The sequence below is a fragment of the Sminthopsis crassicaudata genome, chromosome 6, assembly GCF_048593235.1.
Source record: "Sminthopsis crassicaudata isolate SCR6 chromosome 6, ASM4859323v1, whole genome shotgun sequence".
NCBI classification, from domain to species: domain Eukaryota; kingdom Metazoa; phylum Chordata; class Mammalia; order Dasyuromorphia; family Dasyuridae; genus Sminthopsis; species Sminthopsis crassicaudata.
In genome coordinates this window covers 248,161,927-248,234,015 of record NC_133622.1, presented here as the reverse complement: position 1 = coordinate 248,234,015, position 72,089 = coordinate 248,161,927, and the positions used below count along the sequence as shown (strand labels likewise).

General features: G+C 41.9%; 1 long non-coding RNA gene across 1 annotated transcript; it reads right to left on the bottom strand.

The window, feature by feature from the left end:
• Nucleotides 1-38,050: 38,050 nt before the first annotated feature.
• LOC141548063 (uncharacterized) lies at nt 38,051-41,111 on the bottom strand. The gene is made up of 4 exons (XR_012483788.1): nt 40,984-41,111; nt 39,576-39,722; nt 39,305-39,452; nt 38,051-38,404 (listed from the first exon to the last, which is right to left on the bottom strand). It is a non-coding gene; the product is annotated as an uncharacterized LOC141548063 (long non-coding RNA).
• Nucleotides 41,112-72,089: the final 30,978 nt, after the last annotated feature.

The window sequence follows — 72,089 nt, the reverse complement described above, 5'->3', positions numbered from 1 at the left end:
TCTTTTTGACTGTGACTGATCAGACTAGTACAAGCTTGGAAGGTGCTGTCACAGATGGAACACAAGTAGTCTATATGAAATCGAGAATGGAGAGGTCTCTCCATTTGTGCATCTCATGTCTGTGGTGAGCCACCTCGCCATTCTGCTTGGCTCGGAGAGTACAGAGCTTTCTTTGATGTGGACAAACCATGCTGGGAGGTCCTGTGCCAGTATCTCCCACATCATGCACTTGGTTCCAAAGTCCTTCAGACAGACCTAGGAGAGTGTCCTTGTGGTGCTAATTCTGACCTTTGTGTGAACGGTTTTCTTGGGTGAATTCTCCATAAAATAGTCTTTTAAGAAGAACGAACACTTGGCATTTGGGACAACGTGGCCAGCTCATCAGTGTTGCACTCTCCGCAGTAAAGTTTGAACATCTGGCAGTTCGACTTGAGAAAAGACCTTGGGATTGTGGGGACTGAGTGTGGATCACAACATAACATTCTCACTCTTTTTGTTGTTGTTCACTTGCATTTTGTTTTCTTACTCATTTACTTTCTTTTTTTTTTTGGATCTGATTTTTTTTTTGTGTGCAGCAAAAAAATTGTATAAATATGTTTATACAGATTAGATTTAACATATATTAGATTGCTTACCATCTAGGGGAGGGGGTGGGATCTGAAACACGAGGCTTTGCAAGGGTCAATATTGTCAAATTATCCATGCGTACGTTTTGAAAATAAAAAGCTTTATTTAATAAAGAGAGAGAGAGAGAGAGAGAGAGAGAGAGAGAGAGAGAGAGAGAGAGAGAGAGAGAGAGAGAGAGAGAGAGAGAGAACCTCAATCTGTACCTTATCCTGCCAGGTGATTTTTGGAATCTTCCTAAGACAATTCAAATGGAAGCCATTCAGTTTCTGTCATGACCCCAGTAGATTGTCCAGATTTCACAAATATACAACAATGAGATCAGCACAATGACTCTGTAGACCTCCATTTTGATAGTCATTCTAATATGTCTTCTCTCCCACCCTTTCCTTTGGAGCCTCCCAAACAGGGAATTCGTTCTGGCAATGTATGAGTCAACCTCATTTTTAACATGTGCCTCTCTGGATGTTATACTGCCAAGATAAGGGAACTTATCCACAGCATTCAGAATGGTTCCACTGTTGGGAGCGATGGTTTCACATATGGATGGTGTGGTGCTGTCTGACGGAGCACCTGTGTTTTCTTGGTGTTAATTGGCAAGCCAAAATTAGCACAAGCAGCAGAGAATCCTCTATACTCTGCTGCATCTCAACTTCAGGGACTGAACAGAGTGCACAATCATCTGCAAACAATGATCTAACGAAGGAATGGAAGAGTGATTCCTGTGGTGCAAGAAAAAAAGCAGAAGAATCATAGGGTCCTTAAAAGTCAAAGTTAATATGCTCAAAAAGCTATCAAACTGTGCGTACGTTTTGACCCAGCAATGTTACTACTGCGCTTATATCCCAAAGAGATCTTAAAGAAGGGAAAGGGACCCAAATGTGCAAGAATGTTTATGGCAGCCCTCTTTGTAGTGTCCAGAAATTGGAGACTGAGTGGATGCCCATCAATTAGAGAATGGCTGAATAAATTGTGGTATATGAATATTATTGTTCTGTAAGAAATGACCAGCAGGATGATTTCCGAAAGGCCTGGAGAGATTTACATGAACTGATGCTGAGTGAAATGAGCAGAACCAGGAGATTATTATATACTTCAACAATAAGACTATATGATAATCAATTCTGATGGGCGTGGCCCTCTTCAACAATGAGATGAACCAAATCAGTTCCAATAGAGCAGTAATGAACTGCACCAGCTACACCCAGCAAAGAACTCTGGGAGATGACTATGAGCCACTACATAGAATTCCCAATCCCTGTATTTTTGCCCGCCTGCATTTTTGATTTCCTTCACAGGCTAATGGTACACTATCTCCAAGTCTGACTCTTTTTGTACAGCAAAATAACTGTTTGGGCATATATACATATATTGTACTTAACTTATACTTTCACATATGTAACATGTATTGGTCAACCTGCCATTGGGGGGGGGGGGGTTGGAGGAGAGGAAAAGTTGGAACAAAGGAATTTGCAACTGTCAATGCTGAAAGATTACCTCTGCATATAACTTGTAAATAAAAAACTATAATAATAATAATAATAATAATAATAATAATAAAGTCAGAGTTAAAAGGGACATTTTCTTAGTGAGGAAACTCAGCCCAAATTGGAGGAAGTACCTGCTTCACAGTTACTGAGTGATAAAGCCATGACTGGTACATTGCCTAAAATAGTCTAGACACTTAATAAATATTTGTTGATTTACAGGAGCTAGTGATCTTTATTCTTTAGTTCCTGGCATCCACCACCACCAGCAGTAACCAATTCATAAACCTGATCTGGACCAAAGTCCTCCAAGAGCAGATCCAGATCTCAGAATAAGTGATCTTAAAACAGAGTAAAGAAAAGAGTACATCCTTGTACACAAGGGAGAAAAGTGATTTTACCCATATATTTATAGTTATAAAGTTATGGCATATGACTAAAACCATGAATCATAGACTAAGAAAATAGGGGATCGTGGAAAATAAGGCTCAGAGATAAAGAGAGAGAGATCAAAAGTGCCTCTAGTCAGGGGCATACAAGAGCTGACTCATGAGGGATGCTTGTTAAATTTTCAGTGTGAACATTTAAACTTCTGAAATTGGCAATGACTAAATATAAAGGTGTGATTCATTGCTTTGTTGGTTGATGAGACTTAAGAAAGTGACAGAGAAAATATTAATATTGCAGATTGAAATTTTAAAGTGTTTCATGACTATTTTTATTTTTTTCTACCGGAGATCTGGTTGTTATTCATTTACCAGCATACCCTTCTAATCATTTTTAGAATAGAATATCAGAATAGGTTCTTTAAGAAGAGTTAAAAAATAAATAATTTTTTAAAAGTCAAAAACAAACAAACAAAAAAAGAAGAGTTGGGATGCTGGAGCCAAGGCAAACACTAAACCACCCCATCAAACAATCAAATATATTATCTCAGATAAGAATTAATTAGTTATTGATGTAGAAGTCACTTCCAAATAAGCCATCCGGTATAGTCAGATCATTGAATGGTTAGAGTAAGAGTCAAAGCAATACCAAATTAGAAGAAAGAATAAAGATAAGAAGACATTGTATGTAATTATAACATCTCCAACCAAACCTCTTGAAATGTGGAACATAGATACAAGTAAATACACCAATACTGCTTACCACCATTCCTTAGAGGTTAGTTGATGTGTAGGAGCTGCACAATGGAGCTGAAAACATTTGATCTCTTTACAAAATAAAACCGAAGTCAGACAAGGGCAACACTACTTTATAATAATGCTCATTTACAAAATCTTATGGATGAAGAAGATTGTGACAAATTTCACTTCCAAAACATTAGAAAGCACTGAAACTGAAAATGGGCCTTTGAAGGAGACTGGGGCAAGACCCAACAGAGCCCAAATCATCTAAAAAGTATCTGTGGATTTCATTCAGTTCTAGTGCACAAGCATTTATTTAGCACCTACTATATGGAAGGTACTATGCTAGGTGCTGAAGATGCAAAGGCAAAAATGAAATGATTTTTCTCAAGGTACTTATATTATATCTTAACTTCCAGATAAAAGTAGAAGTAGGACAATAAACTGATGTGAAGGAAAATATATCTGCCAGGGTTTCTATAATGATCTCTATAATGCTAATGAGAGCAGAATTCACATTTGAATATTGGTTCGCACTGTGTTGCATAAGGGAATGGAGAGAGATCCTCAAAATTTGAAGTCAGAAGGAGTGCCTGGATCTGACAAAATACAAAATAGATTACATGGATTAAAGGAAGGAATAGTCTTAAGCAAAAAAACTAAAGAGGGTGAATTACAAAGAGGAGTTTAAAAGAAAACAAAGAAATAATTGGAAGCTGTGGTTTGGCTCTGTCTGAGAGAAAGAAAAGGGAGCAAAAATTGATTGTATAAAATCAAGAGTGCATTCCTTTCTCAATAGCCTTTTCTTCTTTATCAAGAGGAAAATGAGAGAAGGTAAAGTACAAGACAATAGAATAGAGGAAAATATACAAAAATCATAAATATGAATGTGAATGGAATGAACTCACCCATAAAATGAAAAAGGATAGCACAATGGATTAAAAATCAAAACACAACAATATGTTGCTTACAACAAACACTTTTGAAAATTAAATATGAACACTTAATTAAGATGAGGTACTATAGCAAAATCTATTATGATTCAGTTGAAATTAAAAGATCAGAGGAAGAAATCATGATTTTAGACAAGACACAGCAAAGGCAGATTTAATTAAAACAAATAAACATGAAAACAACATCTTGCTGAAATGTGCCATAGATAATGAATCAACACTAAACATATATGTCCCAAGTGGCATAGCATCTAAATAATTTCTTTTTTTCTTTTTTTTTTTTTTTTTTTTACTGAGGCAATTGGGGTTAAGTGACTTGCCCAGGGTCACACAGCTAGGAAGTATTAAGTGACTGAGGCTATATTTGAACTCAGATTCTCCTGACTTCAGGACCAGTACACTATCCACTATGCTATTCAGGTGCCCCTGCATCTAAATATTTCCAAAAAAAGTTAAATGAGTTACAGGATAGACAGTAAAACAATAATAGTGGAAGACTTCAACTTAACCTCTTTAAACTTAAATAAATCACATATACCCCCTTAAAAAAACCCAACAACCACAAAAGTTAAGGGCCTGAATAGAATTTTAAAAGTTAGATATCATAAGCTTCTAGAAGTTATTGAATGGGAATAGAAAGGAGTATATATAATTTTCAGATATGTCACCTTTACAAAATGTTATTGTATTATTACATTCAAACCCTAACAAATAAATGTAGAAAAGTAGAAATATTTCATAGACTACCTATACAATAAAAATATATTTGACAAAGGTTTACCGAAGAAATTATTAAGAATTGATTAGAGACTGTAAACAACTTAATCCTAAAGAATGGTCTCAATACCTAAACCAAAAAGAGCCCAAGGAAAAAAGAAAACTATAGATTAATGCCACTAATGAATATCAATGTGAAAATTTAAAATGAAATCATAGCAAGGAGATTTCAGAAATATAGTACAGATATTATACACTATGATTAGGTTGAATTTATATCATGAATGAAGGGCTATTCAATGTTAGGAAAACTAAAAATAACTAATAATATTAATGATAAAAATAACAACAAACATGATTATCTCAACAGATATAAAAATGTTTTAAACAAGATACAACAATTAGTTTTGTTAAACTAGAAAGTAGAGGAATAAATAGATCTATCCATCATGTGAAAAGCAATATTTATATAAAAACAAGAGTCAACATTATCTACATTTGGGTTAAACATAAGATTAGAAGTAAAGCAAGAATCTTCATTGCTATTCACTATAATGCTAAAGAGCCCAGTTATCATAATAAGATGAGAAAGATAATAAGCATAAGTCAACAGGAAACAACATCATCACTTTTGCATATAATATGAAGGTTTACTAGAGAACACTAGAAAGTCAAGTAAAAAATTAATTGAAATAATGAAAACCCAACCAATTTATAGGATACAAACTAAACCTACATATATCATCAGCATTTCTAAATATTAGCAACAAAATCCAACTGGAAAAGTGAAAAAGCAAGTTTCCATTTAAAGTAAGTACAATATATTTTAACATATATTGGTCTATCTGCCATCTGGGGAGGAAGTGGGGAGAAGGAGGGGAAAAGTTGGAACTGAAGGTTTTGGAAGGGTCAATGCTGAAAAATTACCTGTGCATATATCTTTTAAATAAAAAGCTATAATAAAAAATAAAATAAAGTAAGTACAGAACATATAAAATACTTTGTGAGTCAGTTTATCAAAATATACCTAGATACCACAAATATAACTACAAAATACTCTTTATACAAAGATAGATATAAACAAATATAGAAATACTAGTTGCTCATGAGTAAGCTGGGCCAATATAATAAAAATGATAATACCATCCAGATTAACTTACTTATTTGGCATCATACTAATTAAATTACTAAAGGATTATTTTATAGAGCTGGGGGGAATACCAAATTAATCTGATAAAACAAAAGGTCATAAATATCAAAGAATTTCTTTTTTAGTATGGGAAGAAAGGGAACTCATAATGTTAGATGTTAAACTATACAATGAAGCAATTATCATCAAAACATTTTGATGTTGGTTAAGTAGTAGAGAGGTTAATCAGTGAAGCAGTTTAGACACACAATATACAGAAGCAAATAAGCACAATATTCTGGTATGATAAGTCCCAAGATTTCCATCACTGAGGCAAGAAATAACTATTCATAATACTATTGGAAAAACTAGATGGTGGTCTTGATGGAATTTGACCTTGGCTTGGAAACAAGAATAGCAGAGGAAGGGGAGTTCTTGTGACAAGAATTCTATAAAACCCAGTTATCTGTGGCAAAGAATAGGAAAGTTTATTTCTGAATATCACTAAGAAAGAGACTCTCTTAGTGGACAAAAAGCCCCTAGTACAATCAGGAGATTTTGTAAAGAGGTTTGTTGAGGGTACTTAATTTTATGGACAGATCCTAGAGTTTGGGGCTATTAAAATTGTGGAGAATTTTGGAATTGAATAGGTATCTGTTTACCTCTATAGAGAACTGAAAAGCAGTAGTAAGTGTTATCAATAGGGATGGTCTCTCAGAATGAGGCTGGTTATCCTGTTTGCCTCTGGTGGGATACAAAGGTAAAGTTCAAGGTAGCTTTCTCCTTGAGAGACAAAGTTTCTTCAGGTTTCCCATTTCAGTCTGAGAAGAAACTGTATAGATCAACATCTAACATGATATACCAAAATAAAGTATGTGACTTGGACATTAAGATTGATATAAATAAATTAAATGAGAAAGAAATGACGGTTTGTTGGGGATGTACAGGCTTTTGATAAGACAAGGCACGGGTGAAGTAAAAGAATTTACTAAATTATAAGTAAAAGTAGAAGTTTAAGTTTATTATAAATCATCAAGAGATCTCAAATGGAGCAGAACTCTTTGATGGAATTAGAGTTCTGTCCCTTCTGCCCATCCACCCATTCTTCCCGCCCTAGTATATAGGATTTGAGACAATACAGACCTTTTGGGTTTGAATAGGCTACAGTAAGGCTATAGAAAGTTTGGTTAGTGATAGTTCAAATTGTATAGAGCTTAAGTGGAGGTACTTAACGTGAATTCAGTTCTATTGAAAGTTAAGTAGGGGTACTTAGCATTAGTTCAGCTCTATAGAAAACTTGGGTGGTGTCAGTGAATTTAGTCTAGAGGGTGTGTGTCTCCTTGAGTCCCAGAGTCTGCAGGCTGTAGAAGCAGCTGAAAGTTTGAAGCCCGAAGCCTAGAAGAAATGACTCCCACCAGTAGTCTGAAAATACAAGGACCAAATATGAGTAACAAGACAATTATTAAAAGTGGAGTTAAGAACCAGGGGCCCCACCCAGAGGAAGAGTCGGGAGGAGTAAGGATTTTCTCTTGAATGTCTTTCATCCAGCCAGCCTTTTACAACCACTGTCTCTGTGGTGTGGTGATGGGTAGATACGAGATCCTTCTCAGCCAGAAAGCAGGGAACAGTTGGGTCCGAGTAGTTCCCCTGGGGGTTGGCTAGTACAAAGGGGTGGCATCTACTGAGGAGCTGGTGGCCTGTGGGAATGGAGCCTTTGCAAAGAATGCATTAGGCCACTTGTGGGACCCACCCTGGGGGTGGTGATGGCACCCCCAGCAGTCCTGGACACCCCCATTCCCCGCAGAGTTCCCGAGTCTAACTAGGAAGTTGTCACCCCATTTCCCAGGACCCACAGAGTAGGACCAAGAAAGCTGGAGAAAAAGTATCAAGAGTAGAGTCCTCAAAGAGACAGAAAGGAGATTAGCCTGAGAAGCTTCTTTCTCCAGTGTCTTTCCCGGCGTCTTGGGAAAGAGAAACTTCAGGTCTTCTATAGGTTCACAGGAATAAACTGAGTTTATCTGAAACAGAAGCAACATGTTTAATCCTAGAACTATGAGTCCAGCTGGGGGACCCTTCCAGTTTAACTGCATTTGGAGCAGTTAAGATGACCTTGTATGGGCCTTTCCACTTCATGCCTAGGGGGTCAGACCCCTGGGCTTTCCAGCTCTTTAAATAAACCATATCCCGGGATTGACAGGGGAATTGGCCTGAGTAGGAGCATCTGTGGGTTTGGGGAGATGCTCGTTTGCATATTCAGAAAGGGCCTTCTGAACTGCACCAAGTTGTGAAGCAAATCGAGTGACCAGATGTTGTTCAGGGTTGTTAGAAAAGGCCTTCCATATAAGAGTTCAAATGGACTGAGATTAATAGATTTTCTGGGGGCAATTCTGATTCTAAGAAGCCCAACAGGGAGATTTTTAATCCAATCTTCTCAAGTCTCAAGACTTAATTTAGTGAGGACTCGCTTAAGGGTGTGGTTCATTTTCTCCACCTTCCCCGAGGCTTGGGGTCTCCAGGCTGTGTGGAAATGGTAAGTAATTTTAAGAGCTTTTGCTACAATTTGTGTCACCTGAGAAATAAAGGCAGGCCCGTTATCACTCTGTAATGAGGGCAGGTAAACCAAAGTGAGGTGATTTCATTTCACAGGCATTTGGATACCTCGTGGGCTTTCTCAGTCCTGCAAGGAAATGCTTCTACCCAGTTAGTAAATGTGTCCACTAACACTAGAAGCAACTTGAAACCTCTGCAGGGGGGCATATGCGTGAAATCTAGTTGCCAGTCCTCGCCAGGGTAAGTGCCTCTCCTCTGAACTGGCTTCAGGAGAGGTGGGGGTTTAACGGCTCCCTCAGGATTCACCTGGGCACAAATTGGACAGGCCTGGCAGACTTGCCTGATTGTTTCCCCCAGCTTATGGCCAGTGAAAACGCGTTCAACCAAGGATTGGAGGGCACTCCTCCCCAGATGCGGAGCCTGGTGCAGACCAGAGATCAGTTTCCACTGATTTGCCTCTGGAACTAAGAGGTGGTCTGAGAGAGTCTGGTACCAACCAGAGGGAGAAAGACTGTACCCCCTTTGTTCTGCCAGAGCTTTCTCCTGTGTGCTGTAGGAAGGAGTAAAAGACTCAGTAACTAGCTGGGGAATTAAAGGTGTCAATAGAGGCGGAAGGGCAGCCGTTTTAGCAGCTGCATCTGCCAGCCTATTTCCCTTAGCCTGAGGTGACTCTCCCTTCTGGTGCCCTCTGCAAAATATAACCGAGACCTCCTTGGGTTCGTGGACAGCTTGTAATAGACGTAGAATTTCTCCCGCGTGTTTAATGGGAGAATTCCTTGCTGTTAACAAGCCCCTTTCTTTCCAAATAGCTCCATGAGCATGCAAAACATGAAAAGCATATTTGGAATCAGTATAAATATTGACTCTCATCCCCTTCCCCAGTTCTAAAGCCCTGGTTAATGCTGTAAGTTCGGATTTCTGTGCCGAGGTGCCAGGAGGCAAGGGCTTAGCTTCCAGGGTGCTCTAAAGAGATACCACTGCATAACCCGCCTTTCTCTCTCCATCCTTGAGGAAGCCAGACCCGTCCGTGAACCATTCCTCATCTGGGTTCTCAAGGGGGATTTCCTTCAAGTCAGCTCTGCTGGAGTATACGCAGTCTATAATGTCCTCGAAATTATGGACAATCTCTCCAGACTGAGAGAGGCCAGGGAGGAGGGTGGCAGGATTTATTCTAAGAGTCAGGTCAGGGGTATCTAATAAGAGAGCCTGGTATTCAGTCATTCTCCCACTTGAGCCACTGATGGCCTTTGGATTCCAGAATGCTTTGGACCCTGTTGGGGGTTAAAACCTGTAATGGCGACCCCAAGTTCAATTTAGAGGCTTCCTTTATTAAGAGGGCAGTCGCAGCTACCGCTCTAAGGCAGGAAGGCCATCCTAGAGAAACCGAGTCCAGCTTCTTTGAAAAATAGGCCACTGGCCTGGGATCTGGTCCCAGAGACTGAGTAAGGACTCCCAAAGCCTGCCCAGCCTTTCATCTACATACAGAGTGAAAGGTTTCTGTAAGTCAGGCAGGGCGAGAGCAGGGGCAGAGGTTAACAGCCTTCAAGGTTATCGGGACCTTGAATAGAATCATAGAGGGGCTTAGCAATAATCCCAAAGTTTGGAATCCAGATTCTGCAGAAGCCCGCCACACCTAAGAAGGTTCTCAGCTGTTTTTTAGAAACAGGAGGGGGGATACTTAAGATAGCCTGCTTCCTCTCCTCAGTTAGAGAGCGAGGGGTGGGGGTGAGATTGTGACCCAAATATTGGACAGATTGGCGGCAATGTGGGCCTTGGATAGAGAGACCCTGTAACCTCCTGAGGCTAAGAAATTCAAGGTTTTTACAGTCCCTGCCAGAGCCTCCTCCCTAGAAGGACTGCAGAGCAAGATATCATCCACATATTGAATAAGGCTGCTGCCGGGCAGCTCAAGATCTCTCAAATCTTTAGCTAAGGCTTGCATGAATAAACGTGGACTATCTCTAAAGCCTTGTGGGAGGACAGCCCAGGTTAATTGACCAGGAAGTCCACCTGGCTTTGCCCATTCAAAGGCAAAGAGAAATTGGCAGTCCTCGTGCAGAGGAATACAAAAGAAAGCATCCTTTAGGTCCAGTTAGTCTGGGATCTGGGTAAGTATAGTATAGGGATGAGGTACTATGGGATGGATTGGGATAACTGCTTCATTAATTGCCCTTAAATCTTGTAGGCAAGGAGTCAAGTTTAAACTTAAGGAACTTCTCAATCAAAGGCTGTAACCCGATCCTGTCCTCCTGCTTAATTGAATACTGCCGTCTATGTGGGAACACAGTAGGATCCCGTAGCTGGTATAGCATGCGTTGCCCTTCCAGGAATGCCCTGATCCCAGAGGGAAGAGTCTATGTCCTCCCAGATTTCATAAGGAACGTGGGAGGGTCTCAGAAGGAGCACAAATATATCACTTGGAGATTTGAGCAGAGAGAGTTGGGTTCCCAGCTTCTCCATTAAATCCCGACCCAATAGAGGAGTGGGACAGGAAGGAATAATTAAAAAGGAGTGTGGAAACAGCAAATCTCCATATCTACAAGGTAGAGGAAAAGTTTCCAAGCAGCTCTGGAGGTTCCCTTCAATCCCCATTACTTTACGGGGGGGGGGGGGGGGGGGGAGGGCGCGTTGGACCAGAGTGGGATAATAGAACCGAAAAACAGGCCCCAGTATGCTTACCTAGCACGTCTAGAGTCACCCTGGGTTCCGCTGCGCTGATGGAGAAAGGTGGGGCCTCGCCGAACCCAGGGCCCCGTTGTACCGAGTCCTGAGAGGCCTGGAGGGCGAGGTTTGAGGCGGTGGCTCTACCCCTCTCTGGGCAGTCCCTTTTCCAGTGTCCTTCCTTGTGGCATGTAGGACAAGGATCTGGAGGCTTTTTCTGGGGTCATGTTCTCTCCCAGTGACCCTGCCTCTTGCATCTAAAGCACGAACGGGTCTTATCTCTAGAAATGGCGGCCGCTAAAAGCTGAGCCTGTTCTTTATTCCTGGCTCTGGCCCTGCCATCCTTCTCCATTGCTGCTGCTTGGTGCCTATTATTGAACACCCCAAAAGCGACTTCTAATAATTGAGTCATGAGGGTCTGAGGCCCTAGGGCCAATTTTTGTAGCTTCCTTCTGATATCTGGGGCAGACTGGTTAATAAAATGCATGCTAAGAACCGTGACACCCCCTGAGAAGTGGGGTCCAGATTAGTGTATTTTCTCAGGGCCTCTTCCAATCGACCTTGGAAGAGGGCAGGATTCTCCTCAGCTGTTTGAGTGATCCCCCTGAGCTTGTCCTAATTGACTTGCTTTTTGATTCCTTTCCTCATGCCCTCAATGAGGCAGGTGAGTAGGTGGTCTCTCCTCTCTCTATCCCTGCTTCCCTCCTGATAGTTCCATGAGGGGTCTGACAGAGGTACAGCAACAGCCCCTGCCTGGTACCTAGTAGGGGGGGAGGAAGCCAAAGCGTCCCCGAATTTCTGAGCTAAATCCCAGATTCGCCTTTTCTCCTCTATGGTACAGGAAGAGGAGATTATAATATTAATATCTCCCCAGGAAAGAGCATATTGGAGGGTGATGGCTTTGAATCCCTCAATATATTTAGTAGGATCCTCAGAATATCTGCCCAATTTTTCCTTGATTTGGGAGAGATCCGACATGGAAAAGGGCACTTGTACTCCGAGTACTCCTGAGGGTCGGCGACTTCCCTCAAGGGGAAGAGATTAGAAGGAGGCTCCGGTGGAGGAGAAGGAGAATCTACAGCTTCAGCCCGAGGAGGGCAAAGGTCTTGAGACGGGCGGGCCTCAGAGGGAGGTAGAAGAGATTGGGTTGAGGAGAAAGGCAGCCCACTTTGTGTAAGAGAAGGACTACGAAGTGGGGGTTGGGCATTTCCAGAACTCGACTCCGGTGGAGAGGGGAGTCCTATATCTTTGGACCCTGGGTCCTGTTTCTGATAAGGAGGTGGTCCTGGAGTGCAAGCGTTCTGCTGGGAGCCAGAGGGCGGAGCAGACGCTTCTTGTGCCCTTGAAGGAGTGGAGGAAAGAGGATCGTCTAAAAGCTCAATTTCTTCCTCTCCATTAGATTTGGCAAGTAACGCTTTGCAATTTGGCCTTGGTTCAGCGTCCTGCGCTACAGCCATGAAGGCCTGAACATAAGAGACTTCAAACCACTTCCCTTGTCTCCTGCAATATAAGTCCAACTCCTCAATAATTTTATAATCTGTTGAGCCGAATATGGGCCATCTTTGCTGGCCGCCTAGAAGGGACTTTGGCCAGGTATTTTTGGAAAAATGAATTAGCTTTTTTGTTTTGAGATCTCTCATGCCAAATTTGTCTTTGTTTTTTAAGAGACACCCTAGAGGTGAGTCTTTAGGAATGGATGAGATAAATTGACCCATTCTTGCCTTAAGCCTCAAAAATTACGCAAAAGCCTTAAGAGCCGTAAAGCACCCCGAATTTTTCTAATAGCTCCTTCGTTCTCCAAGGTGTCCCTTGAGAGAGAGAAAAAGAAATCGCAGAAATCCTTATTGCAAGCGTCCCCAGGAGTAAGAATTTTGCTTGAAAAGTGCCCCAGCAAAGTTGATCCGGATCTTTGGCTGCTCACAGCTATGGGGCTTCAGAGAAAGAGGGGGCTTACCTACAGCTGGCTCTGTCGATTCCCGTACCCTGTACCCTGTAAGGGCTACCAGGTTTGTTGGGGATGTGCAGGCTTTTGATGAGACAAGGGGGGGAGGGGGGCAAAGTAAAAGAATTTACTAAATTTATAAGTAAAATTAGAAGTTTAAGTTTATTATAAATCATCAAGAGATCTCAAATGGAGCAGAACTCTTTGATGGAATTAGAGTTCTGTCCCTTCAGCCCATCCGCCCATTCTTCCCACCCTCTTATATAGGATTTGAGACTATAGGAGCTATAGGGTTTGAATGGGCCTGCTTTTTTTTTCTATAATGCTACATCTTAGAAATATCACTGACAAGTTATAGAATGTTCTGAGGATGAGACCTTCGTCCCTTTTCCCCAAAAGAATTTGGTGGGACTTGTCTCAGGGGGGAATCTGATGGGAATCTGACAAGGGAAACTGTTAAGTACCTCCACTTAAGCTCTATACTATTTGAATTCTCACTAATCAAACTTTCTATAGCCTTACTGAAGCCCATTCAAACTTTCAATAAGGATTTCTGCGATTTCTTTTTCTCTCTCTCAAGGGACGCCTTGGAGAACGAAGGAGCTATTGGGAAAAGTTCGGGGTGCCAGGATCATTATCCAGACCTAGGACTGAAGAACAGGCCATACAAGTTGTTACTGTTTGTCCATATTTTTTGAAGAGAACCAATGATATCATGATGATGTCTTGACTTTTGTGTGAATTGGATTTAAGTGAGGCAGAGTTCCCTGAAGTTATAAACCTCACTCCTTCCAGAGTCATTGAGGTTCAAAGGCAAGACAAAAACCAAGATGACTGACAATGAGCCGAGTTGCAGTGGGTGATTTTGGTGTCTTTGATGTCTGAGTGCTCCATAGTGCTTGCTTCAGTCAGTCACCTTCATAAGCTGGCCATTGGAACGGATTGTTCTCAGCCATTTGTTACGCCAGATGAAGTCTTCACATGCTTGAGGTAGCTATTCCCGTAACTCACTGGTTACCCTCAATCTGGTTTAACCAGTCTATCTGTCAAGATGGTCTTAACAAAGTGTGGTCACTATGTTATAACTCCTTGGGGCCACCGGTGAGAGTTGAGTGGCAAGTGGGCACCAAAAGTGGATCAACAGCCCTAAATAGGACTCCGCAAGTCCTCGTTGGAGATGCTAGTCCTCCCAGGACATCCCACATCCCAAGTTAGCCATTAAACATTTGTTAAGAGTCAACTATGTGTGTGGAACTGTGCAGAGCTTGAAATAAAGAAAGGTCATTCTCTTTCACAGTCTTTGGCCTGGAGGAGTTCCCTGTCTTTTAGAGGGAGAAAGGAGATAATATGCAAACAAGTAGATATAAACACCACCTGCACTGGGTAACTAGGAAATGATCAATAGGCAAGGGCCTAGGTTTAAGATGATTACAAAAGGCTTCTGGAGGAAGGTCCCATTGGTCTTTGCTTGAGTGGATGGTGTAACAAGCCAGGAAAAGTAAGGGATAACTTAGGAAGGGCCTTGAACACCAAGCAGAAGATTTTTATTTAATCATAGAGATGATAAAGAGCCACTGGAGTTTATCAAGTAGGAGGCTGACAGGGTCAAACCTGTGCTTTAGGAAAATCAATCTAGTGGCTAAATGGATGATGGACTGAGACACTTGTGGCCAGCAAGACCCACCAGCTACATGCAACAACTCTGGCAGGAGCAGCTGAGCTCCTGCATCGGGGTGGTGGCAATACCCCAAAGAGACAATGGGGCATATTCCACAGATGTTCTAAAAGTGATAGACAAGACTTTAGCTCCAGCTTGGAAAATGGCGGACATAGGGGAGGGGGAAAGAGCAAGACAAAGAGAACAACAAACTTCAGAGCCTGGGAGGATGTTTGTGTCCTGAACCAGGATTCATCTCCATTGGGATGATTCTCAAGTCTTCTTTTTCCCTCCTAAGCTCTCTGTAGACCTTCAGAACACTTGTTCCCACTGCATGACCAGTTCACCCGTCGATCATCTCCAATTAAAATTTTTTTAATAGCTTTTAATTTTTCCAAATCCGTGCAAAGACAGTTTTCCACATTCATTTTTGACATTCCAATGACATCTTTCAGGTGTTTTTTATGTATATTTCGACCTTGCTACAGGTAGCATAAAAATTAAAAGCTATTAAAAAAATTTCAGAGCAAAGGATGGTCCATAGGTGGCCTTCGACACAGGTAAAGAGGCCTAGAGAAAGAAATCCCTAGGATCCTGCAGTGCTACCATCACCAACACAAACACACACACGTTATGGGCCAGAACTTGAAACAAGGTGCTTAGTTCACACCTTTAAAGGAGTTCACACCAATAGAGAGCATATATAGGGAAGAGATTCACAAGTTGGGCAGAAATATAAGCAATAAAAGACAAGCCTACTCTTGGACTTCCAGGAGATTCACAAGTCAGAAGCCCACAAGCCCACTCTTGGAGGTGGAGTCAGAGTCCTTCCCACTTCCACCTTTGTGCTGGCTGGAGACATTGGGAAGACAAGAGGCTGAAGCTGGCAGAAACAAAGGACTAGCAGCAAGAGTTCTTGGAACCAAGGAGAGAGATAGGCCTCTAAGAAAGCTAACCGGGGCCAGGAAAAGAGACAAGACTTTGAAGGAGAAAATAAAGGATCTGGACTTTAATTCCTGGCTACATTTGGGGTAATTATTGAACTGAATTGAAAGGAAGACTGCCTCCAGAAGTTCCCCAAGAAATCTGCTCCCAGAAAACATTACAATTTAGAGAACATTACACACACACACACACACACACACACATTCACACATACACACTCGCTCACACACACATCCTGGTGCAGCTTTTAATAGTCCTGGGACCAGAGCTATTGGGGATGAGGAGCCAGGAATGGGCTTTTATTTGCATAGCTGGAGGAAGGGAGTCCCTTCCCCCACCAACCACCTCAGGATCCTTTCAGCATCAAGACTGCACAAGCATATAAAGTGCCTTTCAAGACTGAAGCCTTTCTAAATGGGCCAAGGTCCTGGTTCAGTGGCAAGTCTTGGCAGTTGGGATTCTGAGCAGTAGTCCTGGGCCTGGCACAGGGTAGCTGGGAAACCTGTCGAGGCAGGTTGGCACCCACTGGTGAACAGCCCCAAGAGGAGCTGAGGATTTCTAGAATCCTTAGAAGTTTGCCAGATTCATTTGGACAGATGAATGGGAGGTGGAGGGGATCCTGGGAGGGGGGAGTTACTGTCTTAGACATGGGGTCCCCCCTTCAGAATTTAGGATGAGAGATCTCGAGTGAAGACTCCTCAGAATAGAGGCAGTGGTGGAAAATTACTAAATATGAGCCTTTACCTCCTCTGTGATCAAAGAGAAGATGGCAATGCAGAAAGTTCTGAGTAGAGGATGCTCCAGGGGACAGATGACCCCTGAGGATTTCTTGCTGATTTAACCTTTCATAATAAATATTTGCCTAATCCAATATTTCAGATTTCCATGTAAGATTGTAAGACCCAGAAAAGGGGCCAAGAGAAGTAGGGGTGTTTTGTGATTAGATACTATTAATTCTTGAGCTTTCTGCTACTCAGAAGGGTCTTTCTGTGACAGGGTCCTTGTTCTACAGTGTCTCCAGATCGGAAAATAGATCCTTTTGTTTTCTACCTTGAGAAGTTTCTCTCCATTTTGTTGCAAACTGGACCACGTGATTTTTAGCAAAGGATGTGGGCTTTTGGGCTTCTGAGCAGCTGCTCCGCACCAACACTAGGTATTTCTGGGAAAACTTTTCCAGTTTTGTGCTAAGGATTCCTGCAGAGTCCTTCGCCTGAGACCCAAAAGAGAGAGAAACTTGGAGAAACCGAAAAGATACCTGATTAAAGCTGCCAAAGAGAAAGATCATCGCCTAAATTATCTGTGCATGCATCTGTTGTGGGAATAGAGAATGTGGGCAGTCTTTCCATTGGAGGAAGTAGGGGATTTTTCCAGAATAAATTAGCCATGATTAATTCAGACAATCTTTGATTGGCAAAGGCGAGTGATCCCTCCTGGTCTAAAATTCTTTGTGTTTGAGATAAGAAAGGGACACTCTTAAAAAGACCCTATCCATGTCATAGTAATCTCAAAGGATAGCTGACTAAGTAGTTGGTATGAACTCCCAAATATCAAGGTAAAAGTAAACTGAAAATGATTAAGTATTGTTGTTTTGTCAGGGGAGACAAATCTATCGGGGGGGGGGCATTTATTGGTCTAAATACGGCTCCTCTGAAGATTGGGTACGCCAAAATTGGGCACGGTTATGGGAAGGAGCCTTTTAACCCAGAAGAAAGCTTCTGTGCAGCCCACTGATTAACAGGAGTCTAACACATGATGATAAAGCAGGAAAAAATATGAAGGATTTTAAGGGTCCTAATAGTCCAGGTTTTGGGAATATAGTGCCCAGGAATCAAAATAAGAATAAAGTGCCAGGGATAATGCAGGAAAAGGAGGAAGATCTCATCATTACTCCTGAGGAGGTTAAAGAAGATGAGAAAGAACTCTGGTAGGAATGATGGGGATGAGACCCCATCTGACGAATTCCCGGTCAGATATTAATAAGAAATTGCAAATCCAAGAAGGGTGGCAAGGCAAGCTCCTGGACCAACTATTGGAAACAGCTAAAAGGGTTTATGTGGCCAGAGGCAAGGATGAAAAGAAAGAAAGGGAGAGAAGTACTAGCATTCCGATGCAGTCATTAGAACAGCAGAAAATATCTTTACAGTCACAAGAAGAGTCTCTAAAGCAACAGGAAGAGCAGACTAAAATTATGATCCAACTGGGGCAGACCGTGGCAAAATCAGTAATGCAAGCCACTGGCCAGAAGGGAGAGGCTTAAGCCCAGACACTTTCCACCACCCAACTATGAGAACAGAGGGGGTCCACCCTGCGAGGGCCTCATTTACTTGTTAGGGTTGGGGAAAAAGAAGGCCACACTAAGCAGGAATGCTCTTTCCAAAGATGGGAACCGCCCAATCTTCAGTCACCATTTACTCCTGGGAGATAACTTCTCAGGTGACAATCTGTTAATTACTGGAGCAAAATGAGTAGCCCTAATGGAGAACCTCCACCCAAAGGGCCCCGGAATGATGGCTCTGGGGAAGTTGTTACTTGAAGTCAAAGTAAATATTTTGGGAAGCGACTTTATCACCCAACTAGCCATCCAGTTGGTACCTCAGAGCCCAGATATAGCCCCGAGAATGGTTGCCCTAATAATTGGGGACCCCTATTAAGATACAATTGAGGTACCTTGACACTGAGGGTAAGATAGTACCCATCTCAATTAAAGGGAGAAAGGGATTGATTGCAACAGGTAATTAGGGGCCTAATTCAGGCTGGGTTTCTTGAATCCTGCATTTCCCCATTCAATACCCCCATTTTCCCAGTCAGGAAGGCCGATGGTTCATATCAGTTGGTACAGGATCTCAAAGAAAATCCTGCTCCCCTCACATCCAATAGTTCCAAATCCATACGCTTTAGCGGGGAGGATCTTTGAAAGCAATCAGTGGTTTAGTGCAACTGACTTAAAAGACACCTTCTGGGCCTATCCCCTAAGCTAGAAAGTAGGGATATTTTCATTTTCAGATGGGAACCACCGGAAGGAAACAGCAGCTCAGAAGGTTATGTGCTCCCCCAGGCTATACAGAATCACCAAACCTTTCTGGACAAGTTTCCGAAGGACTCCTGGAGGAATTCTGACCTCCTGTGGGAACTCAAATCTTATAGTATCTAAATGACTTGCTGATTACAGGGGGAAAAAGAGAGATCAGACCAGTAAGATCACTATTCGGGTGCAAACTTTGGGACCAAAAAGGGCTGAAGGTGTTGGAGAATAAACTGCATTGTGTAGAAAGGGAGATTAGATATTTGGGGCATCTTAGCAGTAAAGGAAAGAAAAGATTAGGAATAGATGCCTGGAATCCTTCCGGATTCCAAAAATTTGGGGGATTGGTGGGATTTTGCCAGATCTGGATGGATTTCTATGCTTCTCGGAACAAACCACTGTATACATTTTTATTAGAAGAGAAGCCTAATAAAATTAGTTGGGATGAAAGTCCTTTAGGAATTCAAAGGAGGTTCTACTTTCACCTCCCGCCTTAGGCTTACCCTCTCTGGAGGAGTGCCCAAAACTTGGTCCACACAAACCTGCCAATTATATGCTTTAAATCGGGCCTTGAAATTACCAGCTGGGTTGGAGGATAATATTTATATACTTTAGGTATGCCTGGGGAGTAGTCCATGCCTTTGGGAAAATTTGGGAAGAAAGAGGATTTATTAATAACAAAGGAACAGACTTCTTGTCCCGGGTCCTCCAGAACTTATTATTCCCCAAGACTTTATCTGTAATCCACACTCCAGGGCACCAGACTGGTCAGCAGGAGGCCAGAGGGAACCTACTAGCTGATGAGGAAGCATGGAGGTCCGGTGAGAGGGAAGTGGAAGAGCCCCTAAGGGTCTTGATTCCCTCCACCCTGCCCTCCATCACTTCTCAAGAGCAAGAATTTCTTTGAAAGACAGGTGCGCAGGAGAAGGGGCGAGGGTTTTCCCATATGGATGCGAAGTCCTAAAGAAGCCAGTTTATGAGTTAGTAGGCAGGTCCTACAAGAGGTGGCGATGTGACGTTGCCCTGACTCGCTACATCACACCCGATCTATACACCCAGCCTGGCAGTTGGTCAAGGGTCTTCAATTGTAAATGAATGAAGGGTAGACTGAGAGAAATAGTGAAGACCCTTGAGAATATATAAGAAAATTACTAAATTGGTCCCTACCTCATATGTGATCAAAAAGATGAGAATGTAGAGAAATCTCACTACAGGATGCTCCTGGGAACAGATGGCCCCTGAAGAGATCTCGCTGACATGGCAAGAGACAGCCTTTTGTAATAAATATTTGCCTAATCTTATATTTTAGATTTCTGTGCGGGATTGTAAACTCTTGAGACCCAGAAAAAAGGACCAAGAGAAGGGGAACATTGTTGCAAATTGGGGACTATAAATTCTTGAGCTTTCTACCACTCAGGCCGGTCTTTCTGGGACATTGTACTTGCTCTGTGTCTTAGAGAGTCACCCTTTCTCAAGATGGGAAAATAAATCCTTTTGCTTTCTACCTTGAAACATCTCACTCCATTTTGTTGCAAACAAAGGAGATGTTTCATGTTTATTTTTGTATCCCCAGCACAGGTCTGGCACACAGTAAGTACTTTATAAATGCTTGTTCCTTGATTGCCACATAAAATGCATTATAGCCAATAAATAATCCGATCTTATATTTTTCACTTCTTTTGGTGAATTGTGTGATGATATGAACACAATCTGCTGTATAATATGTGCCTGGAATATGATAAGTGCTTAATAATGTTTATTAATTAATTACATGAATATTACATATTATTAATAAGCAGTCGTGCCTATTGACTGAATATTGTTTGCAAAACCCAGTTGGTTATTTTCTCATTTTCATCAGGCTAGCCTCATTTGATATGTAGATCATATCCCTGAGGCTTTCATGGAAATAAGGAAGTTTTTTTTTATGAGTAGATAGGTGCTGATCTCCTCAAGATTGCCTCTTTTGTAGCCATAACAGATCCTTACCACACATTTTTAGCATCTTTTCCTTGCCAGAAATTTGAGATTTTGTGATTTAATGCCTCAAAATTGTGTCACTGAGGCAGCTAGGTAGCACAGTGGATAGAGCACCAGCCTTGAATTCAGGAGGACCCGAGTTATCTGGTCTCAGACATTTAATACTTCCTAACTATGTGACCCTGGGCAAGTCACTTAACCCCAGCCTCAGGGAAAAAAAAAAAAATTGTGTCACCTACAGGAGCAATTTCTCCTGTGCATCCCTAATCTGGTCCAGCTGCTCTCCCCAGGTTTGCTTTTCTTGCCATCCACAAGAGGTAGTTTTCCTGTCATAAATCATATACTTTTGGGGAGTTAATAAACAAGTCATTTAACACTTCTGTACTCATTTTCTTCATCTGTAAAATGGGCATGATAATAAGTTTTCCATACGCATAAAGATGCACATGTTATATATTTAATGTCTGTAATTAAAGTCTGTAATATATGCTATGTTCTATGTACTTTCTCAGATTTGACCATCTTTGCTTTAAGGGCCTTTCTAATTTTGACGTTCTAACATCAAAACGTTATATTTTATATTTTATAATGCTGTAATGCTGACATTTATATTTTATAATGCTGTAAACTTGAAAATGGTATTTGCTCATCAGCTATTATTGTTAATGAAATATTTTGTTGTAGAAGTGTCGACAGCTCATATTTCTTTATTTGCCATCCTTCCAGTTCTGTCTTGAAATGCTCTTGGAATGGTCTGGCTTAACTGGTCTTTTGCCAAAATTTCTGTAAACTCATTTCCTCCCATTTTCCTTTCGTTAAGTTATGAGGCAACGCTGCTGATCGCAGCCTCCACCCCCTCCCTCTTCCACATGGAGTCTCAGATCTGACTAGTGCATAGCTGTGGGGTAATAGTCAATTCCTGTCTGTTGAGATAGTTAATTTTTCTTTTTATGATGAATACCCAAGTGGGCCGAGAATAACGGAATGTTCAAGAGTAAGATGGTGTTTATAGATAATATAATATAGTTTTGCAAACTGCAAAAGACTTTGGAGAAAAATTTAAAAATTCAAAAATGAAAAATTTATTAGAAAGTTAATAAATAATAAATAAAACAAGCATTTCCAATTACACTGAGAAACTGCCCAGCTCCATTCTATGAAACATGCTTTTCTTTTAAAATAGATCATTGATTCTTGGAGATTTATTGGACATGGTGGAGTAGGAAGAAGGAGCATAGCCCAGCTTTGTTTTATTTTATCCAGCAAAGACCAAGAAAGAGTTGTAGACCATGGAGGGATTGGGAAATCCAAGAGGAAGCTACAGTTGGAAATTTTTCCAGCACAGACCAGCAAAGGAAGACAGAAGGAGGAGGAAGTCTAACCTAGAAAACTTCACAACGTTTTTAGAATGGGGGAGATCTGAGGGCTGTCTCTGTGAAACAGGGCAAGTAGCAGCTGTGTGGTTCTGACTGTAGAGTAGGGTCACAGACTCAGCCCCAGACTTTAATGGAGATCTACAAGCTAAGTAAGCAGGGCAGGGACCTCAGACCAGGACAAGCCTGGATTTCTGTCTCTTTCAACTCTTTCAGCTACTTGATAGGGACATAGAACAGCAGGATAGTGTACTGAAATTCTAACCACAGGAAAGCCTGCAACAGTATAACCCAAGGCCTATCAGGACCAGGAACTTGCCTGCTCAGACAAGGAAGACTGTTATCAGGATGCTTTCATCCTAGATTAGATCACTTAGAAAGCATTGAAGAGTTTCTATTTCTCATATCTTGAGAAACAAAGGCCAGAGGAAGAACTCCTAAGCACATATTGGAACCAAACAAGGTTGTAGCTTTCCCTACAGAAGCAGGCAAAGTATAACTAATACAAAATCCAAATTTGAGAAGTAAAACTGAAAAAATGAATGAAAGGGGCAGAGGGGAAGATATATACAATAAAGAGCTGTTATGAAGGCAGAGATACCCAAGACAAACCCAGAAGAAAATAACTATATAATCTACAACAAAAGGCTTAAAGAATAATAATAATAATAAAGAATAATAATATAGCTTAGGCACAAGGTAAAATATTATTTCGAGAAGAAATGAATTAGGAGTTTAAAAGTCATGTTTTAAATGAAATGAGGTTGAAGAGGGGACCCTGAAACTCTAAAAATCCTTGAAGGAGAAAGTCTCCTTCAGCTCTGCCTCAGTGAGGGACGCTGCCCCAGGGACAAAGTTTCATCCTTCTTATCTGGTGGGGTCGCTCAGTCCTGAAACTGATTGAATTCAATTCAAATTCCAGCTCAAGCTGAAAACCCTTCGAGGAGCCAACTTGGGATTCAACCCATGAGTTCCCTTCAGCTAAAACTCCCATTATAAAAGAGCCAAACTAAAACTCTCTCCCCAGAGGTTCCAAACAGGCCAGCTATTCCATGCTTGGGATGCCAAGGGCCTCTGTCCACTGGAATATTCTTTTCCAGTGCCACCTTCTCCTTACCTTCACCTATTTCCCTAACCAGACTTTATGCCTCTATCAGGATTTCTAACCTTACTTCCAATCCCCATAATAAACCTCTTTCATCAGGGGAGCCAAACCTCTCCATTTGGTTCCCTGAACCTCAAACCTGCCACTAGACCTTATTTAACCCCCTGACCTCCAGAAACTCTAATCTCATTTTGGTTCCTAAATCTAAACCTTATCAAGGTCTCTAGAAGAAGGAACTGAACAAGAAATGAAACTTCTAGAAGTAAAGGCTTGAATGGAGAATTAACAATTTAGTACAAGAGGTACAAAACCTACCAAGTTACAGACTCCCCATTTAGTTCAATAAACTAAAGAGAATGAATGATTCCCAGAATAAGAAATATTAAAACAAAATCAAGACTAAAAAAATTTTTTTAATGGCATTTTATGTCAAAAATAACTGATCTAAGAAAACAATTCAAGGAGAAAAAAAATTAAAAATAATTTGATTACTTGAAAGCCATGACCTATAATTCTATGTTTCAAGGAAGCTGAGTGGTGCCAATAATAGAGAGAGAATCAGACTTGGAGTTGGCAAGAGTCATCTCCCAGAGTTCAAATCTAGTCTCAGACACTTCCTAGCTATATTACCCTGGGGAAATCACTTAATTCTTTGTCTCAACTTCCTCGTTGGTAAAATGAGCTAAAGAAACAAATGATAAACTGCTCTAGTATCTTTACCAAGAAATCACCAAATGGGTCACAGAGAATATGACAAATAAAATAACACTACATAAGCCACATTTCAAGAAATGATGTGTGAAAACTACGGAATGATTAGAATTTTTTTCAAAAGTGAAAATAGAAAGAAACCTCATAACAAAGATTTCTAGGAATGTTTGGTGTAGCTCAACTCCAAAATGCCCAGGTATAAGAAAAACTTTGTAAGGTACCCAAAATAGAATTCAAATCCCAAGGTGCCCCAGTCAAGATTGTACAATATTTGCTAAGTGCCATTATGAAGAAGAGAGCCTTTGATGAAGTATTTACATCTAAATAGGACAGATGTACCATTGGAAGTCTAATTTACTCAAATATTTATATCAGCTCTTCTTATAATGGCAGAGACCTGAGAACCAAAGGGGTTCCCATTAACTGAGAAATAACGCTTACAAATGTGAATGTAAAGGAATATATTTTACTATAAGAAATAATGGAAGTATGGTTTCAGAGAAAAGTGGGAAGACCTGGATAAACTGATGCAAAGTGAACTGAGCAACTTTGAAGACTTAAGAATTTTGATCATTGCAATGATCAACCATCAGAGGACCAGTGATGAATCCGGTTCCCACCTCCTGCCAGAGCAATACACTCCAGGGCAGAATGCAGACATTTTTGGACATGATAAAAACAGGATTTTGTGTGTATGAGCTTGACTATTAATTATTGACTATTGTTATATTTGGTACAGAGATTTTTTTGAGTTTTGTTTTCAGTTGAGCAGAAGTGGAAGGAAGAGGAAATAAATGTTTATTAACTGACTAAAAAGAAAAGTTAGTACAAGAGATAATGCTGTAAAAAAATTATAATTAAAAAAAACCTATTCCCTAATAGTTAAGTGGACAAAGGATATGAAAAAAGTTCTTAAAAGAATCATAAAGTATTTACAACCACATAAAAAATCCAAATTACTAATAATAAAACAAATGAAAATTTAAAAAAAAAGAAAAAGAAAAGTTAAAAAATTAATTGGACATGAGACTTTCAAAGCTACCATGTTTGTCTATCATTCCTTCTGGCCTTCTGTTCTCTTTTTTTTGTGGGGTAGAGGGATCTTAGCCCTACTCCCCTGTCTCTGCAACTCGCCCATCCAAAATGGAAAAAGCAAAACAAAATCCTGTTGCAAAATACTTTCACAAAATTCACATTTGATTCTAACAACAACATCATGACCTGAGCAGGCAAGTATTTTTATATCCATTTTACAGATGCAATAACCAAGATTCAGTCACTCAAAAACATGTTGCTATTAAGTAATAGAACCAGAATGAGGGCCCAGATCTAATGGCAAGAGGCAATTAAGTGGTGCAATGGACAGAACATTGTGCCTGCATTTAGAAGCACAAATCCACCTTCAGACAATTATTACCTATCTGATTCTGGACAAGTCATTTGACTTCTGTTTGCTACAGTTTCCTTAATTGTAAAATGGAAAAAATAATAGCACCAACATCCTAGGATGGTTGTTTGGATCAAGCGAGATATTTGTAAAAAACTTAGCACAACATTTAATAAATGTTTCTTTCCTCTTTCCTTCTCTTCTATCATTTCAGTTAATCAGTCAACAAGCATTTATTAAGTACACCTTATGTTCAGGCACCTCACTAAGTGTTCGGGCTACAAAGAAAGTTCCTGCTCTCAGAGTTCACAATCAGACAACAAGCAAGCAGATATGCATAAACAAGTGACATATAGGATAAATAGGAAATAATTAAGAGAGGGAAGGCACTAGAAGTAAGACATATTGGGAAAGACTTCCTGCAGAAGGTGGGATCCTAATTGGGACTTGAAGGAAGTCAGGGAACCCAGGAATTGGAGTTGAGAAGGAAGAGCTTTTTGTGAGTATGGAACTGGGAAAATGGAACATTGTGTAAGGATAGGAAAGAAGGTCAATATCACTGGATTACAAACTACTGGGAGGAAAGGGGTGAGGTGTAAGAAAACTAGAAGATCAGGGGTCAGGTTAGGATTAGGGTTAGGGCTAGGCTTGAAGGCATGTAAGGTGGGGCTAGGGTTAGTTTTAAAGGGCTTCATACACCAAACAAAAGATTTTGCATAGAAGTAACGGGGAGTTAGTGAAGTTCATTGACTAGCAGTTTGGCAAGGTAGGACCCAAGATCAAGGAAGATCACTTTGTCATTGGAGTGAAGAAGGGATTGAAGGAGAAACTAGTAGTAAAGTCGGACCAAGCTGTCTGCCATGTGGAGAGTAGAGAGAAGAAAGTCATATGCTGTCATCTGCTGCTCTTGTGGTTTCCAGAATCCAGACACCAGTACCTGGAATTGTCATTTCTTCTTGTGAGGGGATGACGATGACACAAGGAGACTGAGAGGCTGTTGTGTCTTATGACCTCTCTGACTGAGAGACCACTGCGTCCTCCTCCCTCTGCCTCCAATTTATTTCATTCCCAGTCCACAAGCAACACCTGTGTCAGTAAAGGCTGCCCCGAAACTTCCTCACAATCCACAGCTGTGGAGGCTCTCAGAGAATTGACCTGCCCTTTCACCCAGGCAAGATCCTTAACAATCTGCCCAGAAAAAGAACTATGGAGTTTAAACATAAAAAAACACATTCTATGTTCACTTCTTTTTTCTGTTGTTGTTGTTTTTTTTTTTTTTTTCTCTCTCTCTCGTGGTTTTTCCCTCTTATTCTGATTTTTCTCCCAACATGATTCATAAAGAAATGTGTATTTAAAAAAAGACTGGAGCGAAGATAGTATGCAGTAGAGATTCTGAAAGAATGCCAGGTTTTAGTAGCAGGTTGGAGATATAAAATGAGTGTGAGTGAAGAATAAAGGATGATACCTACATTGCAATCCAACATGACTAAAAGGATGCTGGTACCTTTAACATAAGAGCTTGTCTGTGTAAGGGGGGAAATAATGGTTTAACTTTGAACAAGATGAATTTGAGTTATCTTTAGAAATATCAATTTTGAGATGTTCAATAAGCAGTTGGTGATGAAAAATTGGAGCTCAGGAGAAACAGGAAACTAATTTGAGAATTATCTGCATGGAGAGGATAATGGATCCATGACAGATGATAAGATCACTAAGAGGTACAATATAAAGTAATTTCTCAAACTTTTTGGTCTCAGGATGCCTTTACACTCTTAAAAATTAAGATCTCCCAGATTATTTATGTGGGTTATATATATTATGTTGGCTAATATTTACCATATTAGAAATTAAAACATTTCATTATTTTGAAAATAGTTGCATCCTCTTGAAAAGTTCCCAGACTACATTTAGATGACAGAGAGAGACAGAGACAAAGACAGAGAGAAAGAGAGACAGAGAGATCACTAGTAACTTTGAAGAAAATAGTTCAGCTGAATGATGAGTTGTAAGGCAGAGAAAAGAAAAAAAAGATATCAGAAGATAGGGCTACATAAATCAAGTGAAACAGGAAGGGAACCATAATAATAATAGCTTTTTGGTTTTGTATTCTTATCAATTCTTAAAATAAAATTTTCTTCATATTTATTTTTTAGGTTACCAACATTATTCCCATTTTCCCTTTCCTACCCCTTTAGGGGGCTATCCAATATAATAAATAATTATATATATATATATATATATATATATATATTTTTTTTTTTTTTAAGAGAGAGATAGAGGCAGAGAAAGAGAGACTGAGAGAAATCAACAAATCAGCAAAATTACAGAGGAGTCAAATAGAGGTTTCTTGATATTTCTCTGCTTCAGGGCCTTGCTGAAGCTTTCTAATTTCATAATATTCAGTTCTATTTGTTTTGTGCTTGTTCATCGTTTTGATCATTGTATATTTTGTTTTCTTGTATCTATTGAATTCTTCCACCACTTAACCTAAGTTTTCTCAGACTGTTCTTTTATTCAACATATTCTTCATTTCTTACATCAGTCATATGCCATAGCATTCAGGTACCATGATTTATTTAGTGGCTCCCCAATCAAAAGCTATCCACTTTGTTTTCAATTTTTTACCACCACAGAAAATGCTATTATAAATATTTTATTGTATATCAGGATTTTATTATCAATTACCTCTTTGGGGTATAAGCCTAGTACTGAAGTCTCTGGACCAAAGGGTATGAACATCTTAGTTACTTTATTTGCAAATATAAAGAAATTCCAACTTGTTTTCCAAAATGGTTGTACCGATTCACAGCTCAAATAACAATGAATTAGTATGTTTATTTTCCCACAATCCCACTAACATTGGTGCTGTTCAGTCCTTGTCATGTCTGAGTCAACATGACCCCATAAACAAAGCCCATGGGATTTTCTAAGCAAAGATAATGGAGCAAATTGCCATTTCCTTCTCTAGTGGGTCTCCATTTTACAGATGAGGAACTGAGGCAAATAGGGGTTAAGTGACTAACCTAGAGGTCCACTACTAGTAAAAATCCAAAGCCAGATTTGAAACTGGGCCTGGAGCTCTATCCACCATACCTACTCTTCCCATATTTTGTCATTTTAGCCAATTTGCAAGGTGTGAGGTAAAACTTTAGGTTTCTTTTTATTTACATGTCTCATTATTGGTGATCTGAAACATTCTTTTATGAAATCCTTAATAGTATACAATTCTTTTGAGAATAGTTTGTTCATATGCTTTTGGGGAATGATTATATTTTATGTAAATTTATTAAGTATCTATGTATCTCAGATATCAAATCTTTGTTTCACATCTATGAATATGAAATGGATTTTTTTTTCCTGAGGCAATTGGGGTTAAGTGACTTGCCTAGGATCACATAGCTAGGAAGTATTAAATGTCTGGATATATTCTTTTTTTTTTTTAAATTTAAAAAAATTATTTTTATTAAAGCTTTTTATTTTTCAAAACATGATGAATGGACAATTCTTCAACATTAGCCCTTACAAAACCTTGTGTTCCAATTATCCCCCTCTTTCCCCATCCCTTCCCTTATATAGCAAATAGTCTAATATATGTTAAATATGGTAGAAATATATATATATATATATATATATGTTTAATCCAATATATATACATATTTATATAATTATCTTGCTGCACAAGAAAAATCAAATCAAAACAGAAAAAAATTGAGAAACAAAATATAGTTCAAGCAAACAACAAAAAGAGTGAAACTGCTAAGTTGTGAACCACACTCAGTTCCTTCCCACAAGTCCTTTCTCTGGGTATAGATGGCTCTCTTCGATCACTAAACCATTGGAACTAGTCTGAATCAATGAGATGAATTCTTAATCAAACAAGAGATTACAGCAATCACAAAAGATAAAATGGATACTATGGATCACAAGAAACTGAAAAGTTTCTGTACAAACAGAATGTATCTCGCATAAGAAGGGAAACAGTTGAATGGGAAAAAATTTTTTTGCATCATATTTTTCTGGTAAGGGGTTGGTATCTAATATATGTAAACAATTATCACACGCACACATATATATACACACATTTATTTGAACATATCTGTATATATATGTGTATGAGATTAATACCCATTCCACAATAGATAGGTAGTTAAAGGGTGTGAACAAAGAGTGTTCAAAAAGGGAGTTATCAATGACTACCAACCACATGAAAGAGTGCTCCAAGTGTAAAAGTGAGAGATAGACAAATAAAACCAACCACATGCACCTGGCTAGATTGGCAAGCAGCCAAAACCCACAAAACCTTGGACTTGAGAATGCTAGGAAGAAACTGAAAAACTTTTCCACAAACAAAATTAATGCACCTAAGGAAAGCAGTTGAACGAGGAAAAAATCTTTGCATTAAGTTTTTTCTGATACATAGACAACTAATAGATGTCGATAAGACAGAAAGCTTTAATCATTTAACTAGTGGATATAGTATCTGCTAGTTATCTATCTTGGATACCAAGCCCTTATCAGATAAATCTGGTAAATAATTTTTTTTTTTTTCCCCATTAACCACTTCCCTTCTCATCCTAAGGTTTAGGCATGGGCCATAGGCATAGAAAGACCTTCCTCACTGTTTAATTCATTCATTCAAGTGACACCCTAGTTCAATCCAGTGAATCTGATGAAGGTTTGCAAGTTTCCTTGGCTCTTTCCAGACCAGGTAGACTTCCGGATGTGCACAGTTTCCCTGTACCTACTACCACCTGTAGAAGGCCAGGCTGGCATATAGTCCATCAAGCCAATCCATCGTCCCATATTTTTGGGAGAGATGAATGAGTCAAGTCCAAACTGAGCAGGAGGAAGGGCCTGGATAAAATCCATCTATAAAACTGTCTAGAACTTTTGATGAAGTATTAATAATACAATTGTAGCAAAAATATATAAAATGCCTACTGTGTACCAAGCACTGCACTAAGGTTATAAAATACTTTACAAATTTTATCCCATTTGATTCTCACAACCATCCCTATTTTACAGATTGGGAAATTGAGGCAAACAGAATTTAAGTGATTTTTGTTCATGTTTACACAACTAATAAGTGACAGAGGCTATATTTGATCCCAAGTCTTCCTGATTCCAAAACTAATATTCTGTTTACTGTGGCATCACCCACATAATTCATAAAATATTCTTTCCCCTGGGATTCTGTACCTTGTTATTTGTAGTTCAAGGTCTTGCCTCTCTCTATTCTGATGGCCTGCTGCCTCTAGCGTCTCCATTATCCTATCCATTTACTCTGTCAGAATAATAAAACAGGTCTGGTGGCATTTCCATTTGCCTTCTTGCCCGTTGGATAAAATGCAAATTCTCCACTTACTACCAATAACTCTTTCAGAGCTAGCTCTCAGCTTCTTTTCCAAGAGGATTTCCCATGACTCTCCATGACCCATTCTGCATTCTAGCCAAATTTATAGGTTCCAGATTGCCATTAAAAAAAAAAAAAAAAAAAAAATTAACCTTTTTTAATGTAGCATTTCTTCTTTTTCAAAACTTTCCTCTTATTAAAGCAACATATTTAACAAGATCTTCATAGCATATATTAAACAAGTATGTCCAAAGACTCCTTGATCTGGACACACAGCAGCAAACATTGCACTTTTAATTCATTAGATGCTCACCAGCCCTGAAGTCAGGAGGACTTGGGTTCAAATTTGGCCTCAGACACATGACACTTCCTGGTTGTGTGACCCTGGGCAAGTCACTTAATCCCAATTGCCTCAGGAAAAAAAAATAAAAAAGTATGTCCCTAATTCATTATATGCTGGAGGAGACAGTATAGTATAGGGCCAGATTTAGAATCAGGAAGGTGTGGGTTCAAGGAAGATGTGATTACTCTGACATATACTACCTATGTCACCATGGGCATCTGTTCCAAAGGATCTGACTCTGTTGCTTCCCTACTCAAAAACCAGCCATGGCTCCCTATTAACCTATATGAAAAAAATGCAAACTCCACACCTGGCATTTAAGGCTTACTCCCATCTGTATCTCTAGGTTGAAAGTTGAAAGATGTAATTTTTGTCAATTTGATTTATCCCAGATAATTTTGTATAGCACAGTAGCTGGAATTCTTCCTCTGCAAATTAATTATCTGTGTGAACTTGAAAAACTCCTGCAATTTCCTGATGATTCCATTTCCCCATTTATATTCCAGCATTTAGCACAACACTTGGTACACAGTTAGTAGGTATTTAATAAATGCTTGTTGACTTGCTAATTATAAAACAAATCTGTTGGACTCTAACATACCTTCTAAATGATTATCTAAACGATTAGTGAATTCAGTTATTTAATTCCACTAACCAATACATATTAAAATATTACAAATATTTTTTCTTTCTTTCTTTCTTTCTTTCTTTCTTTCTTTCTTTCTTTCTTTCTTTCTTTCTTTCTTTCTTTCTTCTTTCTTTCTTTCTTTCTTTCCTTCCTTCCTTCCTTCCTTCTTTCCTTCTTCTTTCTTTCTTTCTTTCTTTCTTTCTTTCTTTCTTTCTTTCTTTCTTTCTTTCTTTCTTTCTTTCTTTCTTTCTTTTCTTTTCTTCTTTCTTTCTTTCTTTCTTTCTTTCTTTCTTTCTTTCTTTCTTTCTTTCTTTCTTTCTTTCTTTCTTTCTTTCTTTCTTTCTTTCTTTTCTTTCTTTTCTTTCTTTCTTTCTTTCTTTCTTTTCTTTCTTTTCTTTCTTTCTTTCTTTTCTTTCTTTCTTTCTTTCTTTCTTTTCTTTTCTTTCCTTTCTTTCTTTCTTTTCTTTTCTTTCCTTTCTTTCTTTCTTTCTTTCTTTCTTTCTTTCTTTCTTTCTTTCTTTCTTTCTTTCTTTCTTTCTTTCTTTCTTTCTTTCTTTCTTTCTTTCTTTCTTTCTTTCTTTCTTTCTTTCTTTCTTTCTTTCTTTCTTTCTTTCTTTCTTTCTTTCTTTCTTTCTTTCTTTCTTTCTTTCTTTCTTTCTTTCTTTCTTTTTCCCCCCCTGAGGCTGGGGTTAAGTGACTTGCCCAGAGTCACACAGCTAGGAAGTGTTAAGTGTCTGAGACCACATTTGAACTCGGGCCCTCCTGAATTCAAGGTTGGTGCTCTATCCACTGTGCCACCTAGCTGCCCCGTATTACAAATATTTTTTTTTAAAAATGCTTTGGAGATGAATTCAAAAGGTTTTTGCCATTCTTTACATGTTCTTTATTGGAGTTGAAGTAGATTTTTGGTGACTCCAAAATAAAGTTTGTAAAATACACATATATACATATATTACCTCAACATAGTCAAAGAAAGAACACTGGGTTCAAATCCCACAATAGACAATTCAATGAACATTTAATAGCATTTAGAAAGTATTACTTTACGTCTTTCTGCCTCAGCTTTCTCATTTCTAAAATGACGGGGTTTGACTCAATGATCTCTAATGGTTTTTGGATCATTTGACTCAACTGTCATTAAAGCCTTCAGGCTCCAATTCTATGACCCCATAATAGACTATTGGATTTAGGGTAGGGAAAACGTGGCTTCAGACACCCCTATGTAACTGTGTGACCTTGGGCAAGTGAGATCCTCTGTTTTAGCCTTTCTTTGTACTCAAGCCCAGGCACATAGTAATCCCTTCAATGCTTCCAGATTGACCTTCAGTGCCTCAGTTTCCTCTTCTGCAAAGGAAGGTGTTGGGGCAATTGGTGGAAGCCAAAATTCAGGAGCAAGAGCAAGAAAGCATATGGTGCTTTGGGGAGGAAGTTCAGCTCACTTTGCTCAGGCCAGACGCACACAAGGGCTTCTCAAGCCCTTTTTTCCATGGCCCCCATTCCCTTCTAGGTCAAGGAACCCAAGAATGCTGCCTTCCTGGCTCTCCTGGGCATTTTCCTACTGGGAATGCTCTGCCTGGTGGCCCTCTCTTCCACAGTTAAGTGAGAATCTTTGGTCTTAATGACGAGTAATTTCCCTTCCAGATCACCTGACATCTTTAAAAATGACTGTTGAGCATCTCCCATTTTACTGTGAGTTTCTGGAGGACAGAGGTGAATGCTTTGCTTTGCCTTGTACTCCAACCCTCAGCATTTGGTATCACTTTGGTGCTTGGGGATCTGTTGACTTGAAGCCTGTCATGAGGTCATCTGGCCCTCCCTTGAAGACCTCTCCCCAAGTGAGGGGGAGCCCGACAGGCAGCCTGGTCCACTTTGGAATAAATCTAATTTTGAAGAATCTTTCCTTCCTCCCAGAACTCTTAGAGACTTTCAGCCCCTGGCGGCTAGCTCTGTGTTACAGAACAAGTCTATTCCCTGAGCCAGTCCAGGTCCTTCAAACCACCCTCCTTTGGCCCAGACTAATGGGGAGGCCCTTCAGCCACCTGACGACCAGCATTCCTGCCCAGGGAGGTGCCCGCATGCCAGGCCCCTGCCCCTTTCTCAGGAGCTGGCAGTTCACCGCTGGCCTTCTTCCTGCTCTAACATGAGTGTTCCTTCATGTTTGTGAAACTGACGTGGCCAGAGGCAGCCGGGGAGGCAGAAGAACACCCAGCCATGTCCTCCTCCTCCCCAGACTTGGCAGGGCGAGCATCCCTACTGGGACGTGGACCTCCGGGCCTCTGGCTTTGGTGAGCCCCTTTGCTCCTCTGACATCACCCCAGGTCCTTGACACGGAGGTCTTTGGCCCCTTGCAGAAAACAGAGGAAGCGGGCCCCGGGTGCCCCATCCCTTTGGGCTTCCTCAGGCCAAGTGGGTGAAAGGCTGAGCTGGCACCTGGACAAAGGCTCCGAACGCGCACCGGGGCTCTCCTCCTCTCCCGCAAATTTGGGGCCGGCCTCCTTCGGTTCAATCTGCTCCCATCAGCCTTTCTCTTTCCTGCCTCTAGAGCAGGGCCCCATGCATCCCCTGGGGGCGTTCCAGATGGATTTCGGGGCATCTGGGAACTTGGGGAGAAAAATGGCACCTTACTCTCCATAGAATTGGTTTAGCCTTTAAAAACTTTCTGGGCTTCTCCAGCCTGCCCCATGGGGACCAGGACAACCTCATCCCGAGGCTCTGTGAGTATAGAAACAGCCACTGGATTTAGTCAAGAAGACCCAAGTTCAAATCTAACCACAACATTGACTAGCGAGTCACCGTAACCTATTAGTGCTCTCAGGAATAGCCCATAGATTCAGAGCTGGAAGGGAGTACCCTTCTCTCCCCATTTTACAGATGAAGAAACTAAGGCCCTGATTGTGAGAAACCCTGTGGCTCTTTGCCACCCAGGGGCAGAACCAGGATTCCAAAATGGCTTCTTGGTTCCACAAACTGCAAATGAGGGGCTGGTGTTCAGGCTCCTGGGAAACTAGTGCATGAAAATAGCTTGATCTTCCATCTCCTTTCCCCTGCTCACATACCCCCAGACCTCCCTTGTCTTCAACAAAGGAAAAGGACTCAGCCAGGAAAAGTCCCAAATCTCCTTCCCCCTCCCCGCCACACACTTAAAGAACCAGGGCCCTCTCTGCCTCTATTTCCCCCAGCCCTTTGTCTTTAGCCCCCTAAGCCCTCCCAGACTCCTCGGCAGCATGTGCCCAGAGACTGATATTCCTGTGTTAGGAAGAATAAATCTCAGGCCCTATGTGAAGCTTCCCAAGACAGCGTGGGGGAAGGGAGGGACCTGATGAGATCCAGCGATTTGGGGGACGAGATCCAGAGGGTTTTAGGACACTCTCACCCTGGAGGAGCCAATAGTCTAGGGTGGAGTCCCAGAAAGCTAATGGAATCCTGGGCTGCCTCCAGGAGTAAGCAGATGGTGGAAGGAGCTAGCTGTCCTAGGAGGGGCTCCTTCCCACAGCAGGGCCCAGTTTTTGAAGAACTTTGATGGTTCAGAGAGCTTGTGGAAGAGGGATGAGCAAGGCCCCTTCCTAGAATTCATATAAGCCATCAGGGAATCAAGGAACTGGGAATATCTACAGGGAAAAGGCTGAGGGCAGTGCTGAGAAGGTGAAGAAACATATGAATTGCAGTGTCTGGCATATAGTAGGAGTTTAATAAATGCATGCTGATTATTGACTGACTGGCCTGCAAAACCAGGAGTGTTCCTAGAAGTGGCAAAGAGCTCATAGTAGGGGTGGGGGGAAGTTTCCCACCAAGGAGAGCCCCTGAGAAGGAAGATGGGACTTCTCCAAACTGGGGGGTGTGGTTTTTGGGGGTGACTGAGGTAGGGCCCAAAATTCCAATTCTGTGGCCCCTGGCCACTTCTGTCAAGAAAGGGATGGCGCACAGTGAGTGTGAAGGCTCAGGATGGCCTTCTGGGGGATTCAAGCTGTGTGCACTCATGTCAGGGCTGGGAGGAAGCTTAGAACAGGGGATGGCAGGGCTGGAAAGAAGGGCCACAGAACACAGATTCCAGCATGTCAAGGACTTCCAGGTCTTGATAGGATTCTTACAAGGTGCTAAGTCACTGGACTGGATAGAGACAATAGTTATCCATTTTAGCCTGGCTCAGTATGATGGATCTGACCCTACAAGGAGATGTTATGGGCCAGATCTTGAAACAAGGCACTGAGTGGAGACAATGGTTAAATCTAGTTTAGCCTTAATTTAATCCTACAACAAATAATGGTTGCCTAGTGATGAAATGATTGGTGTGTACTCAATGGGCAGCATATAAGCAGGAAGCTCTCAGGGCCAAAGAGGACTTCGGGAGGACTTTGGGAGGACTTTGGGAGATTCAGTCAAGATTCATTCCGACTTCCACCTTTGTGCTGGCTGGAGAGATTGGGAGGAGGAGAGGCTGAAGCTGGCTGGAGAGATCCGGAGGGAGCTCTTGGAACCAAGGAGAGAGACAGGCCTCTAAGAAAGCTAACCGGGCTCAGGAAAAGATTCAGGACTTTGAAGGACACAATAAAGGATCTGGACTTTAACTTCTGGCTGCATTTGGGATTATTGAAACTGAACTGAAACTAAGGCTGCCTCCAGAAGCTCCCCAAGGATCCTGCTCCAAGAGAACGATTATACTAGAGAAGAGAACATTACATCTTGACAGTTGGTGAGCTTCAGTAGGAAGAGGCCTGGGGCAGGTGTTGGTTGTTTTCTGTGCCAGAACAGCCTGGGGAGGCTAGGGAGGACGGAACCACAGGACATCTGAGGTTTGAAAGGGAAGAATGGGGCCGAAAGGGGGGGGCCGCTGCCGGAGGTCTCTGACAGCTGTAATTAGAAGTTTAATGTTGGGGTTACAAAGGACTTAGAATTACAGGATTCCAGAGCTGAAACCTCAGGAAACAGGGTGGGGAATGTATGGGTTGGGGTGGGTGGAGACTTCAAACATCATGTATCAGAATATGGGAACAAGAAACTGCTGTTCACTAGTGCCCGACTCCATTTTCTTGGCAGAAATACTGGAGTACTTTGTCATTTCTTTCTCCGGCTCACTTGGGTGTTTTTACTGAGTTAAGCAGGGTAAGTGACTTGTCCAGGGCCACAGTTAATGAGTGTCCGAGGCTCGATTTGAATCCAGCTCTTCTTGACCCCAAGCTCAGTGCTCTATCCACTGCGCTACCTAGTCACCTCCAAACAGGATTCTAGGGGCAGCTAGGTGGCGCAGTGGATAGAGCACCAGCCCTGAATTCAGGAGGACTCGAGTTCAAATCTGGTCTCAGACACTTAACACTTCCTAGCTGTGTGACCCTGGGCAAGTCACTTAACCCCAGCCTCAAAAAAAAAGAAAAAAATAAATAAAAAATTAAAAAAAAAAAACAACCAAAAACCAGGATTCTAGACTTGCCTTGTTTGGTGGCACTTCCAGGATGCTTGCCCTTACTCCACAAGACTGGAGGGAAACCAGCTATTTCTACCCTTAAACAGTTAAGGGAAATTGGACTCCTTTAGGAGAGTTTGTTGCTTCTGGGTAACGAGCTAGAATCAGTTTCCCTGGAAATAGGCTCCTTGTGCCCAGAATGTGCCAGACCCCCACCCACTGACTTCCAAGCTTGAACCAACCTCCATTATCCATTGTTTCAGGGCAGCTACATCACTCAGTAGATAGAGCACAGGCCCTGGAGCCAGAAGGACCCGAACTCAAATCCCACCTCAGACATTTCAGCAAGTCACTGAACCCCAATTGCCTCAAAATAAATAAATATAAATTTAAAAAAACCGTCCATCGTTTCCCAAATGTGTTAGCAAGACCAGAAACCAAACATTTCTTTCTCAGCTCGGGGAAGAATCTGGCCAGGGGACCATGAGCGCTTACCTTCTGACCAGAAGAAATAAGAGAGTGAGGTCATGCACCTGTGCAAAAGTGAATGCTGAACACTATCTTTGCATGCATTTTGAAAATAAAAAGCTAATATTAAAAAAACAAAAAGAAAAAGAAAATAAATTCAGAGTAATTCTCCATAAGAGTAGGAGAGACTTTAAGAACACCAGGATCTTTAATATAGATAGATTATAGTCTAGGGCATGAGGGTGGGCCGGCCTGGGCTTCTCCCTCATGATACTAACCCGGACTAGTAGCTCAGAGCTGTAGACCCAGAAGGGGAAGGGACTCTCAGAAGCCACCGAGACCTTTCTTTTAACAGTTGAAAGAGCTGCTACCTACTGAGGGACAGTGGCTCTGAGCGGGACACAGGGAGCAGGCGTCAGAGACAGGATCAGAACCAGGGACTCCTGATTCCAGAGCCAGGCTTTATTTTACTGATTCCAGAAAGAGGCTATTTTCTCATCTGAAGATAAACACAAAGCACTACAAGCCAGCCAGAATGGTGGATTACAGGCTCATGAAAAGTTAGCATTGGAAAAAAATCCAATCTGGCCCAGTCTCCTTATTTCCCAGATCACTACTCATGCCCAGGAGGCATCCTGAAGAAATGGGCCAAGATTTTAAGTTGCCAAAGAGTTCGTAACCTGCATGGAGGAAGTTACCCAGGCCTAATGAAATGACAGGCCCCAAACAAACAGTCAAATTCCATCTTCATCCAATCTTCTTGATCCCGGGCTCCAAAAAATGGCTTGTGAGGTGATGCTCTTCTACATTTGGTTCGTACATCCCAGCTAGTCTCTTTGCCGGACTGCAAAGACATCGAGGGCACAGACTCATGGTTTACAGACTAACATTGGCAAAGTCTTTCATTATCTCACAAGTTCCTCCTCAGTAACTAGTACAGTAGATGCTACCAGGCTGTCTTTAATCCTACAACAAATAATGGTTTCCTAGTAGGAGAAGCGCTGAACTTGGGATTTCTTTGGCAGAGGGCTGCCCAGGTGAGAAAATACCCTCTGCCAATGTGATCTGTTATCTTCGGGCAGGGGTTCTTAGCCATTTTCACATCCTGATCCCTTGAACAACTCAGTCTATGGAAGCCTGGAGATCTCCTTCTCCGAATAATTTTTTAAGGGCGTAAAATTCAAAGTAATGCAAAGGAAAGCAATTAGATTGAAACACGGTAACCCAAATACATTTGCAATTTTTTTCTCTCAATAGTATTTTATTTTTCCAAACACATATAAAGATAGTTTTCAACATTCATACAATTTGGAAGATTTTGTGATCCAGTTTTTTTTTTTTTTCCTTCCTTTCCTTTCCTTCCTTCCTTCAATGTCGTCAGGTTGCCGGGAGAACATGCTAGTGGTGGGTAGCAGCAGTGGACCCTGAAAACCCGGGAGAACGCTAAAGAAATAATGAAACTGTGGAAGGGTTTGTGGGCCTTGTACATATGGGCGGGCGGAAAAATTCAAGTCAAGGTCTCTCTGGGAAGGAGGCAGGAAGCAGCCCTTACCACCCAGATGGAGGCTCTCAATCCAACCTAGCGAAAATTTCTGCCTCTAAATAGTGTCCGGCTCCAATAACCTCACTCTAGTGACAGCTCTCTAATTTATTATACCAAGTAACTTTTTAAACTCTCTTGGAAAGGTTTAGTAGGCTAAATTATGTTTCTGAGTTTAACAAGCAAGCAATAAATAGACCTTACCTTTTATGGATGAAATATGGGTCCTAAAGTAGAGTTTATGGCAAGGTCTGGGTTCTTCAAAGAAGTCGATTTTATTGCAGCCTTCTTGCTACCAAATAATTTCTGTTTCCCGGCCCTCAGCGATCATGAGCATCGGCTCGGAGGAAAGCTGGCAACAAGGAAACCATGAAATAAACAAATACATCAAAAATACATTTTCCCTTTCCTGCCGCCTCAGCTTCCCATTCCCTCCTCCCCGGCTCCCTGGAAAGCGGTACCACTGTCCCCTCACCCAGGCTTCTCTCACTCTCGTGGGGGACCTTGGCACAGGCCCATCGCCCATCCACCTCCTTGCAGCGAGGACTTCCCAAGGGGGTTTTTTTCAGTTCTGAATTGTCTCCCTCCTTCTGCATCCATTCAGAAGGCAGGAAAATAAAAGCTGTTACAAATACAAATACGTGCATGGACTCGGTGCATACACTCGAGGCCATCGGCTCTCTGTCTGGGGGTGGATTGCAGGTTTGTGAAACCTCTGGAACTGCGGTGGATCACTGTGGGGATCCGTTCCTATCTAGGGCTTTCATAGTTGGTTATCTTTCCAATTCCTTGCTATTATGTAAACTGCTCACTTTACTCTGCATCATTTCACAAGTCGTCCCATGTTTCTTTGAAACTATCCCCACCATAATTTCTTTCTTTTTCTTTTTTTTTGCTGAGGTGATTGGAGTTAAGTGACTTGCCCAGGGTCACACAGCCGGGAGATATTAAGGGTCTGAGGCCGGATTTGGACTCAGGTCCTCCTGACTTCAGGGCTGGGGCTCTATCCAGTGCCCCATCATTTCTTATAGTGGGGGGGGTGGGGGGCCCCAAGTCTGTCTTTAGCAATCCGCCTCTTTCAGGACCTGCCCCATCCGGGTGAGCCCATCACCCTTCCTCTCCCTCCCTCCCCTGCAAGCTAAAGGTGGCTGGATGTCCTCCCTGTTATGGGTTGGTGGCCCGTCTGGGGCCCGGAGAACTGCGCAAGCTGTCCCGTGAGGGAGGGAGGGAGGGAGGGCGCGGACCTGAGGCTCCTTCAGCCCCTGATCGCCCTCACCTCGGAAACATCCTGGCCGGCCGCCCCCAAACGAGCCTCGTTCCCAGCCTTGGAGGCCGCTTGCTGGGGCTTTCAGGGAGGCAGCGCCCCTTCCCCTTCCCCCAGCCTCTCGTTTGGGCCTTCCAGCCTGGGGCCCATTCAGGGGCTCTGAGAAGTGGCCGGGAGCCTCCCGGCCTTCCTGGAGCCTCCCTGGCCTTCTAGGAGCCTCCCCGGCCTTCCAGGAGCCTCCCTGGGCTTCCAGGAGCCTCCCCGGCCTTCCAGGAGCCTCCCTGGGCTTCCAGGAGCCTCCCCGGCCTTCCAGGAGCCTCCCCGGCCTTCCAGGAGCCTCCCCGGCCTTCCAGGAGCCTCCCCGGCCTTCCAGGAGCCTCCCCGGCCTTCCAGGAGCCTCCCTGGGCTTCCAGGAGCCTCCCCGGCCTTCCAGGAGCCTCCCCGGCCTTCCAGGAGCCTCCCCGGCCTTCCAGGAGCCTCCCTGGGCTTCCAGGAGCATCCCCGGCCTTCCAGGAGCCTCCCTGGGCTTCCAGGAGCCTCCCCGGCCTTCCAGGAGCCTCCCCGGCCTTCCAGGAGCCTCCCTGGCCTTCCAGGAGCCTCCCCGGCCTTCCTGGAGCACCTGCCACCCGCTGTAGATAAAGCAGCCCAGTTCTGGGGAGGGGCAGGGAGCTGGCGACCGTTTGGAGTACAAAGGACAAGCAGCGGCTGGGATAAAGTCCTTCACCTCGGCTGCTCCCGGCGAGACCAGGCTCTAGAGCAGACTCCAACCCTCTCCCCCTCCCATCCCAGTCCCACCCCCAATTCTCTGCCCCTCCCCCCCCTGTGTCCTTTGGCTCTAACTCTGTGTGACTTTTCTCTCTATCTCTATCTCTGTATTTCTGTCACTGTCTGTCTCTCTGCCTCCGTCTTTCTCTCTGTGTCTCTGTCTCTCTTCTATCCATACTCTCTCTTTCTCCCTAACTTCTCTCCCCCCTCCCTTCTTCTCCCCCTTTCTCTGACTCTCTCCTTTCCATTGCCCTGTCTCTCTCTCTCTCTCTCTCTCTCTCTCTCTCTCTCTCTCTCTCTCTCTCTCTCTCTCTCTCTGTCTCTCTCTCTCTGTCTCTCTCTCTCTGTCTCTCTCCGTCTCTCTCTGTCTCTCTCTGTCTCTCTCTCTCTCTCTGTCTCTGTCTCTGTCTCTCTCTCTCTCTGTCTCTCTCTCTCTCTGTCTCTCTCTCTCTGTCTCTCTCTCTCTGTCTCTCTCCGTCTCTCTCTGTCTCTCTCTCTCTCTCTGTCTCTCCCTCTCTGTCTCTCTGTCTCTCTTTATTTCTCTCTTTCTGTCTCTCTGTCTCTCTCTGTCTCTGTCTCTCTTTCTCTGTCTTTCTCTCTCTCTATCTCTCCTCTCTCTCTGTCTCTCTGTTTCTCTCTGTCTCTCTCTCTCTGTCTCTCTCTGTCTCTCCCTCTCTGTCTCTCTGTTTCTCTCTGTCTCTCTCTCTGTCTCTCTCTGTCTCTGTCTCTCTTTCTCTGTCTTTCTCTCTCTCTATCTCTCCTCTCTCTCTGTCTCTCTGTTTCTCTCTGTCTCTCTGTCTCTCTCTCTCTGTCTCTCTCTGTCTCTCCCTCTCTGTCTCTCTGTTTCTCTCTGTCTCTCTCTCTGTCTCTCTCTGTCTCTCTCTCTCTGTCTCTCTGTTTCTCTCTGTCTCTCTGTCTCTCTCTCTCTGTCTCTCTCTGTCTCTCCCTCTCTGTCTCTCTGTTTCTCTCTGTCTCTCTCTCTCTCTCTCTCTCTCTCTCTCTCTCCCTCTCTCTCTGTCTCTCTCTCTCTCTCTCTCTCTCTCTCTCTCTCTCTCTCTCTCTCTCTCTCTCTCTGTCTCTCCCTCTCTGTCTCTCTGTCTCTCTTTATTTCTCTCTTTCTGTCTCTCTGTCTCTCTCTGTCTCTGTCTCTCTTTCTCTGTCTTTCTCTCTCTCTATCTCTCCTCTCTCTCTGTCTCTCTGTTTCTCTCTGTCTCTCTGTCTCTCTCTCTCTGTCTCTCTCTGTCTCTGTCTCTCTCTGTCTCTCTTTTTCTCTCTGTCTCTCTGTCTCTCTCTGTCTCTCTGTTTCTCTCTGTCTCTCTCTCTCTGTCTCTCTGTCTCTCTCTCTCTCTCTCTCTCTGTCTCTCTGTCTCTGTCTCTCTCTGTCTCTGTCTCTCTGTCTCTCTCTCTCCCCCCTCCCCTCTTCCTCCTCCTCCCTCACATCAGACTGGAGTCACCAGTCCATGCCTTTTTCCAGCCACACAAAGCCTGGGGCTGCCTTTCCCTTCTAGCCCAGGGCTTCTTAAACACCTTCCACTCACAAGCTCTTTTCACCAGAGAAACTTTTACCCAGTCCTGGGGATGTATGTATATGACATTTATTGATAATAAATCATAATTCTGAGACTCCCACGTTCAGTTACACAACCCCACATGGGAGCACGTCCCACAGTTTAAAGCAGCCGGGTTCTAGAGTGAGTCCCATAAAGTGAGCAGAAACAGGAGAACAATTCATACAATAATAACAGGATTGAAAAGATGAACAACGATGAGAGAAATTCCCATCAACACCCTGGCCCATCACAACCCCAGGGGATTCATGCTGAAACCCGCTCGCCCCCGCAGGGGACTCAGCAGATTTTTGGCCAAGGGGGAAGATTTTTGCTTGACTATGTTTGTAAGAAGAATTTTGTTTTTCTTGCTTTTCAGTGGAGATAGAGGTGGGGGAGGTAGAGCGGAAGGGAGGCTGGAAAGGAGAGAATGCCTGGCTAAAAAGAAAAAAATGAAGCTAAAACAAAAAGCTAAGGGTCAGAGAAAGGAAGTTATTTGGAATGCCAGATGTCCATTCCCCTCCATTTAGACACATACACTCACACACACTCACACACACAGACACACACACACACTCACACACACAGACACACACACACACTCAGACACACAGACACACACACACACTCAGACACACAGACACACACACTCACACAGCAGAGAGTCAGGTATTCAGAGTTTTTCCAGAAGTGGCTGCTACCCCCTGGAAACAATACATCATGGTCACCCAGTCTACTCTTAGAAGTCAGCCAACTGTGGAGCACCACATCCAAACTGTATTACATAATGATTAGCACACTCCCCTTCTAAAGATTAATGATTATCAAAAGCCAGGCTAGCAACCCCTGAACTCATGTGCCCCGGGGTGAAGGCCCCGCCAGACGGGGACCGCTCAGGTCATCCTGTCACGCCAGGACTCTTGCCTACCTTCCTGCTGCTGCTCCCCCCATCCCTAGGACTAGGGCGGGAGGGGCTGGGGCCGGCAGTGAGCCGTAGCCGGGCAGACTCTCCCCTGGAGGAATAATGATTTTTTAAAGCAGCCTCTCCTATTCCCCTCCTGTTTTCAGGAGAACCCCCCCCCAAGTATGCAGCATCTGAGATGTGGCAGAGGAAGCATCAGGGCAGGGCTTGGAATCCCCTGAGGTCTGAGTGAGAAGGGGTCTGAGAGGGGCTCGAGGAGCCAATCCAAGTGGCACTGCAGCTTCTGCCGGAAGCCCCCCGGAGGGGAGCCCACCATCTCTCTCTCAAGACAACCCCTTCTGACATGAGGCAGCTCTCATGCAGATGAAAGTTTTCCAAGTGTAAGCTGGCCCCTCTCCAAGGCCTTTCTCTGCCTCCTCCTTCTGCCCTTTGGGCCAAGTAGTCAGTCTGTTCTTATTATCCCCCACATCCGCCTTTGCTCAACATATTTCCTTGATGAAATTTTCAACTTGTGAAGCTTGGTGAGGCTTCTCCTCCGCCCCAGAACGAGCAAAAAAGCCTGAAATCCGGTTTTATTTCACCTTAAGATTGGCTTGACCAGGTCTTGATTCAAAAACGGATTCGGTGGTCAGCATTTTCTCCCTTAGCCAAAGCAGTTGACATGTATGTTGCTTGGGGCTGTCCCCTTGCCAACTCTCTCCTTGCTTTTAAACCCCTCTCTCCTTTCTTCCTGTCCCTAAATATCGACTAGTGCTAAGCCAAACTCAGTGTCCACATTACGTCTGGAACCATTGGTGAGCCCCTAGAGGTGGTGACCTCCCCAGAAGCTGACTTATAGTGCAATGCCCCATAAACAGTAGGTACTTAATAAAAGCTTGGTGACTTAAAGACAAAAGGACAGGTCCTATATGTATTGAAATATTTCTAAGAGCAGCTTACAACGTAGCAAAAGACTATTTTTTTAAAGTGAGTGTCCATAGTTAGGGAAGAGAAGAACAATTTTTGGTATATGAAATAACGGAACGTTATTATACCATCAAAATGATTTATTTAAGGTAACATGGGAAGCCTTCCATAAGTTTGCATGATACAGAATGAATCAGATTCAGGAGAAACTGTTTACATGATTACAATAAGAACATAAAATCAAAACAGTCAATAAGTCAATTAATCACCTACTGTATGACAGGCATTTGGGACACAATGACAAACAAAATGGGCCTGCCCTCAAAGATCTTATAATTTGTTTTATTTTTAATTATCTTATATATTTATATATACATATATATATATATATATATATATATATATATACACAATATATATAATTATCTTATAATTATATAATTTATCAGGAAAAGCAACATATGTCCATAGAATCAGATGCAAAATATTTTGTTATTCTTCAGTCTTGTCTGACTTTTCATGACCCCAGTTGGAGTTTCCTTGGCAGAGATCCTGGTGTGCTTTGCCATTTCCCTCTCCAGCTCATTTTACAGATGAGGAAACTGAGGCAGGCAAGGTGAAGTGACTTGCTTAGGGTCACACACCCAATGAGTGTTGAGGCTGGATTTGAACTCCCATCTTCCTGAACTTGGTACTCTATCCTCTAAAGCACTTGCAAGGAAATTAATAATGGGATAATCGGTGGAACGGGCACTTGAAGCTGCCAAAAAACAGGAAAGATGGGACGTCAAAGAGGTGGAATGGGAAGAGTCAGGTTTAACTTGGGCCCCAGTGAAAATCCAGCCTTAGATACTTACTAGCTGTGTGACCCTGAGTTGGTCACTTCATCCTGTTTATTTTATTTTTTTATTTTCATGTTATGTTATTATTTATTATATATTTATATATAATTATAATATAAACAATATGTTTATTATCCCCATCTGTAAAATGGAAATAATTACAGCACATACCTCCTGTTATAAGGATATAAGGACCAAGTGAGCTATCTGTAAAGCACCATCCTTGGCATATGGAAGAGCAATATAAACGAGTTCTAGAGAGAGATGATATTCTTTAAAAAGTGTGATTGAACTGAGCTTTGAAGGCAACAAGGGATTCTGAGGTTGGGTGAGAAGAGAGGGCATCGAAGGCCTGGCTTCTGGAGATGTGCGAGGGGCACCCAGCGGCTGTGAAGGGGAGCAATGCACAGTAAAGCTGAAAAGGAATTTGACCCAAGAAGCAAGAGAGGTCCCAGGAGCTTCTTGAGCGGAGGAGGGACGCAGCTGCGCCTTGACACAATCTGGCAGCAGGGTGATAGCTGAACTGGAGAGAATTGGACCAGTTGGAAAAGTCCTGCAGAGGGCCTGTGGGGGACCTGAACCAAAGGGAATTGGGGGAGTAGAATGGTGTCATGGCAGACGGGAGCTGGGCCTGAAGGAGAAGGAAGACTCCAGCATGACCAGGAGGTCCTAAGTGGACCATGTTGGAGCTGAGACAGCCCAATCCCCCTCTCACTGGGCGGCCCTTGTGTCCCTGGGGGAAAATCCCAGGCTGAACTTCTAGTCTCCACCCCCTGTTTTTAAGTCGGGTCTTCCTAGTCCAAGGACAGAATAACAGCATCTCGGAGCCAGGAGCCCTGTGGAATCAATGAATCCCAAAACCAGAATCAACAGAGATCAGTGATAACAAGAGTCCATCCCACCATTGCATCACACTTTCCAACTCACTGCCTGGCACAGCAGCCCGATCCATTTCTGGACAGCGCCGGCAGCTGGGAACTTATTTCCTCGTCTGGGACCCGAACCTGCAATTTCCCTACCCATCACTCCTCATTCTGGGCACAAGGCCTTGTGGAGGAGGGGTGGGGGCAAGGCCCTGGGAGGAGGAAGGAAAAAGGGATCAGAGCTGAGAAGAGCAGCGACATTTCACAACTTCATTGTGGTCTGGCACGACTTGGATCTTCCTGGGGCAGAAAAAAAAGGCCCCCCTCCCAATAACAGCAACAACCACCCCCTGCTGTGCCATCTACATTCATTCGGGGTTCTAAAAGTCTTGGGCTTCCAGAGAGTTCTCCTTGGAGTGAGCAGAAATCAGTGGCTCTGAGGCCATGGAAACAGGGGATGGCCTGGTGCCCGTCTGGCTCAAGCCCCAGGCTCTGCAGGCCAGAAGTAAATCCAGGTGCCCAGGCCGAGCTGGAGGAGGGGCACCTGATCCCCTAGCCTGTTACTGCCAGGCCTGAGGGCTCTGTCTCCTTACTTAGGTCAAGTCCTCCTTCCCCTCTTCCACTTCCTCCTCATCTTAAAAATTAAATTCTTTGCCTCCCACCCCTCCCATCCCCACCCCTCCTAACAAAGGAACATGGGCAGGCAAAACCAGCTCCTGCCCTGGCCATGCCAGAAAGAGGCTCTTCATCATGGAGGAGGGGCAGGACACAGGCTACTCTCCTGCTCTGGAGGGACCTGGCTCTGGCCCAGCTGGGAGTGGGGGAAGGGGAGGGATGATGGGAAACAGAGAGGTGTACCTTGCTGTCCCCAGATTATAATCTCTTTGCGGGCAAGACCTTCACTTAGGCTCTAGTACCTATAGCAACTGACACACAATTTAAGTGTTTCCAAAATATTTGTTGATTGATGGACTGGGACTGATTTCTTTCTTTTTCTTTTTTTTTTTTTTTAATTAAAGCTTTTTATTTACAAAACATATGCATGGGCAATTTTTCAACACTGACTCTTGAAAAACTTTCTGTTCCAAAATTTTCCCTTCTTCCCCCCGCCCATCCCCTGCCCTAGATGGCAGGTAGAATGGCCTGATTTCTTAAAAAAAAAAAAGAAAAAAAAGACCACTGGACAAGAAATTCAGAAATCTGGGCTCTTGTCATGGCTGTGTTTCATGGAATCAGGCACAGAATCACTGAATTTGAGAGTTGGCAGGGAGGTCAGCCATCCAGATTTAGTCCAGCCGAACCCCCTCTGCCCCATGTCCATGAGAAGTGAGCCTCCAGGGAGAGGGGGGACTCCCTTTCTCTCTTGGGAACAGTGCTTAATGTTCTGGTCTCCTGACATCGAGGCTCACTGGGCCTCTTAGTAAGAAAACAAAACAAAACAAAACAAAAAAAAGTCCCCATAAATGGCCTCGGGTTCTGTGGCCAACCCTCTTCCCAGCGGACACCCTTTCAGATACTCAAACACCGCTCCCATTTCCCCTTCTACCTTCTCTTGTAGACACAGCCTAATGCTTTTATGACAGTGTTTCAGGGCTCTTTAAAACTGTGGTTGCCTCCTCTGGACTCTGCCCAGCTTTCCTGACCCTCTGCAGCCTTGGGGCCCTCCCAGTGAAGCACAAAGTTAAACAAGCTTCTTTGCTTTCAACTATGATCAGTTAGTGACAGACTCCACCAGCCCTTGTGAGCCAGTGATTCAGTTCGGTACTCGGGTATGAGCTAGAACTGAAACAGTCAATAAATCAAAATCTACTTCAGTACTTATCTCCCTTCCTCCCTTCCATCCTTCCATCCTTCCATCCTTCCTTCCACCCTTTCCTTCCTTTCCTTCTTCCTTGCCTTCCTTCCTTCCTTTTCCCCTCATTTCTCTCCTCTTCCTTTCCCTCCCTCCTTCCTTCATTTCCCTACTTCCTTTCTTTCTTCCTTCCCTTTTTCCTTCCTTCCTTCCTTCTTTCCTTCCTTTCTTCCTCTTTTTCCTTCCTTCCTTCTTTCCTTCCTTTCTTCCTCTTTTTCCTTCCTTCCTTCTTTCCTTCCTTTCTTCCTCTTTTTCCTTCCTTCCTTCTTTCTTTCCTTTCTTCCTCTCTCTCTCCCTCCCTCCCTTTTTCCTTTCTTCATTTCTCGACTTCCATCCTAGGCCGCCCAAGGCAGGCTGGGAAGGGAGCGGGCAGCGGCTGAGGCGAGAGCGGCTGTAATCGACCAGGCCATCAACCGCAGAGCCTCCTTGGCCTTCAAGGCTGGGCCAATTACCCTGCTTGCTCTGTGTTCCCTGCTCAGTCTGATTTGCTGGCTTCAGTGGTACCACAGTCATGCTCCTGGGGAGCGGGCTCCCGGCCTGGGTGGGGGGGGGTGGCTGATGTTCCTAGGGATCTCAAAGTCCTCGGCTTCCAGGGAGCACCTGGTGGCTAATCTGGGAGGGCCCGGCCTCTGCTCTGCACACAGGGGTTTGTGGGCCCCAAGCGTTTGTCTGCAGGCCAGGTGTGAGCTGCAGGATCCAGCTGGAAGAGTCTTTTTCTGACCCTGAACCCCCCTCTCCTGGGCTGTGAGGACTTCAGTGGGAGCACAGAGCTCTTTCCAACGCCTCAAACCCAACACCAATCCCTGCATCCCTAGAAAGGAGGGGCCTCCTCACCCACAAGACCCTGCGACCATCAAGGCCGGGCTCTCTTCCACACTGAGAGGATTTGGAGCAATTCCACTGGCTCAGTGATGAAGAGAACCATCTGCACCCAGAGGGAGGACAGAGTGTGGAACACGACATAGTGTTCTCACTCTCTGTTGTTATTTGCTGCACTGTGTTTTCTTTCCCGGTTTTTTCCGCCTTCGAGATCCAATTTTTCTTGTACAACAAGACAACTGTATAAATATGTAAACATATATTGGGCCTAACGTGTATTTCAACATATATAACACGCATTGGACTACCTGCCAGCTGGGGGAGGGGGTGCGGAAGGAGGGGAAAAGTTGGAACAGAAGGTTTTGCAGTGTGGGAAAATTAGCGATGCTGATGCTTTGTAAATAAAAAGCTTTAATAAAAAATAAAAAAGAAAGGAAGGAAGGAAGGCAGCCTCCTGGCCTGCTGAAGCTGGCACATTAACAGATTACCTAAAATCAGATTTGAATAAACATCTAGTGGGTCTGGGTACTGTGCTAATGCTGGGAACCCAGGTACAAGCGAAAACACAAATCTGGCTCTCAAGGAGCCTGCGTTCTAACCCGGGAAGATTAAACACAAAATGGAGGCAAAGGGGGAGGGGGCAATTCTGTAGTCAGAGCCTTGGGCTGGAGCAGGCCCAAGTGAGCATGGCTGACGTAGCTGGGTGCCTCCACAGTGGAGGCCCCTGAAAGGAAATCACCTGCTGGGGGAGGAGGACAGAGGGGCAGAGGCCATAGAATTGAGGCCATTGGGACAGAAGTCCAGGAAGCATTGTTGGTGGAGCTGTAAACTGGTACGATCATCCTGTCAAATGTTTTATACCAAAGGAGAAAAGTCACTTTGACTTCCCATCGGACACTGGCGGGTCCCTGAGGAAATAGGTGCCAGAAAGGAAGGTGCCGGATTTAACGAAATAATCGAAGCAGCGCAATCTGTGGTGGCCAAAACCTAGAAACAAAGTGGATTCTGATCAGCTGGGGAACGGGCTCCAAAAATGGTGGCTTGGAAGGGCAGCTTGGAGGGGGAGCTAGGAGGGGCAGTGGATAGAGCACCAGCCCTGAAGTCAGGAGGACCTGGACGCTTAACACTTCTAGCTGTGTGACCCTGGGCAAGTCACTTAACCCCAACTGCCTCAGGAAAAAAAAGAAAGAAAGGAAAGAAAGAAAGAAAGAAAGAAAGAAAGAAAGAAAGAAAGAAAGAAAGAAAGAAAGAAAGAAAGAAAGAAAGAAAGAAAGAAAGAAAGAAAGAAAGAAAGAAAGAAAGAAAGAAAGAAAGAAAGAAAGAAAGAAAGAAAGAAAAAAGAAAGAAATTAAGAAAGAAAGAAAGAAAGAAATTAAGAAAGAAAGAAAGAAATTAAGAAAGAAAGAAAGAAAGAAAGAAAGAAAGAAAGAAAAAAAAGAAAGAAAGAAAGAAAGAAAAAAAGAAAGAAAGAAAGAAAGAAAAAAAGAAAGAAAGAAAGAAATTAAGAAAGAAAGAAAGAAATTAAGAAAGAAAGAAAGAAAGAAAGAAATTAAGAAAGAAAGAAAGAAAGAAAGAAATTAAGAAAGAAAGAAAGAAAGAAATTAAGAAAGAAAGAAAGAAAGAAAGAAATTAAGAAAGAAAGAAAGAAAGAAAGAAAGAAAGAAAGAAAGAAAGAAAGAAAGAAAGAAATTAAGAAAGAAAGAAAGAAAGAAAGAAAGAAAGAAAGAAAGAAAGAAATTAAGAAAGAAAGAAAGAAAGAAAGAAAGAAAGAAAGAAAGAAAGAAAGAAAGAAAGAAAGAAAGAAAGAAAGAAAGAAAGAAAGAAAGAAAGAACTGGAGCTGGGTGAGGAGAGTTGTATCTGGAAATAACCATGATATAAAAAGCAAAAGATATCATTAAGACTTTTTAACTTTCTCATTTTACTCAGTGGATCTGAGTTCAAATCCTAGCTGTCACCTACTAGAAATGGGAGTTTCACTTCATCGCCCCAACCAGCTCCACTCTTTTCTATTTCATCAAATCGCTTTCAAAGACTTTTCAAACACTTTGGCTAAGGTCATTTGATGGATGGATGGATTGGGAGATACTCTCACTAAGATAAGGAATCAGTCTATAGCAGAAAGGGGGTGAGAAGACACTAAACGTACCCGCTGGGACTGGGGAGAAGCACCATTTGGGTTACTTGGAGCAATTCACCCCCTATTCAGGTCTCTGTTTCCTCCTCAGTAAAATGAGACTGTTGGACTAGATGTCTTCTAAGGTCCCTTTTATCTCTGAATCTCCGAAATGTCTGACTTGGGGGTTCTGTTTTTCTGTTCTTCCCTGGGCCCCACCCCGTAGTCAGAGGGTCTGGACTCCAGCCTGGGATACCTGCTCATTGTAACTTGTATCAGATTACAATCATCAGTGACTGTCCTCCCCCTCCCCAGGCTCAGTTTACCCAGTTGGATAAAATGGAGCTAACAAAAACTAACAAAAACCACAGAGAATTGTGGATAAGGATTAGGGGTACTGTCCAGCGGAAGGGGGCCTTGTCCTGGAACATGCACAAGGTTCTCTGCTTTCTATGGAGGTTTAGGTTTAGGGCATGAAGACATTTAATGAATTATACGTAATTGTGTTTTTTGTTCATACTTCAGTGCTTGTAATTTTGCTATTGTTTTCTGTAATACAATGAAAAGCATTTTAATTGGTCACTGGGTCAGAATGGAAAGTATATACCGAGGCTCGAAGGATTCAATCCCAAGCTCTCTGTGTCTCTGTCTCTCTCTGTGTCTCTGTCTCTCTCTGTGTCTCTGTGTCCTCTCCCCTCTCTTTCCCTCCCTCTCTCTCCTCCTCCTCTCCTTCACTTTTCTTCCCTTCCTCTACTTCCCATCCACCCCCCACCTCTAGCTTTCTCCTAAGGAAGAAGAAAATAGGAAGCCTCCAGGTGATGTCCCTCCTCACATGGGAGCCTAGTTAAATGGCACTTTTGTCTTTTCCCTCTATAGCATATTTATTCTCACCTGATTCCAAGGGAATGAGTGTCTGACATGAAATAACTTTGTACTTTCAAAGGTCAGAAGGGGCCCCACACCGCTCCAGTACCAATCGTCCAGAGCAGATCCTGCTCGGCTGAAGCTGTCCAGTCCCGAGTCCTGAGTCACTTGTGGGCCTGAGACCAGCACTCCATTTAGCTGGAAACCAAGGCATTATGTCCTACAAGCAAGGGACCCCCAGCCCCAGCCCGACTCCCTCAGGGAACTTAGCGGGAGGAACGCTCTGGCATTTGAGTGGCTTTGAGCCCACTCTCCCCGAGACCTGGCAGGTCCCGGGAACAGTGTATGGAGGGGAGGGCACATATGGGGGTTTAGGTTCTTGCTCTGGCTTTTCACCCCTTTATAAAAACTAATCGATTTCAACTGGTTTTCAATGGTATCAAGGAGGTATCAGCTATTAAAATGACAGTACTTAGGTCCCATTGGAGAGAGTAATTGATGTTGATATTGTGAGAAATAACTCCATTGGACTTGGGGGAGGGGGAATTAAAAGTTATCAATGACCTAACTGCAGAAGAGGCTGTCCTATAGAATAGGAACAACTGGAATCATTAGACATGGCTTTTTATACCAGAAACCCAAGCCCTCCCATGATTCCCCATTGATGGGGTACCACAGAGGTGGGCCACAGCCTATCCGGAGCTTCTAATCCCTTAGAATAAGAAACTCAGTGGTAAAATGCATTTAGAAACGGAGAACCACCTACAGGGTGTTGGGCTGGGGGGGAGGGGGATAGATGTAATGATGTGCTCAAAGGAGGGAACTTACATGGGGGGGAGCAAATGATGAATGATGTCATTAGGGATGGAGATTCCCACTCGACTGGGGGGGATGAGGAGCTCCTAATAGGTTGTGATCTCTGTAGTATTCAGTCAATGGGGAATCAGTGTTTCCTTCTTCCCCTTCCCATTTCTTAGATTTCAATTTTATTTTTCTAATATAAGTTTCATTTCTCTAATGTAATTTTCATAACTCTGTAGAGATTAAGCCCCTACACAACTCTCACAATATGGGGGGAATGTGTCAGATAAGAGCCTATGAGGGAGGGGGACTCTAACCCTTAGGCTTACCCTTAGAACTGAGGAGGTGATGAGGAAATAGTTCCTCATCGAAAAGATTACATTATATCCCAGAAGACAACATCTACCTATAGTAATAACATATTTCTCCCTTAATAGGGGGAATTAGCCAATCTCTGGGAACCTGACCTATAAATTGATCCCACATCCTGTATGTGCTGCAAATAAAAATAATAAAATGTCTAATATATAAATAAATATAAAAATGCTAGACCCTTTCCTTGCTTCCTAATTAGGAAAATAAGTAAGAGTTCAGGTATTGAAAGTCCTTAGAATCTAAGCTAGTGACTTCTAAAGAAATGACTTAGAAAGCATCACAGTCCAGAATCCTTTTCCAACTCAGGGATTTCTCCCAGGCCACCTTTCCCTAGCTCCTGGAGGGCAGAAGTATCTTAGTGATGCATCCCTGCCCTTCCAATCCCCTTCCCACTCAGTGAGAGGTCAGTGATTTGCATTTTTATCCATCCATCCATTCATTGATTCATTCATTGATTAGATTATAAAATTCCAGGTTTATTAAGCTCTGAGCCAATCTCCTCCATTTAGCTTTACTGCTCTTCAGAGACTTTAGATTGTTTGGGGGAAATGATGTTGGTGTAAGAAACTAATGACATCAATTCCTCTTCAAGGTATAAATCTGCTAAAAGGAAAGTTTAATCCAGTAGAAGAGAGAGTCTTGGATGCGGATGGGAGTCATTGCCACACATGAGACCTTAGCCTGGTGCTTAATCACCATGGCAGTCAGTCAGTAATAAGCATTTTTGAAAAGCCTACTATGTGTGAGGCAGCTAGGTAACACCTGAGTTCAAATCCACCCACAGACACTTATTACCTGTATGACCCTGGGAAAATGATTTACTCCTGATTGCTTAAAAGAAAAAACCTACTATGTGCTCTGTGTGAAGGCTGAGGATACAGTCCCTGTCTTCAAGGAATGAGTTCTAATAGGGAAGGCAATATACAAATGACTGTAGAAATAAATAGACAGGAAATTAGTGATGGAGGAAAGGTGCCAGAATGGAAAGGATTTAGAAAGGGATTTTTGTAGAAGGTGAGAATTTAGCTGGGGCTTGAAGTCATGGAAGCTGAGAGGCGGAAGGGAGGATGGTCCAGAAGGGAGGATGGCTGGTGCAAGTGTCTGGCACCCAGAGAGCGAGGAGGGTCTTGCTTGAGGAACAGCAAGGAGAGTTACTGCATCAGAGTACAAGACGGGAAAGGCGTTGGGGGTGGGGATGCTGTTCTGTTGGACTTTGAAAGCCAAACAGAATTTTCTGTTTGATATGAATATACTGAAGTTTGTTGAATAAGGGAATGGTCTGTCAAATCTGCGCTTTAAGAAGATGCTTCGGTGGGAACGAGGGAGTCACTTGAGCTTGGGAGATTCACCAGCTCCATGAGGGGAAGGGGTCTAGCACCAGGATGCTAGCCATAGAAGAGGGGAGAATGGGGAGAGTGTGAAAGGACTTACGAAGGTGAGATGGACGGCCTCAGCAATGGATATGGGGATGACGCTTAGGCTGTGAGCCTGAGGGACGGGGAGGAGGGTGGTGCCCTCAGCAGTAACAAAGGGCATGGACTCGGGGAAGATTTGGAGGGAAAGATAATGAGTTCAGTTGGGGACATATTGAATTTATGATGTTTCCCGACATCGAGTGGAGACTAATGAGCAGTTGGAAATGCAAGAGTGGAGGTCAACAGAGATCCAAAGAGATGTAGATTGGAGGGTCATCAGCATAGAGATGACACTTGAATCCATGGGAGCTTTTGAGACCAAATGAAGTAGAATAGAGGGGGAAAGGGTCCCAGAGCAGAGCCCTATGAGACATCCACAGTTAGTAAGCGCGGCCTGGATTAAGATCTATCAAAGAAAACTGGAAAGGTTATCTGGGTGGGAGGGGAACCAGAGGGAGAGGGATGTCCCCAAAACATGGAGAGAAGAAAGGGAGAAGAAGCTGGATGGATGAGAATGAGGAAAAGCCATCCAAGTGGCCAGTTAAGAGATCACTGGTAACCTTGGAGGGAGTGATTTTGGTTAAATGCTGATCAGAGAAAAAGAGAAGGAGAGAGGAGGAAGCATTAGCGCCTATGATGTATAGCCACATGGAAACTGGAGAGATGGTGGCTGATGGGCAGGTGAGGGTTGCTTGAGGATGGGGTGATGCAGACATTTTTGTAGGCAGTAGGGTACAGTCAGTAGATAGTAGACAGGGAGAAGCTGATAATTAGTGAGGGAGGGGCAAAGAGAAAATGTGCATGTAGAGGGGACACCATCTTATGAGGGGGTGAAGGCAAAGATAATGGCAGAAGGCATCTGGGTGCAGTGAGATAAAGAAGCCAAAGAAGAGGGAGCTCTCAGTGAAGGACTTCTTTTTTTTTTAAAGTACTAAAATATAAGGCAGGGTTCTCCACTGAAAAGAGAGAAAAAAAGAAAAGCCAGGGGAAGTTTGAGGAAGAGCCAGGAGAGTGAGTTAATTAGGAGGGGCAGGAAAATTGCCTGAAAAAAAAAAAAAGGAAGATTGCCTAGCATCAGTGAGAGCCCAGTTGGGGTTGTATAGCATAACCTTGTGGTGGATTAAGAGTGTTTGTGTGTGTGGATGGGTGGGTGTGCACGCATGTTGGAGAAGGATTGTGGGAAAAATCCCATGCTGAAATTCGGCAGAGTATGACCAGTGATAAGTGAACCAAGGATCCAAGGGAGGAAGTTGTTAAGATGGGTGGCTCGTGCAGCTCGTGCAGGGAGAGACCTGAGGGGTCCAGGGATTGGAGGTCTGGTGTTGAAAATGAACAGGGCTTGATATGGAGGCAGAGGGAGAAGAGCAAATCAGGGAATTTCAGGGTTCAAATCTGGAAGTGTTGCATGGGTGGGTGATGGAAGACCGAGAGTATAACCAGCTGAGGTGAAGTGGAAGAGGAAGATATGGGACGTGAGTGAGTGGAAGAACTGGCGGTTAAGATATTTGAGAGCTGAGCAGTTACTACACCCAGTAAGAAGGCCCAAGAGTCAAATCTGGGAGTTATATATATATATTTTTTTAATTCTAGGAGGGAATTTATGTTTTTAACTAAATCTGCAACTCCTACCTTCCACACACACAAAGAGCAGCTTCCACTACTACTTGCCTTAATAGGAACAAATATACCCATTTTGCAAAAGAAAGAAACTGAGGGTTTTGCAAGGGATAATGTTGAATTGTCCACCCATATGTTTTGAAAAATAAAAAGCTTTAAAAAAAAAAAAAAGAAAGAAAAAAATTGAGGATCTGAGAGCATCTGGCAGAGGGGAACATGCCCTGGTTCTGGGCTTGTTCAATTCATTTCTGTTACTTCTGTACTCTGTGACTTTGAGCAAACCTCAGGCTCCAAGTCTTTCTGTGCCTCAGTCTCCAGATCTGTAGAATAAAAGGGTCAGACTCCATGAATCATGAGATGCCTTTTAGCTTTAGACCTGCTCATCACCAAGTATTTATTAAGGATCTACTACAAGTCAGCCATAAAATTGGGTGATGAGGATGCAGACCGAAGATCTGGTTCTCAAAAGCACAGAAAACAACATCTGCCTAAAATCACGATAGCATTTGTGAAACTCTTTCAGGTTTACAAAGTACTTTATACATACTATCTCATTGGATCCTCACCAAAAAAATCTGGGAAGTTGGTGCTATTATTCTCATTTTACAGATGAGGAAACTGAGGCAGAGAGAAATTAAGTGATTTTCCCAGAGTCACTCAGTGAAGAAGAATGATATGGGATGTCAGTGCTTCTCTAAAAAGTCTGTGTATCAAACACAGGGTGTCCCAAAAGTCTCACTGCCATCTTCTGTACACTTTGTACATATGTGATTTGGGGGAGAGATGGCCTTGGCAGTTGGCAACTCAGGAAAGGAGTATATAGAGAGAAGGGGGCACTTCTGCAGAATCTGGAAGGGAATGAAGCCCAGAGCCTAGAGATGGACAGATCCAAATGGGAGGAACAACAAGGCTGGTTTGGCTGGATGGTAGTGCCCAGGAAGGGAAGTGTGTGAGCAGAGGCTGAGAACTTACAAAGGCACTCTTAGGAATTCTTATTCCCTTTTTTAAAAAAAGCCTTAATTTTTTTTTTTAATTGTCATGTGCCCAGAAGAAAATAGCTCTTAATTTTATTTATTAGTTCAATAGTTTTCTTACTTTCAATTTTATTAATCTCTCCTTTGATTTTCAGTTTCTAATTTAGTGTTTAATGAACACTTTTAATTTATTCTTTTTTTTCTAACTTTTAAAATCGCATGTCCAATTCATTGATCTGCTCTTTCTCTATTTTATTCATATAGCATTAAAAAAATATAAGATTTCCCCTAAGTACTGATTTGGCTATGCCCCATAAATTTTGGCATGTTATGTCATTGTCATTCTCTTTGATGAAATCATTGATTGTTTCTATGATTTGTTATTTGACTAACTCATTCTTTAGGATTAGATTATTTACTTTCCAATTAATTTTTAATCTATTTTCCATAACCCTTTGTTTCATGGAATTTTTATGGCATCATGATCTGAAAAGGAAACGTTAAATATTTCTTCTGCATTTGAATGTGAGGGTTTTATGCCTTAAAATGTGGTCCATTTATGTTTATGTATTATATTTATATATAAGGCATATTTTTTTCCTATCATCATTCAATTTTGTTCAGAGGGTTATCATATCTAACTTTTCTAAAATTCTATTCACCTCCTTAACTTCTCTCTTTTTTATCTTGTGGCTAGATTTATTTAATTCTGAGAGAGGTAGGTTGAGGTTCCCCCACTAGTATAATTTTGCTGACTATTTCTTCCTATAACTCACTTAACTTATCCTCCAAAAATATGAATGCTTTAGTAATTGATGTGTATATATTTACTATTGTTATTATTTGTCTATGTACTTTTTTTTTTGAAAACAAAGTCACTTTATTATAAAATTTTTTTGACAGTATATATGCATGAGTAATTTTTTTTTATAACATTATCCCTTGGAATCATTTTTCCAAATTATCCCTTCCCTCCCTCTACTCCCTCCCCTAAATGACAAGCAATCCCATACATTTTACATGTGTTACAGTATAACCTAGATACAATATATGGGTATAAATCCAATTTTCTTGTTGCACGTTAAGTATTAGATTCCGAAGGTATAAGTAACCTGGGTAGATAGACAGTAGTGCTAACAAGTTACATTCACTTCCCAGTGTTCCTTCTCTGGGTGTAGTTGTTTCTGTCCATCATTGATCAACTGGAAGTGAGTTGGATCTTCTTTATGTTGAAGATATCCACTTCCATCAGATGTCTATGTACCTTTTAGCAAAATGTAGTTTCCTTCCTTGACTCTTTTAATTAGATCCATTTTTGCTTTTGCTTTGAAATCAGGATTGCTAACCTTTTTGCTTTTCTTTTTTTATTTCAACTGAAGCATAATATATTCTGCACCAGGCTTCTACTTTTACTCTGTGAGTCTCTCAACTTCAAATGTGTTTATTGTAAACAACATATTGCAGAATTCTGGGTTTTAATTCACTCTACTATCTGCTTTTGTTTTATAGAAGAATTCATCCTATTTGCATTCACAGATTGCTCTTTCTTAACCTACATCCTATTTTCTCTCCCCTTCCCCTTTATACTTTTCTTTCTCTTCTTTTATTCTTTACCTCCAATGTTTTGCTTCTGACCATTGCCTCCCTCAATCTGCTTTCTCTTCTATCATCTCCACAGGTTTTCTTTCTCCTTTCCCCTCCTACCTCCCTCTGGGTAAGTTTATTCAACTGAGTGTGTATGTTATTCCTTCTTTGAATCAAATCTGATAAGAGTAAGTTTCAAACAATGCTTGTCCCCTTCCTTCTTTCTCTGTATTGTAATAGATTTTTTATGCCTCTTATTATGATATAATTTATCCCCATTCTGCCCCTTCCTTTTCTCTTCTCTTAGTTTAATTCTTTTTTTTCATCCCTTAATAAAATATTTTATCATCACATCAAAATCAACTTAAACTCACATCTTCTAAGTACTACTAACTGCTTTAATAGAGACACAGTTCTTAAAAGTTACAAGTATTGGGGCAGCTAGGTGGCAAAGTGGATAGAGCACCAGCCTTGAACTCAGTAGGACCTGAGTTCAAATCTGCCCTCAGGCACTTAACACTTCCTAGCTGTGTGACCCTGGGCAAGTCATTTAACCCCAGCCTCAAAAAAAAAAAAAAAAAAAAAAGTTACAAGTATCATCTTCCTCAGTATGATATAAACTGTTTAACCTTATTGAATATCATGTTTTTTTCTTTCCTGGTTTACCTTTTTATGTTTTTCTTGAGTTTTGTACTTGAAGATCAAATTTTCTGTTTGGTTCTGGTTTTTTCATTAGAAAAGTTTTGAAATTCCTATATTTCACTGAATATCCATCTTTGACCCTAGAAGATTATGCTATATTTTTTTGGATAGCTGATTCTTGATTGTAATTCAAGCTCCTTTATTTTTCAGAATATCATTCCAAGCTTTCTGATCTTTAATATAGAAGCTGCTAAATCTTGTGTTATCCTGACTGTGGCTCTATGATACTTGAATTGTTTATTGTTGTTTTTTTTTTTCTGGCTACCTGCAGTATTTTCCTCCTTGACCTGATAGTTTTGGAATTTAGCTATAATATTCCTTGGAGTTTTCATTTTGGGAACTCATTCAGGAAGTGATCTGTAGGTTCTTTCAGAGATTAGTTTGCCTTCTGATTCTAGGATATCAGAGCAGGTTTCCTCAATAATTTCTTTCTTTTTTTTTTTCCCTCAATAATTTCTTGAAAGATGCTGTCCAGGCTCTTTTGTCGATCATAGCTTTCAAGTAGTCCAATAATTCTTAAATTATCTGTCTTGGATCTATTTTTCAAGTCATTTCTTTTTCCAATGAGGTACTTTACAAACTTTTTTTTCATTCTTTTGATTTTATTTGACTGATTCTTGATGTCTCATAAATTCATTAGTTTCTACTGGCTAATTCTAATTTTTAAGGAATTATTTTCTTCAATTGGTTTGTTTACCTCCTTTTTCACTTGGCTTTCACTTTCGACTTTTAAAAGAGTTATTTTCTCTAGTCAATTTTTATGCTTTCTTTTACAAGCTGTTGACTCTTTTTTCATAATTCTCTTGCAGATCTTTCATTTCTTTCCCTAATTTTTCCTCCACCTATCTTACTTGAGCTTTAAATTTCTTTTTTGAGTTTTTCTGAGGACTTTTTGGGCTTGCGACCAAGTCATATTCCCCTTTGAGGCTTTGCAGGTAGGTCTTTTGACACTTCTGGGTTTGTGTTTGGATCTTCTCTGCTGTCGTAGTTGCTTCAATAATCAGATCCCTTTTTTGTTTTTTGCTTATTTTTAAAAGTTGAGCTCTGATCCTGGGCTACAGAGGACAGTGTCTTAAGTTTCTTGTACTAGGGCCAGAGGCTTGGTCCTTGACTTTCCGCACCATTGGCTCTCTGAGGATGGAGGCTTGCTTGTGTTGTGTGTGAGGTGCAGGGGAATGGCTAAAGGTTGTGATAGAACCACTGGGGCAAGATGGTATCTAGCCTTCCCATTCTAGTGCATGACTGACTCCATCTTTCTGAGCCATAGACCAGAGCTACAGAGCTGGGAGGGACTCTGGAGGCCATCCAGCCCAACCTTCTCTCCTTTTGTATGGATGAGAAGACTGAGGCCCAGGGAGGGGAAGGCTGAATCTCTGGCCACAAACATCATTCTCCCACACCTGTGCTGCCTCCCACAGGTTGTAGAATGTGGTCTTTGGTAGAACAGTGTGTGTCAAATAGAAATATCTGCAACAGTTCAACCTGACTTCTGGTGTCCCTTCTTGACAGGTCATGGACACTGTGCCCTATTGCTTGTTTGTTCCCTGGGATCCTTGGTGTCTCAGATTGAGACTCAAGAGACTTGGGCTCTGGGATCAACCTGGATGGGCCAATCTTAGACACCAAGAGCTATCCGAAGGCTCTTCCTAGCCCTGACGCTCATTTTCTGTGCTGTCAGTGGCTTCTCCAACTTTTTGGTTGCAGGACCCCTTTTCACTCTTAAAAATTATTGAGGATCCCAAAGAGCTTTTGTTCATAGAGAATTATAGCTACTGATATTTACTTATTGGGAATTAAAATAAATAAGCTTTTAAAGTGCTTATTTGGTAGCTCATTTGAAATAATAATAATGAAAAAATAATAATAATGATAAGCTTGTTATGTGTTAACATAAGTATTTATAAGTATATTTTCTAAAACAAAAAAATCAGGGAGAAGAACGGTATTTTATACCTTTTTTTCAAATATATCTGGATTAATAAAAATAATTATCATTATCATTATTATAGTTTATATATATAATATTGTAACGTCTTACAACAGAAGATGGATTATCCTGTCTCCTCAACATGCAATCTATTGGGATAGGTTGTTTTGGTTGAAGTAAATGAAAAGTTAGTTTGAGATGTAGTTCAAAAGGAAGGAGCATTTTAAAGGCAAATAATATCTTAGTATTATTATGAAAAAGTCTCAGGAGTAGTTATTGAAAACTGCTGTTCTAAGGTAATAATAATCATTGTTTTTGTTCGGTCATGTCTGACTCTTCATGATTCATTTGAAGTTTTTTGGGGCTAAAATACTGGCATGGTTTTGTCATTTCCTCCTCCAATTCACGTTACAGATGAGAAGTCTGAGGCAAACAGGGTTAAGTGACTTGCCTAGGACCACACAGAATTTGCAGAACTTGAACTCAGATCTTCTTGACTTCAAGCCCAGCACTCTCTTTACTGTGCCATCTAGCTGCCTAATAATAATAATAGCTAGCAGTGTAGTTATAACATTTTAAGGTTTTTAAAGTGCTTTACAAATATGATCTCATTTTATTCTCATAACAACTCTGGGAGAATGGTGCTAGCATTAACTTCCTTAACAAATAAGGAAACTGAGGCAGTCCTGGAAATTAAATGAGCCCACAGTCGCATAACTAGTGTAGGATTTGCACTCCGGTTTCTTGACACTCAGTCCAGAACACTCTCTGAGGCATTACTTACTGTCCTAAGGTCCCTTCTATTATTAACATTCTGCATTTTATAAATATAAATTAAACTACAACTGTATCTAATCTTCAACACCAAGTTCTTACTGCGGAAGAGTCCATATCAAGTTCTTATAAATGGGTGCAATATAATTACTGAATGTAATTACATTATCAGTGAGAGGTAATTACATTATCAGAGATTACATTGCCAGTTTTAAAACATATGTATGCCATTTAAAGGTACAATCTTGGAATCATAATGAGTTATGAAAGTACGGTAGGATTATAATGTGGTAGCAACTAGTGAGCCAAAGAGAGGAAGGGTTATGACGGAACCTAGAAAGAGAAACGATTATCCAGTCTTTAGAAAGGTATTGCCAATGAATAATGCCAGAAATTTAAGTCTTTTCCCTTCTCCCCAGCAGATGGGTGGGTATTTGGAACTGGCCAATATAACCTCATGGTATTGGCTACAACACAACAGGAAATGGATGGGATTATTTAGAACCTATGGATGGAGAAACTCCAAATGTAGTATCTCTATAAAGAGAATTGTCAGATCTCCATTCTCTGTCCAACCCTACTCTCTCTTTTTAGCAACAGTACCACATCACTCACTGCCCAATGGACATTTCAAACTGGATGGCTCATAGACACCTCCAACTTTGTATGTCCAAAACAATCCTCATTGCCTTTTCTCCCAAATCCTTCCCTTCTTTGGACTTTCCTGTTACTTTTGAAGATTCCACCACATGGGCTCACAATCTTGACCTCATCTTTGGTCTTTCTTTCATCCTTGTCTTTATCCAATCCACGTATCTGACCTTCACAGTATCTCTTGCATCTCTCTTTATCTCTCCACTCATGGAGCTACCACACTGATTTAGGCCTTCATCACTTTTTCCCTGGACTAGCACATTCACTCATATTAGTCTCAGCCTGAAGTCTCTCCAATGCATCAATCTTCCATTCCCGAGGATTCCATTCCAACCTAACATGTAATTTCCTTTTTTTTTTTAATTGAAAAAAATAGCTTTTATTTTCAAAATACATGCAAATGTGTCTGCATTTCTGTGTAGACTGTGTTGTGTTTGTTTTGTGAGCTAGTTTTAAAATTACCAAAAAAAAAAAAAAAATTCCTGAAACATCAAAATACATGCAAATAATTCTTACCCTGAAACCACCTCACTCAGCTCCAATGAGGTTCTATTGCTTCCACAATCTAATATTACTCCTCTGCATGGCCTTGAAAGCTCTTCATATCCTTCATAATCCTTCCTCAGTTTCCAGTCATCTTAGTACTTTATTCCCCATGTAATTTATGCCGTAATTACTTGTTGTTTTGAGAAAATGACTACCTTTGTATCATCTGTCCTCATACCTGGAATTCTTTTTCTCATCACCTTCCTCCAAGACTTCCTATCTAGTTCACCTTCCACAGACCTACCTTTCCCAGGCTCCTAACAGCCAGAGCCTTCCCCTTTGAGATTACTTTCCATTTACACATTATATCATGCATATAGCTGGTTACTCCAAATGCTTCCTCCATTAGAATGTTAGCTTTGTTTTTTTTTCCACTTGTTTCCTAGCTCTTAGCACAGTGCAAAGTACACAGCAAGCTCTTAATAAATGCATGTTGACTGATGGGCTATACAAACAATAATAAGAGCTTCATACATAAAACAAGAGTTACATAGCCCTTTAAAGTTTACATATTTATAATTTTACTATATAATTCACATTATATGATAAAATTTGTAAATATGATCTCATTTTATCCTCACAACAACTCTGGGAGAAAACTGCTATTATTATTATTATTATCATTTTAAAGATGAGGAAACGGTGACAGAGGCGATGTGACTTTCCAAGGTCACACAGCTAGTGAGTAGCTGATGCTAGGGTGTAAACTCAGACCATCTTGACTCATTTTTTTATGAATAGACCAGTTAAAACTGGGCCTTGAGTTGTTATAAACCAACACATTTGCATGTATTTTGAAAATAAATAATACACTGGTGCCTTATGGGGTGCTTTGAAAGGATGGATCCAGGCTAGCCTTCTGGACTTCCTTCTTGGTATCCAAGGACTTTGTCACCATGATGCAGGTGCTTTTTTACCTTAGTGCTTCAGGCCTTTTCTTTCTGCAATATTCCTCTGCCAGAATAGCTCCTTCCTTCTATGAATCAATTCCTTTTAAGACCTCCATTTTGGAATGAGGGCAGCCATGTTTCATTACCCCACTGGTTTCTGACATGATTCTAAAGACTCATGCCTGGAGACCTCTTCTCCTCTTCTTCTTTCTCACCTACTTTTTAGGTTCCTTTTATATCAAAACTATTTTTTCAATCCAAAAGCATTGATTAAGCACCTACTGTGTTCTAGGCACTGAGCTAAATAATGATACAAAGAAAAGCTAAAAAGTCTATGCTCTAATGGTACCCAGGCTAAATCACTTTATTGTTGAGAAATGCCAAGTCTGGGGCAGCTAGTTGGCGCAGTGGATAGAGCACCAGCCTTGAATTCAGGAGGATCCGAGTTAAAATCTGATCTTAGACACTTAACACTTCCTAGCTGTGTGACCCTGGGCAAGTCACTTAACCCCAGCCTCAGGAAAAAAAAAAAAAGAGAGAGAGAGAGAGAAGAGCCAAGTCTACGACAATTGAATATTGTGTAGAGTGTTGTCTTGGTTCTGCTTACTTCCCTCAGCATCGGTTCATATGTCTTTCTAGATTTTTCTGAAATCCATCTGCTCATCATTTCTTATAGCACAATAATCTTGAACAAGATGACAATTATATGCTACAACTTATTCAAGTCATTCTCCAGTTGAGGGACATCCCCTCGATTTCTAGTTCTTTGCCACCACAAAAAGAGCTGCTATGAATATATTTTGTACATGTAGATACTTTTCCCTTTTAATATGATCTCTTTTGGATACAGACCCAGTAGTAACCCTGCTGGATCAAAGGGCATGCAGTTTTATAGGCCTTTGGGCATAGTTCTAATTTGTTCCCAGAAAGATTGGATCACATCACAACGCCACCTAAGTTTCCCACATCTCTAATATTTGTCATTTTCTTTTTTAATTTTCCGTTTTTCTTTTTTTTTTTAAATCCTTTTTCTTTTCTATCATATTAGCCAATCTGATAGGTGTGAGGTGGCACTTTAATTTGCATTTTCTGATCAACAGTGATTTAGAGCATTTTTTCATATGACTATAGACAGCTTTGATTTCTTCATTGAAAACTGCCTTTCATATCTTTTAACCATCTATCCTTTTGATAGTGACATAGTTTTATAAATCTGACTCAGTTCTCTATATATTTTAGAAATGGGGTCTTTATGAGAAACCTGGCTGTAAAATTGTTCCCCAGCTTTCTGCTTTCCTTCTAATTTTGGCTGCATTGGTTTTGTTTGTGCAAACCCATTTTAATTAATTGCACTCAAAATTATCCATTTTGCATTTCACAATGTTCTCTACCTCTCGTCTGATCATAAATTCTTCCCTTTTCCATAGATCTGACAACCTTGTTCTCCTAATGTGCTAATGGTACCACCCTTTGTGTACCTGTTTTGACCTTATCTCGGTATGCAGTGTGAGATGTTGGTCAATAGCTTTAATAGACAAACACAAGATTTCATCCTGGAGGTGATAGGGAGCCACAGGAGTTTATTCAATAAGAGGGTAACAGTTCAGATTGGTGTTTTAAGATCACTTTGGTGGCTGAATGAAATGTGGGTTGGGGAGAAAAAGACTAGAAACTTAGAGACCAACCAAAAGGACTGGATTTTAAGGAGGGCTATCTCTTTATTGAATGTTCCCAGGAAAATATACACCTCAAAGGCTCTGCTGATCAGTTTCCCTGTGGACAAAATCAATGGATAGTGTGGCTTGAGCCGAACAGATCACTGTGATTTTTGCCCCGATGAACCCTGTCTCTGCCAGCCCTTGTCTGAGAGCAGAACTTTGAGGAGTCCCCTGGTTTTTGAGGAAGATGTCCATACTTTTTTTAGAGTATGTATTATGTATTTTTCTTATGTAGGATCACTTCATCAATCTGAGCTATGGCTTGGATCGCTGATCTCATGAGATCTTTCATTTCCTTTGACTCCAAGCCTATCGTTACCAAAAAAATCCAGCTGAGAAACTGGACCTTGGACCATCATGCCCCTAGCAAGAGTGTTTGACAGAGCCCATGAAGGCCAGCCTTGGACTCTCTGTCAGCCTCATCCATCCTTGCCCCAGTCAGTCAAGTCATTTAAAGTGCCTGCTGTATGTCAGCCATTGTGCTAAGCGCCTGCTGTATGTATTGCTATGCTAAGTGCTGGGAATAGAAGGAAAGGCAAAAAATAGAAGGAGGAGAAAAACCCAGAAGGCCTTTGGAAGGGTTTTGTTTAAAGAAAGGCACTTCCATGGCTGATCACATGGATTTTCTTTCCAGGAAGCAGAAGCTGTGTCATGAAAAAAGAGAAAAAATACTGAGTTCAGATAGTATCTTCAGGGGTCAGGCCAGGGGCTTATCTGAGAGCAGTATTGCAGGGCAAACTCTCTGACTGGAATTACCTCAACATGGAATCTCTTAACTTCAGGCTCAAGCAGATATTCCCAAGTTTTTTGGGTTTTTTTTGGGGGGGTACGCCTTGTGTGAGGAGGGGGGCATTTGTCCCCTGACTTCTTTCCAATTTATAGGAGACCCACACAAACACTCATCATCCAAGCACTCATAGCCTGGGAGAAAAGAAGCACAGATGCTAAGAATGGCAGCATCATCAAGGCAAGAAATTGGAGTGAGAAGGAACCAGGTTTGATGTGAACCTTTGATCTGAACCTGTTTCCTTTTATATAAAAAGTTCGCATTCAACCAGATGACCTCAAAGGCTCTTCCAACTCTAGATCCATGAACCTAGGAAAGCATGGCTCAAAGATCTTTTAAGAACGAGATGAAAAGAAACCAACATGGCGGCGTCAAGACAAGTTGGAAATGGCCCATTGGAGAGATCCCTCCTGTACCTGACCCAGAATCCTTTGGGTGATTCTCTTAGATACTCATCTGGATATGCTTCTCCTGGAGGGGCATTGTCTACAGATCCAATCTCCCCCTACTGAACCATCACAAGCCCCCTGAGGTAGGGAGCCAAGAATCCTTATCTCCTAACACATCCAAGTTCATCAATCAATCTCTAGTATCTACCATAGATCAAACCACTGTGCTGAGCACTAGAGCAGAAAGTAGGCGCTTTTGGGGGGAAGCAATCAGGTTTAAGTGACGTGGCTAGTAAGTGTCTAAGATTGGATTTCAAGTCTGGTTCCCCTGACTCCAGGGCTGGTGATCTGTCTACTGAACTACCCAACTGCCCCCAAATAAGTGTGTAAAAAAATTAGCCTAGAGGTGGCAAGTTACTCCTTCCTCCTCTCCCTACACATACACACATACACACACACACGCACACACACACACACACTACAACACCTCTATAACTTAGTGGGTAGTCAGGTGATGTAGTGGATAGAGCCTTGGACCTGGAATCAGGAAGATTCATTTTCTTGAGTTCAAAGTTGAACACAGACAATTACTAGCTGGGTAATTAGTGACTGAATAAGTCACCAATCCCTGTTTCCCTCAGTTTCCTCACCTCTAAAATTAATTGGAGAAAGAAATGGCAAACCACTCCAGTGTCTTTTCCAAGAAAACTCCAAATTCAGTCACAGAGTCATACATGACTGAATAACAATAACAAATCCGAATAAAGGTCTTTGGGAATGGCTATTGCTGAAAACTGCATCCTTTGTCCATGGGGCTTTCTAAATTTAACTGGGCAGGTCCTCAGAAAACAGTCACATGTTATGGTATCACCTGGGGCTCATACTTAATAATTAACAACAAATATAAATTTTTAAGATTTGCAAAGTACTTCATGTGTGATATTATTTGACCCTCCTAACAACCCTGTGAAACACAGTAATACTAACAACCAACATTTATATCAGTGTCTAAGTTTGCAAAGTAATTTACATTTAACCCTTACAACAACCCCATGAGGTAGGTCTTTTTTTCCCCAAATCCAATGAGATGATATTTGCACTTCCCAAGGTGCCCAGGACACAGTTATCACTTTATAAATTCTTGTTCCCTTTCTTTCCTTTTATCACCCCCATTTTCTAATTGAGGAAATTGAGGTAAACAGGGGGTTAAGTGGTTTGCCCAGGGTCACACAGCTAGTTAAGTGTCTGAGGCAGGATTCAAATTCAAGTCTTCCTGACTACAGTTCTACTGCCCTATCCTCCACGTTACCAAGGTCTAGGTTCAAGCTTCCTAGAAAGTTCGGATGAATCCAAATGATCCATGTGTATGTTTTGGGAAAAAAAAAAAAAAAGAAAAAAAAAAGAAATGATCAGCAGGATGATTTCAGAAAGGCCTGAAGGACTTGCATGAAGGGATGGTAAGTGAAGTGAGTAGAATCAAGAGAACATTGTGCACAGCAACAAGAAGATTATGGACCGATCAACTGTCAGGGACTTGGCTCTTTTCAACATCAAGGTGATTCAAAGTAATTCCAATGGACTTGTGATGGAGAGAGCCATCTACATCTAGAAAGAGGACTACGGGGACAGAAGGGGAATCACAACATAGTATTTTCACCTTTTTATTATTGTTTTCTTGCTTTTTTTCTTTCTCATTTTTTCCTTTTTGATCTGATTTTTCTCATGCAGCATGATAAATGTGGAAATATGTTTGGAAGAATTGCACAAGTTTAACCTATATTGGATCACTTGCTATCTTGGGGAGGAGTATTTCTCTTGAGGGAGAAAATTTTGAAGGACAGGTTTTTGCAAGAGTGAGTGTTGAAAGCTCTTCAAGTATTTTGAAAATAAAGGGCTATTATTTAAATATTTTAAATTTTTAAAAAAAGAAAAGAAAGGTCAGGTGGCATTTTCTTGTTCCTATTGCTGTTGAGTCACTTCAACCCCATTTGGGTTTTCTTGGCAGAGATTCTCCAGTGGTTGGCCATTTCCTTATCCAGCTCATTTTCCAGATGAGAAAACTGAGTCAAACATGGTAAAGTAACTTGCTCAGTGTCACACAGTTGGTAAGTACCTGAGTCCAGAATTAAATTCTTGCTGCCTCCAGCCCTGAGCTCTAGTCACTGTACCCCTCCCCCCAGATTTACTTCTAGTTGGGGGGACTAGAGATTGTATTTTCTAGAGATTATATATATATATATTTTTTGAGATTATATTTTTCTAGACTAAACTCTGCTTGCCCCCATACCATCAGAAGGTATTCCATGTCATGTGAAATCGAGAGATTTAGAATTGAAAGAGATCTTAGGCAGTGGTGGGTCTGACCTTCTCCTTTGCCCAGGATTACCCAGTTAGTCAGTAGTGATTCTGGATTTCAGCACATTTCCCCCAACTCCAAGCCTAGAGCCATAAATACCTTAGGACAGGGGTCATTGACTGGTTTGGGGCCATGGACTCCATGGCTGGTGAAGCTACAATTTCTCCGAATATGTTTTTATTTACTTATTTTTCTCATTCTTTATTTTTTTTAATAATGGCTTTTTATTTTCAAAATACATACAAAGATAGTTCAACATGCACCTTGACAAAACTTAGTGTTCCAATTTTTTTTTCTCCCTCCCTTCCCTTCACTCCCTCCCCTAGACAGCAAGTAATCTAATATAGGTTAAACAAGTGTAATTCTTCTATACATATTTCCACTTTTATCATTTTGTGCAAGAAAAATCATATCCAAAAGGGATAAAATTGAGAAAGAAAACAAAACGCAAGCAAACAACAACAGAAAAGCTGAAAATGCTATGTTGTGATCCACGCTCAGTCCCCATAGTCCTGTAGATGCGGATGGCTGTCTCCATCCTAAGTCTGTTGGAACTGGCCTGAATCACCCCATTGTTGAAAAGGGCCACGTCCATCAGAATATATTTTTAAACGCAATTTATACAGAGAATATACAGAGAATACAGAGAATGACAAAGAAACTACATTGAAATAAAGATGGATTTTTTTTCATCCAAATTTATAAATCTCCTAAAGTCTATCAATAGACTATCAATAGTAGAAATGGTACCCAACATGATAAATATGGAAATATATTTAAAAGATTTGCAAATATTTGACCAAATCAGATTACTCACTGTCTTGGGAAGGAGAAGGGAGGGAGGGAGGAAAGTGTGGAATACAAAGCCTTACAAAAAATGAATGTTGAAAACTATCTTTACATGTTTTTGAAAAATAAAATACTATTGAGAATTTAAAAATAAAATAGGAGAGGTGGTATCTATGTTAAGAACTGTAGGAAAAGAATAAAATTACCAATCACTGGGATATGGGATGGGGGGGAAACCAAAACAACAATAAAAAGAGAAAGAAATATTATAATCAGAATTGAAGCAGGACAATTGAACATAAGCTCCAGGATCTCAGACTCTCTGAGTTGGAAGGGACCTGAGCGGTCATCAGGGTCACCCCTAACCCCGCTCCGGCGCCTCCCCTCCCCAGGCCAGTGTCGCAATCTGACCCTAGTAAACAGTATAGGGCAGCCTGTCACATGGTCTGGCTGCCAGGCTGGAAGTCCGGAAAGAGAATGGGAAATAAACAGTGCACCCGGTCTGACCCTCGCCTGAGGGATTGCTACTGGTACCCTAGCATGGCAAAAACGAACACGAAGAGGGCTCCTCATATTAGAACAGGAGTTCTAATTAATTAATTCTAATTAATTGATCTAATTAGGACAGGAGGTAGAACCCATTCCTGTGGCCCTTGTGGCAGCCCTATAAGGCATGGAGCACAGGTACTACTTCCCCATTTTATGGATGAGAAAACTGAGGCAGAAGTAAAGGGACTAAGCTAGTGATGGCTGGATCTAAGGTCCCCGCCTTGTCTTTCCTGGGTTCAGGACTCTCTCCACTATACCACTGGTTCCCAAACTCTAGAAAGCCCCTTCCTTTTTCCCCTCTCCAGGTGACAGTTCCCCTCAATTGAGAAAATGCACAGAGACTGGTGGGGGAGGGGAAGCAATGTGCCATTTTTGCTACTATATGGCAGGGGGCACCATAGTGCACAGAGCGCCATGCCTGGAGTCAACAAGACTGAGTTCAAATCCACCTCAGACATTTACTCATTGTATGGCTTTGGGCAAATCACAAAATCCTTTTTGCCTCAATTTCCTCATCTGTAAAGTGCACTGGAGAAGGAAATGACAAATACCTCCGGTATCTCTGTCAAGAAAACCCTAAATGGGGTCACAGGGCGTTGGACAGGATTGAAATGACTGAGCAGCCATAAATAACAAACAAACACCTTTACTTTGTTCTTAGCAGCTTTTCGCCACGGTGTCTTTAGTAACTGAACCAGGGTGTGAAGGTTGTTGGGCTTGTAGCTGGCCTTTCCTTGCTTCTGAAAAGGACCAATGACATCACTGGTGATGACTCGACTCCAAGAGGTAGAGATGTACAATGCCATCTTTCCACATCATCAGCGCCCAGCTACAATAGGACAAGTCAGGACCAGAAGGCAGTGGATGACTTCAAGGTTTTCTTCAAGGTCTGCCCATTGGCATCTTCAAGGTCCAACTGTTGGCATCTTCAAAGTTTGCCCATTGGCATCTTCAAGGTCCTACTGTTGGCATCTTCAAGGTCTGCCCATTGGCATCTTCAAGGTCCGACTGTTGGCTCTTCAAGGTCTGCCCATTGGCATCTTCAAGGTCTGCCCATTGGCATCTTCAAGGTCCAACTGTTGGCATCTTCAAGGTCTTCCCATTGGCATCTTCAAGGTCCAACTGTTGGCATCTTCAAGGTCTGCCCATTGGCATCTTCAAGGTCCGACTGTTGGTTCTTCAAGGTTTGCCCATTGGCATCTTCAAGGTCCAACTGTTGGCATCTTCAAGGTCCAACTGTTGGCATCTTCAAGGTTTGCCCATTGGCATCTTCAAGGTCCTACTGTTGGCATCTTCAAGATTTGCCCATTGGCATCTTCAAGGTCTGCCCATTGGCATCTTCAAGGTCCTACTGTTGGCATCTTCAAGATTTGCCCATTGGCAT